The sequence below is a fragment of the Heterodontus francisci genome, chromosome 11, assembly GCF_036365525.1.
Source record: "Heterodontus francisci isolate sHetFra1 chromosome 11, sHetFra1.hap1, whole genome shotgun sequence".
NCBI classification, from domain to species: Eukaryota; Metazoa; Chordata; class Chondrichthyes; order Heterodontiformes; family Heterodontidae; genus Heterodontus; species Heterodontus francisci.
The window spans coordinates 58816822-58888910 of NC_090381.1; the positions used below are offsets into that span (position 1 = coordinate 58816822).

The following is a 72089-nucleotide window of genomic DNA, read 5'->3' on the forward strand; positions in this document are numbered from 1 at the left end:
TAAATGCATACTTTGGTTCTGCCTTCACAAAGGAGGACACAAATATCATACCAGAAATGTTGGGAAACACAAGGTTTAGTGAGAGGGAGGAACTGAAAGAAATCAGTATTAGTAGAGAAATGGTGTTGGGGAAATTGATGAGATTGAAGGCCGATAAATCCCCACGGCCTGATAATCTACATCCCAGAGAATTTAAGGAAGTGGTCCTAGAAATTGTGGATGCATTGGTGGTCATCTTCCAAAATTCTATAGATTCTGGCACAGTTCCTACAGATTGTAGGGTAGTTAATGTAACCCCACTATTTAAAAAGGAAGCTAGAGAGAAAACAGGGAATTATGGACCAGTCAGCCTGAGATCAGTAGTGGGGAAAATTCCAGAGTCTATTATCAAAGATTTTATAGCAGAGCACTTGGAGAACAGTGAGAGAATCGGACTGAGTCAGCATGGATTTACGGAAGGGAAAGCATGCTCCACAAATCTACTAGAATTCTTCGAGGATGTAACTAGTAGAGTTGAAGAGGGGAAGCCAGTGGATGCGGTTTATTTGGACTTTCAGAAGGCTTTAGACAAGTCCCACATAAGAGATTAGCATGTAAAAGTAAAGTGCATGGGATTGGGGGTAGTGTATTGCGGTGGATAGAAAATTGGTTGGCAGGCAGGAAACAAAGAGTAGGAAAAAGGGGCGGCACAATGGCGCAATGGTTAGCACCGCAGCCTCACAGCTCCAGCGACCCGGGTTCGATTCTGGGTACTGCCTGTGCGGAGTTTGCAAGTTCTCCCTGTGACCGCGTGGGTTTCCGCCGGGTGCTCCGGTTTCCTCCCACGGCCAAAGACTTGCAGATTGATAGATAAATTGGCCATTATAAATTGCCCCTAGTGTAGGTAGGTTGTAGGGGAATTGAGGGGATGTGGTAGGAATATGGGATTAATGTCGGATTAGTATAAATGGGTGGTTGATGGTCAGCACAGACTCGGTGGGCTGAAGGGCCTGTTTCAGTGCTGTATCTCTAAATAAATAAACAGGTCTTTTTCCAAATGGCAGGCAGTGACTAGTGCGGCACCGCAGCGATCGTTGCTAGGACCCCAGCTATTCACAATATATATTAATGATTTAGATGAGGGAGCTAAATGTAATATCTCCAAATTTGCAGATGACACAAAACTGGGTGGGAGGGTGAGTTGTGAAGAGGATGCAAAGAGGCTTCAGGGTGATTTGGACAAGTTGAGTGAGTGAGCAGATGCATGGCGGATGCAGTATAATGTGGATAAATGTGAGGTTATCGACTTTGGTAGCAAATACAGGAAGGCAGATTATTATCTGAACTGCTATAAACTGAAAGATGGGAATATACAACGAGACCTGGGTGTTCTCGTACACAAGTCGCCGAAGGTAAGCATGCAGGTGCAACAGGCAGTATAAAGGCAAATGGTATGTTGGCCGTGCAACAGGCGGTAAAAAAGGCAAATAGTATGCTGGCCTTCACAGCGATAGGATTCGAGTACAGGAGCAGGGATGTCTTGCTGCAATTATACAGGTCTTTGGTGAGGCCACACCTAGAAAATTGTGTGCAGTTTTGGTCTCCTTATCTGAGGAAGGATGCTCTTGCTATAGAGGGAGTGCAGCGAAGGTTTACCACACTGATTCCTGGGATGGCAGGACTGACGTATGAGGAGAGATTGAGTCGGTTAGGATTATATTTGCTGGAGTTCAGAAGAGTGAGGGGGGATCTTATAGAAACCTATAAAATTCGAACAGGACTTGACAGGGTAGATGCAGGAAGGATGTTACCAATGGTGGGGGAGTCCAGAACCAGGGGTCATAGTGTAAGGATACGGGGTAAACCTTTCAGGACTGAGATGAGGAGAAATTACTTCACCCGGAGAGTGGTGAGCCTGTGGAATTCATTACCACAGAAAGCAGTTGAGGCCAAAACATTGTATGTGATAATTTCCAACCCCATTGAAGCATTCCAAAAAGACCTCCTTGACCAACCCAAAGGCTACAGTTTAGACGCCTTGCTTAAAAGCAGTCGTAAATTTGAAGCCACCCTAATGGGCAGGCACAGCCTACAAGCCCTGAGCACTTTGTTTACTATTGGCACTTTTGCCAACACAGCCAAACATGGTGAGCCATTATGGCCTCATACATATACCAAGAAATTGTCAGACTTTCTATGATATTTGCAAATCATGTGGCAACAGAGGGCACTGGACGCGCCAGTACAAGAAACCTCAGTCACAAGACAACCCACAGTTGGATGCACGACAAGTACAGCATCCCAACAGACAAAGGGAAGATTCCAAATTTCAAAGGCAAAAAGTACACAAGGTGAGGGGGAGGCAGTGGCATAGTGGTAGTGACACTGGACTAGTAACCAGAGGCCCAGGCTAATGATCTGGGGACATGGGTTCAAATCCCACCATGGCAGATGGTGAAATTTGAATTCAATTAATAAAATCTGGAATTAAAAAGCTAGCCTAATGGTGGCCATGAAACTATTGTTGATTGTTGTAAAAAAACATCTGGTTCACTAATGTCCTTTAGGGAAGGAAATCTGCCATCCTCACCTGCTTTGGCCAACATGTGACTCCAGACCCACAGGTTGACTCTTAAATGCCCTCTGAAATGGCCAATCAGTTCAAGGGCAATTAGGGATGGGCAATAAATGCTGGCCTAGCCAGCGATGCCCATATTCCATGAATGAATTTTTAAAAATGAGCAGCCAGACCGAAAGGTTGGAAGGTGAGCATGACCAAGACATTGACACACAAAGTGAGCGGGGGTTTCATACTGTCAATCTCATGGAGTGTATTGACCTGGTGAGACTTCCGGAAGCCTTTGCTACCATCCAGATTATTTGCCCATAAAAACCTGGCAAGCTCACACTTTGGACCAAGATTGACACAGGTGCGAGTGCCAATATTTTACCACTCTGTATCCTGAAGAATATGTATCCACAGAAATGGCAAACTATGGTTCAATTGACCACCGCCAAGCTCGTGGCATACAATGGTTCAGTGATTCTGTCTTTGGGATACATAACGCTTGTGTGCAAATATAATAACTCAACCTGGTCACCCAAATTTTTACATCGTGGATACCACAGATTCATCAACTGCAGGCCTACCAGAATATAGAAACCTCATGTTGATGACAATCCACAATATTGACACAAATGCTCAGCCTACCGACCAGAAGGACATGCCAATAACCTCAGTGGCTGACTTAACCTCACTCTATCAAGACAGGTTCAATATGATTGGCAGTTTGAAGGACGATGCAGTTCTGTACATGTGTACCGACCCCCATCCCTTCGATTGATCCTCTACACAAGTGCAGCATCCATGTTCAAACCAACCTCAAGATTGAACTGGATAAGATGGAGAAAGACAGCATCATACTAAAGGTACAGTATTGCATCGATTGGTGTAGTTCCATCACAAAGGCACCTAAATGCGGCACTGAAGTGATGCCCACATAAGATCCAAATCCCAGAGGAATTAAACCCTAAGTTTGCAAATGTGAACGGGTACTGGTCAGTTCATTTGGCGAAATCACCTCAAGAACTAACTACATTTCTCACTCCATTCGGAAGATACTGTTTCCAAAGATTACCATTCGGGCTCTCCATTAGCCAGGACCTCTTCCAGCAACATATGGACTGCATCACATGTGAGGTCCCAGGATGCATCTGTATAGCAGATTACATTGTTGCTGTTGGTAGAACGAAGTAGGAGCACAACTGTAAACCTACATCTCCTCATGAAAGCAGCACGTCGAGAAGGACTCGTTTTTAACAGCCAGAAATGCAACATCAACATGAAGCAGATTAATTTCTTTGGGTCCATCTAGTCAGATGCAGGTATCCTTCCTGACCCTGCCAAGCTGGAGGACATCACTGCAGTGCCAAATCCAAAAGACAAGCCAGATCTGTAACATTGCCTAGGCTTATTCAACTTCTTATTGCTATACATTCCAAATTTTGCTCACAAATCTTTGTCTCTTTGAGATCTCCTGAAGAAGGAAGTTCCATTTGTGTGGCACGAAGATCAGCACATATTTGATGATCTCAAAAAATCACTGACCGAGTGACCGTTGACACTCTAATGACCCAGCAGATGAGACCACTTTAGAAGTCGATGTGTCTCAAAAGGTCCTTGGAGCGTGCATTCTTCAGAAAGGAAAACCGATTGCATTCGCATCCAGAAGTCTTTCAAATGTTTAAATAAATTACTCCAGCATTGAGCGGGAAGCTTTAGCCCTAGTCTTCAGGATTCAGCGTTTCCATACAAATCCCTTTGGGAAAAGATTCATTGTCGAAATGAATCACATACCCCTTGAGATGATCTAGCAGAAACCACTGACAAGTGCGCCACCTCAACTACAATGTGTGCTTGTTAAAATTCAAGGTACTACTGTAACACTTACTACAAGCCAGGTAGTACCATGATCACATCTGATACATTTAGTCAGTTACCCAAACCGCCCAAATCCAATGACATTTCATTGGATCTTCAGGTCGACCTTATTGACTCTGAAATTGAAGACATGTTGACCTTATGAGTTTTGGCACGTACAAATGTCAACAGCTTCGACAGGAAACTTCTGACAACCCTACTTTGCAACAGCTCTGGCAGACCCTGATTGATGACTGGCCATTGACTTTCCAGGACATCCCAGAGGCTATTCAATCATTTTGGCCATTCAGAGATAAACTTGCAATATCTCAGGATGTCATCTTTAAAAGCAAACGAGTACTTGTTCTGAAATCTCTCATCTTGCAACAGTTGCATCAAGCACATATGGATCTGGACGACACAAGACAGTTGGCCAGAGAAACAGTTTATTGGCCAGGGATACACCACGACATTGAAAGAGCCACGAAGAACTCTGGGGCATGCCAAGCTCACATGCCCAATCTTGAGAACCTCTGTTACGCTATGAAGTTCCTGCACATCCAAGGACCAGAATTGCAACTGATCTCTTCAGTATCCATGGAGAGGATTTCATAGTCGTGACAGATTATTTCTTCAAATTCCCAATCATTCGTCGGTTGCACAACATATCCAAGTACGACCTTTTAAACTGCTCGCTGGTCCATTGTGGACACTTTAAGTTTGATCTTCAGTCTTATTGGAGCATCACAGGACCTCGTCACTGACAACAGACCCCAGTACACAGGAAAACCATTTAAGACCATGTGTGACAAATGGAGAGTTTGCCATAACACTTCGTCACATTATCCTCACTCTAAAAGCATATTGTGTGTGCACTGTGAAATCGTTGATCATGAAATGCCAACAAATCAAACACAATCTACATGTTATAAAAGCAAAATACTGCGGATGCTGGAAATCTGAAATAAAAACAAGAAATGCTGGAACCACTCAGCAGGTCTGGCAGCATCTGTGGAAAGAGAAGCAGAGTTAACGTTTCGGGTCAGTGACCCTTCTTCGGAACTAGCAAATATTAGAAATGTCAAAGGTTATAAGCAAGTGAGGTGGGGGTGGGGCAAGAGATAACAAAAGAGGTGTAGATTGGATAAGGCCACATAGCTGACCAAAAGGTCATGGAGCAAAGGCAAACAATATGTTAATGGTGTGTTGAAAGACAAAGCATTAATACAGATAGGGTGTTAACGGACTGAGATTGAACAGCAGCAAGTACAAACATGAAAAAAAAACCTGAAAAAAAGTGGGTAAGCAATTTACATGTTGCTATGTTACATAGCCGAGTGACACTTTTTAGTGCAACAATCCCATCTCCAGTCAAGTTGTTGCTTGGTAGGCCAGTGCTTACGAACCTACCCAGTCACCAGCTATTATCACTTCCAGAGGTGAGGGAAGAATTGCTCAACAGGCAAGAGAAAAGGAAAACTCTCATGACCGTCAAGAATTGTCCAGTCTCAGTGTTGGACAAAAACTTAGTGTTCAATACCTGACTGGAATCCAGCAGAAGTTGTCAGTACTTGTCCAGAACCACAGTCATATCAGGTCCGAACATCCAACAGCACGATGTTGTGCAGGAACTGCTGTCAAACCCGAGAAGTTTCAGACCAAGGAGCGCCGAGCAAACCCACTGCCAACAGAACATGTTCGAAGACATGACCCAAACCAAACATTCCCACCAACAGTCAAAACTGAAACTGTACAGTGACCACAAACTAAACTTACAGTGATCAGGTCAGGGCATGTCATTAGACCTCCAATGCGCTTTAGAGACTTGCAAATTTGTTGCTGTATATTTTAAACATTTAATACCTTTTTCACTCGCTGTATTGTAAATAGTTCCAATTATTTTAAGACACATCTTTAATTTAGAAAAAAGGGGGATATTATGGTATTATTTTAAGGGGCGTATCTAAACGGCTGTTCATCACCAGACAAGATGTGATGTACAGACCCTTGTGATCTCTAGGCAGTTGTTGGAAACAACTACAGAGACAAGACATGTTACTTTACCTTCCTAGTATTGCTGTACTTAAGTTAGTATCGTCAATAAAAGAATCCACCTTTTAGATTCACCGACCTTGTCTATGTGATCGGTGTGCTTTTGTCAAGTAAGAGAAACTACAACAGCATCCTCAAAAACATGAGAGGCCACATGGAGGGCGCAATGGCATAGATGCTTGGGAGGCTCGAGAGGCTGATCCTTACCACTGAAGCCAACCAGCCACTCACTTCTGCTCTTAGCCCAGAAGACAGTAAACGTGACTCCAGGATGGTGCGTTGCCTCCCTGGTGCCAGGGTCAAGGATGTCACGGAGCGGCTGCAGGACATCCTTCTGGGGGAGGGTGAACAGCCAGAGGTCGTGGTCCACATTGGTACCAATGACATAGGTAGGAAGAGGGATGAGGTCCTGAAAAAAGATTTTGGGGAGTTAGGAAGGAAATTAAAAAGCAGGACCTCCAAAGCAGTAATCTCAGGATTACTCCCAGTGCCATGTGCTAGTGAGCATAGGAATAGGAGGATTGATCGATTGAACATGTGGCTGGAGAATTGGTGTAGGAGGGAGGGTATCAGATTTCTGAGACATTGGGACCAGTTCTGGGGCAGGTGGGACGGGCTACACCTTAACAGGACCGGAACTAATATCCTCGCAGGGAGATTTGCTAGTGCTGTTGGGGAGGGTTTAAACTAGCTTGTCAGGGGATGGGAGCCTGAGGGGTAACTCAAATTGTAAGGAAGTAAAGCTGGTAACAGGAGGTAGAAAAGTAGCAAGTGATATTAGAAGGCAGGCAAAACAAAGGCGAGCATCAACTAGCCTTAGAATGCAGAATGTCAAGAAGACAAGATTAAGGGCACTCTACCTGAATGCATGCAGCATTCGCAACAAGGTAGACGATTTAAAGGCCCAAATAGAGGTAAATGGGTATGATCTAATTGCCATAACGGAAACGTGGCTACAGGGTGACCAAGACTGGGAACTGAATATTCAAGGATATTCGACATTTAGGAAGGACAGGCAAAAAGGAAAAGGAGGTGGTGTGTTGATAATAAGGGATGGGATCAGTACAATAGTAAGGGAGGATCTCTGATTGGAAGTACAAAATGTGGAATCTGTTTGGGTGGAGCTCAGAAACAGCAAGGGGCAGCAAATATTGGTAGGAATTGTTTGTAGGCCACCAAACAGTAGCGGTAGTGTGGGCCATGGTATAAATCAGGGGATTAGGGCAGCATGTGGCATCACTAATACAGTAATTATGGGTGACTTCAATCTGCATAGAGACTGGGTAAACCTAATGAGCACTAATGCTATGGAGGACGAGTTTCTGGAGTGTGTTAGAGATGGTTTTCTAGAGCAGTCTGTTGAGGAACCAACTACAGAACAGGCTATTTTAGATCTAGTTTTTTTTTTAGTGGCTCACCTCGAGTTATTAGTTTAGTTTAGTTTAGAGATACAGCACTGAAACAGGCCCTTCGGCCCAATGTAATGAGAAAAGGCTAATTAATAATTTTGTTGTAAAAGAACCTTTCGGGATGAGTGACCATATGATAGAATTGCACATTATATTTGAAAGTGAGGTAGTTCAATCTGAAGCCAGGGTCTTAAATTTGAAACATAATTTGAAATTATGAAGGTATGAGGGGCACGTTGGCTGAGGTGGATTGGGAAAATACATTAAATTACATGACTGTACATAGGCATAGCTTACAGCAACTATACATTCCTTCAAGGCACAAAAACCCCAAAGTAAAGGCAGTCAACCCTGGTTAACAAAGGAAGTTAAGGATTGTATAAGATTAAAAGAAAAGGCCTATAAAGGTGCTAGAAATAGTAATAAACCTTAGGATTGGGAGGATTTTAGAATATAGCAAAAGAAACTGATAAAGAAAGGGAGAATAGAATATGAATGTAAGCTAGCAAAAATATAAAAATGGACTGTAAAAGCTTCTACAGGCACATAAAAAGGAAACATTTGGCTAAGACAAATGTGGGTCTAATACAGGCAGAGTCAGGAGAATTTATAATGGGGAATAGAGAACCGGAAAAGAAGCTAAATGATTACTTTGTATCTGTCTTCACTGAGGAAGAAATCACCCATAATTAGAGATCCAAGGGATTAGGGGGAATGAGGAATTGAAGGAAATTAGTATTAGTAAGAAGATTGTATTGGAGAAATTAATGGGGCGGAAGGTTGATAAGTCCCTAGGACCTGATATTCTACATCCCAGAGTGTTGAAAGAGGTAGCGATGGAGATAGTGGGTGCATTGGTGATCATCTTTCAAAATTCTATAGATTCTGGAGCGATCCCTGCAGATTGGAAGGTCGCAAATGTCACCACACTATTTACGAAGGGAGAGAGAGAGAAAACAAGGAATTCCAGACCTTACATCAGTTGTAGGGAACATGCAAGAATCTATTCTAAAGGATGTGATAAATGGACACGGATAATAATGATCTGATTGGACATAGTCAACATGGATTTATGAATGGGAAATCATGTTTGACGAACCTTTTGGAGTTTTTTGAGGATGTTACCAACAGGATTGATAAAGAGGAGTCAGTGGACGTGGCACACTTGGATTTTCAGAAGGCTTTTGATAAAGTCCCCACAGGAGGTTGGTTAGCAAAATTAAAGCACATGAGATAGGAGGTAATATACTTTTTTTTAAGAGATACAGCACTGAAACAGGCCCTTCGGCCCACCGAGTTTATGCCGCCCATCAACCACCCATTTATACTAATCCTATACTAATTCCATATTCCTACCACATCCCCACCAGTCCCTATATTTCCCTACCACCTACCTATCCTAGGGGTAATTTATAATGGCCAATTTACCTAGCAACCTGCAAGTCTTTGGCATGTGGGAGGAAACCGGAGCACCCGGAGGAAACCCACGCAGACACAAGGAGAACTTGCAAACTCCACACAGGCAGTGTGGACATCGATTTAGGATTGGTTAACAGGCAGAAAGCAGAGAGTAGGAATAAACGGGTCATTCTCGCATTGGCAGGCTATGACTAGTGGGGTACAGCAGGGATCAGTGCTTGGGCCCCAGCTGTTCACAATATATATCAATGATTTGGATGTGGGGACTGAATAGTCTTTCCAAGTTCGCGTATGAGACAAAACTAGGTGGGAATGTGTGTTGTGAGGAAGATTCAAAGCGGCTTCAAGGGGATTTGGACAGACTTAGTGAGTGGGCAAGAACATGACAGATGGAATATAATGTGAAAAAATGTGAGGTTATCCACTTTGGTAAGAGGAACAGATGTGCAGAGTATTTCTTAAATGGTAAGAGATTAGAAAGTGTAGATGTAAAAAGGGACCTGGGTGCCCTTGTCAATAAGTCATTGAAAGCTAACATGCAGGTGTAGCAAGAAATTAGGAAGGCTAATGGTATATTAGACTTTATCACAAGAGAATTTGAGTGCAGGAGTAGTGAAGTCTTGCTTCAATTTTATAGAACCTTGGTTAGACCACACTTGGAGCACTGTGTGCAGTTTTGGTCCACTTATCTTAGAAAGGATATTATTGCCATAGAGGGAGTGCAACGAAGTTCACCAGACTTGTCCCCGGGATGGCAGGACTGTCCTATGAAGAGAGAGTGGGGAAACTGGGCCTGTATTCTCTAGAGTTTCGAAGAATGAGAGGTGATCTCATTGAAACCTACAAAATGCATAAAGGGATTGACAGGCTAGATGCCGCTAAGATGTTTCCCCTGGTTGGGGAGTTTAGAACCAGGGGACACAATTTCAAAATAAGGGGGAAGTCACTTAGGACAGAGATGAGGAGAAATTTCTTTACACAGAGGGTTGTGAGTCTTTGGAATTCTCTACCTCAGAGGGATGTGGAAGCTCAGTTACTGAATATGTTTAAAGCAGAGATTGACAGATTTCTAAATACAAATGACATAAGGGGATATGAGGATAGTGTGGGAAAAAGGCATTGAAGTGGATGATCAGCCATGATCATACTGAATGGTGGGGCAGCCTTGATGGGCTGAATGGCCTACTCCTGCTCCTATGTTCCTATGTAAGCCCTCGGCCACTAGCACCTGGTGCTTCAACAATGTGTAAGGGATGAACACACAAGCCATATTCGCTCGCCCAACCAGCCCCTGGGTTGACACATGCCACCCTTGCACTGCCAGCGGGTCATCAACAATGGACAGAAACTACATAACCAAAGCCAACATTAATTACATAAATCATCACACATAAGTAGAGAATCTTTAACTATCCATTCACCCAAGAGGCCCAAGTGCATCTAATGTTTTCTCTTGCGAGTGCTCCTATGTGGTGCTCCCCCTTCACTGCCTGGTACGGTGGAGGCTGACCTTGTTGCCCCTTGCCTGGAATGACCTTGCCGGCAATCCTCAGGCTGCTTGAGGCTTGACGGGTCCCGGTATCCTGAGGAGCTCTTGTACAGGTGCAGGAGCCTCCTTTGTCATCATGGCAACTTGAGGCATTGGTGTCACTGGTTGAGGGGCTGAGGAGCCACTGAGAGGAGCCCCCAGAAGCAGAAGGCAGCCACTCCTCCTCCCTTGTAAGTCACACTTGCAACTCCCTACTGATTTGAGAAGGACAAGGACCTGATGGAGACTTCAGGTGCCCTGTTCCTCTCTCACCTTGGCAGTGCTGGTAGAGCTCACGGACAAGGCAATGACATGCAGGTCTGCGCACATCTCCGGCAACCACTAACTGGCTTGCTATAACTGACTCTCGATTAGAGTTGCTAATCTTTTGATGGCAGAGGCCACACACTTAAGACGAGAGGGAGATCACAACATTTGTGGCCTGGATGGACTTCTCCGCTGTCCAAGCCAGGGTGTGCTTACCCTCTGGAATTTCAGTCATATCTTCACGCAACTCACGCTGGACCTCCAGCATCTCCTGTCTCATGGATGACTCCAGAGGCCTGTCATCAGCCTCGGGCTCAGCTTAGGCCTGGCCTACCACACTCCTCTGGATGGTGCAGGCGTCACTGGTAGCTGGATGCTGGCAGGCATGAGTCTTCGGAGGATGGTTGCTGGGAGGAATTCTGCAGCAACAGATGTCCACAGCATGGCTTGGGTGCTGGCAGCCTTAAAAATATGGTGCCAGCACTTCCTTCTGAATCAGGTGATGACCACCTCACCTGAAAGCACGCCTTCAGCAACTGAGTGGCCAGTCACCTCGCCTGCTGGCTATTAATTGGACAGCCGGTGCAAGATTCCAATGGGAATGGGAGTTGGAGCGGGAGGTCCTTCACCCTTCGCTTCCAGTTGCTCCTTCCCTTTCCCACTGGGTCCTGTGAAATTCCAGCCGTGAGCTGCACAAATGCAGAGAAAATAATCAAAAGAGGCTAAGCACTAATTGAGCAGTGATTATTATACGTGAAGAAACCATGCAAATACACAGAGGACCTTCCATCCTTGTATAAACAGGTGTGGAGCTGGTAGAAGTCATTGTCTGGTATTCTTAAAGCTGTGTATCTAGGGGTTTATTTAATGTTTATTTTTTTCTTTTATGTTTTCCTTTTACTGTAATTGCTCAATAGCTTATATATATAGTGCCTTTTATGTAATAAAACATCCCAAGGTACTCCACACAGGCAGTATAAAACAAAGTATGACACTGAGCAACATAAGGAGAATTTAGGGCAGATGTTCAAAAGCTTGTTCAGAGAGGTAGGTTTTAAGAAGTGTCTCAAAGGAGAAAAATGAGGTAAAGACGCATGAGGTTTAGGGAGGGAATTCTTAGGGCCTAAGTAGCTGCAGGCACCACCATCAATGGTGGAGCGATTGATATTGGGGATGTTCAAAAGGCTGGAATTAGAGGTGCGCAGATATCTTGGAGGATTGGCGAGCTGAGGGAGTTTATAGAGGGACCAGTCCATTCAGGAATTTGAAAATATGGTTGAGAATTTTAAAATTGAGCCAGTGTAGGCCAGCGAATACAGGGGTGATGGGTGAATGGCATTTGGTGCGAGCTAGGACATAGGTAGCAGAGTTTTGGCTGATCTCAAGATTATATGGGAGGCCAGCCAAGAGTGTATTAGAATAGTTTGGAGGTAACAAAGGCATGGATGAGCTTCCAGCAACAAAGAGCCAAGGCGGGACAGAGATGGGAGATGTGACAGAGGTGGAAATTGGCAGTCTTTGTGACGGCATAGATATCTGGTTGAAAGCTTATCTCGGGGTCAAACATGACACCAATGGTTCGCAAGTTTCTGAACAGTCTAGATCAGCCTCAGACAGTTGCTAGGGAGAGGAATGGAATTGGTGGCGAGGGAGTTTGTGGTGGAGAAGAAGACAATCATTTCAGTCTTCCCAATATCTGATTGGAGGAAGGGCATTTTGTTTTTGCATTTCAATTTGATTTAATCTTTTTCTTAAAAATCTCCACGTGACACCAGCCACCCAGTAGATTTGTCTTTCCTTTTGGAATTCCTCTTGCCTCTAGGAACTAGAGGACAATAAAGATTTTCAGAGAATTCATCAGAAGAAGGTCTGTCTTTACCTGAGGCAACTTGCACAAATATTCCATTGCCCAAGTAGGCAAATGCACAGACCCTGCTGCAGCAACTTGGACATGTCAGAGGAGCTGTACTGTTACCATCTGCGATTATTAGGGGCTTTATTTTAGGTTGGGGTTTTGCTTTCAAAGTGACATTTAGTGTAGCAAAATGTAGTCTTAAGAGGCTGCAAACTGAAAGAGTACATGCACTGTGACCGGCAAGTACAACATCTGCATGCCAACTTTGTCGGCAAGTGACTATGCGTCATGCATCTATATTATTTCACAATGACTTGAGGCTTTATGAATTTGACAATGAGAATATAGCAAGGTTTTCCATTGTACACTACACATTGAAAGTGTGCCCAACTGAAATTTAAGTATGCAAAAATGTATGGTTGTGTGAGGGCTTGGCAAGGGTGCGAAGCACAGGTGTGACAGATTGACAGGCAATGCTTTATGGAATGCAATATTTTGCAAAGCACTCTCCAGCTTTTAGTTAGCAGGGAAGTAGGGGTGGGCCAGGAGAGGGAATATGGAGAAAGGGGCACATGGAAGTTGGGACTCTGTTCAATTCACTCTCACTCCAACCCCTTATCCCCAAGTCAGTCAGAGCACCCAAGTCTGCCCCTGTACAGGTGCAGGTGAGGCAGTCTTTGGTGAGGCACTCACAGGCTCCAAAACGAAGACGACATCTGCTACGAGCATCTGAGCAGTCAAAGCAGGAAACTGAGCAGCCAGCCTCTAGCTCTGTTGAAGCCACAGGGATAGAACCATGTAGGAGTAATAGAAAAGGAAGATAAGGGATTTGTAGTTGCACAAGGAAAATCACTTGGGTGTTTAAATGTCCTGTTTATTGTAATTGTTATGCACCATAAACTTTATTTCAAATCTCCATTGTTGCCTCTCACCTGCCAGACTTGAGGTAAACACTATGACAGGAGTACAAGACAAGCAGTGGGTGTCAGTGAAGTGGAAAGATTACTGACTGTGGGAATGCTTTGTGTTGGGTTGGAGGGGTGGGTGGGGGGTTGATGGACAGTGGGTTCATCATTGATGAGCCACATGGCTACACAGCTTCAGATTAGTTGAATTGTGCCTGTATGGGGATGTCCCGGGCATCTCTGGCAGCTTGATGTGCGGCTGTAGGGACCCTTGCCACGAGACTCATCCTCCTCTTCCTCTTTCTCCTCTGAAAATGCAACACAGTCATCACCTTTGCTCCCTGAAGCTCCAGTCCTTTCTGCTGTGCCATGTTGTGCAAGACACAGCAGACAACTATCATTCAGGACACCCTTGCTGGTGCATACTGAAGGGTGCCCCGAGATGCGTTGAGGGGCCTGAAGTGCAACTTCAACAGCCCAATAGCTTGCTCAATAACCACTCTTGTGCATGCATGGCTTCTGTGGTACTATTCCTGGCAGTCAGTATTCGGGATCCTCACAGACATTATCAGCCACATCCTTAGAGGGTATCCCTTGTCTCTGAGGAGCCATCCACTGGGTCTGGTTGGAGTTTGGAAGATCTGTGGTAGAATGAAGGTGTCAAGGTAGCTTCCTGGATATCTTGCACCGAGACGCACGAGTGTCGTACATATCAGTTGAACATTAATGCAGTGGAATCACTTTCGATGGATGAGTACTCCCAATTTATCTAAGGGTGGCTTGTTGCCACATGGGTTCCAACTATGACTCCCTGAACTTATGGGAATCCAGCCATTGCAGCAAATCCCTCTTGTTCTGACTGGCCTCATCAATAGTGTGACGGAAAGTAAACCTGCCAAAAATGAAACATATTAATATTGTCATATGGAATATTATTTTTGAACTGTTACTGGACTTGAAATAACTTGCTTAAAAAGACCACAACAGTGGCTGAAAACATGGCTCCACATTTGCAGTCTAAAAGACAGTTGCAGAAAGAAGACAATGGAGTGTCTCCCATTCAATTAGCCTGATGGATTTTGATCAAGAGACATTGAACGTGTAAGAGCCGGCATTCCGCTGGCATTCCACCCGCATCCCCACCACCACCCCCCCCCCCCACTGAGAGTGCCTGGTAAGCTTGGGGGAAATCCACAAACCTCGCAGGAGAGGTTGTTCCAAATAAGGAGCTAGTCACATGACTAACCTGCTGGGAGTTAATTGAATTGTGCTCACAGAACAGTTTTGGGACGTGACTGCAATATGAAGACAAAACAGAGGGCATGACTCTCCCTGTCTCCTTCTCTCTCTCTTTCACGCAAAGTTCCAGGGACCCACAGAAGTAACTTAAGCCTCAAGGCAGAAGACCAGCGAAACAAGTTTGAAAGTTTGCACTGGGCTCCAACGAGAACTGCAAGACTTAACTTCAATCAAAGACTTTACATCAAATCCAAAACCAGTAACTGAACTCCAGTTATTACTTCAAACCTTTCCCCTTTTTTCTCCTCCTCTGTCTCTATTTGCATGTGTGTTTATCACGTATTTTTAGTAGTTTTAACTGAATTCGATTTTTAAGGTTAATAAAATTACACCTTTCTTGTTTAAATCTGAGAAACCCTGTCTGGTTGATTTCTTTGCCATTACAATTAGAGAGCAGTGAGCAAGGAGTCATTAAGAGGGAAGCTAAAGTACGGTGTTTTAAAGTTAAAGCCTGTTACAGCCAAACCAAGAAAAGGCTGATAGGGGAGACCTAGACCCGTGCCTCACCTGGTCATAACAGTAGCAAAGTGGACATAAATGGTGTCCCTGGCAAACATGGCATTGGCTATCTGGGAGATGCACTTGTGCGCAGTCGATTGCAAAATCCTGTAGAATTCACCAAATCCTTAGAACAATCTGGAGCCAAAGAAATTCAGAACTGTTGAGACTGCAACCAGTAATGCACACCCACCTGGTCCACTGGATTAGAGGTCTTGTTCCTGGAGGCTGCAGATGTCAGCAACAAGCTGTCGAGAAAATCTGATCCTCCTGAAGTACTGTTGCTCAGTCATATCCAGAAAGCTGATCCTCTACTGGTAAACCCTGTGTTGGGAGTATTGCCTCCCAAGAGCTGGAGCTCTGTGTTCATCCCCTCTGTCCTGTGGAGCAGTAGGAGGCGGAGGAGAAGGCAGCAGCTGCTTCTGCTAGTGCTGCTCATCTTGCTACTCATCAGAGGTCCAATGTAGAACTCTATCAGCTGCTCCCATGCTGCTGTCAAAGCTGGCAGCTAGGAAGTTCAGATCAAAGCCAAAAAAATTCAAGGTAGCAGAAATGACCTCCAAAGTAGTAAAACACACAATCAGAACAAGTCTGCTGAACAAAAGCCTTTCTTTTAGGCAAAGAATCATCTATCTGGATCAATATTGAAGACTTCCCAGCCTGTCAATTTCACAGCCCCATCAATCCCTGCTATGCTCTTACCTAAGTGGCAAGTGAATATTGCTGCAGAGGACTCAGATGACGGCCTCAATGGAGTAGCATCCAGGACAGTGCTGAATGGACATGCCCACCGAGATGCTGGGTGTATTACATAGAAACATAGAAAATAGGGGCAGGAGTAGGCCATTCGGCTCTTCAAGCCTGCTCCGCCATTCAAAAAAGATCATGGCTGATCGTCTACTTCAGTACCCTGTAGCCGCTTTCTCCCCATTTCCCTTGATCCCTTTGGCATTAAGACTATTTGGCATTAACATTATAGACAGCCTCCCGTTGCTGTCAAGGATCATGGAGGAGTCTGGTTCCAACTTTGCAGAGGGCACGGCGAAGAGTTTGCCCTCTCCACTGCCTTTGCTCCAACTTCCTATTGTGCTGCTGACCCAGAGGCACTACCACGGCTGTCCCCATACCTGCTGCAGCCTTTGTGTGCACAGGCCCCTACCCCTCTGCCATCCCTGTGAGGATGAAGCAACACTCTCTGGCAGGAACTCACCAACACACCTCCAAATACACTCCATAGTATTTCCAGATACTTTGCAACAGAAAAAGTTCCAAAAAATTACAATACCTGTAATCACAGTGCCTGGCTCTTTAAATAATGCAACTGCAGAGCCCAACTTGCAGCTTCACACTTCTTTTTTCATGACTAAACAATGTAGACCCTACCTGCACATTCATTGCCCTAGCTTGGTACCCTGGTGTCACATCAGCTGGCAGGATAGCACCAAATCATCACTTTCTGGCACACACAGGGGATGCACCTGCATGCACCTATATCCTTGCAGAACGGCATGCAGGCTGCATAGGAAGCAGCCAATGCTGCATCATGCCTCTGGGAAACTGAGGAAGGTGTCTGTAGCACCGCTCAATTGAATTTTGCACCCATTATGTCCCAGGGAGACCAGAGAAAATACAACACATTGCATCAGCTCTGAAATCAACTTGCAAGGCACATGACATTTCTATTGTAATGTGCTATGTGTTATGCAAATGTAGATTAAAATTATATCCATTTTATTTAAAAATTCAAAAAATTGAAATTATTAGAATAACTAAAACTGGCTCTTTAATCCTAAAATAACTCCAACATAGAAATATAACAGCTAATTCTTCAATTGAATGTTCTCGATGCACTTCAGCGTTCTCATTGAACCCTGGTCAGGAAATTACAAGTCCGCAATGCCTGATACCCGGTTCATAATAGGTGGGGGGAAAAAAATCAAGCTTTTGGGCCAATGACTTTCTGACCAGCACACCCTATGAGTGCCGCTCCTTGCTGGGAGCACTCAATTGGCAACAGCCGTAAAAAGAAAAATGTGCATTTATAAAGCACCTTGCATAACCTCAGGATATCACAAAGTGCTTTATATCCAATGAAGTACTGTTTGAAGTGTATTCACTATTGTAATGTAGGAAATTCAGCAGCTAATTTGTACACACCAAGCTCCCAAAAGCAGCTATGCGACAATGATCAGGTAATCCGTTTTAGTAATGTTGATTGAGCCCTTTATTGTACTATCATGTAATTTTAATTTTGCATTCACCTTGGACTTGTAAACATGAAATAACTGAATACCAAAAATGCTGGCTAGTTTTACATTTAAAATAGATTTACAGCTCTATTTTGCATTATTAAATAACTTCACACAAATACACGCTGTTTAAAAAGTAAGTTAAATGTGAATGGTTACATGCAATAAGGTCCTGAAATTGTGCCTGTGGGGCACTGGCACACCAATACATGACCTGTTCTGGTGAAACGCCTCCCTCTACTATCAAAATAGGAAATAAGTAGTTGCTAAAATACAAGGTTATAAAGGCACAGCAAGGGAAACAGGACATTTGGGCCTGAGTGAGCAGGGCAAGCAACTATGTATCTACTTAACCAATCAGACTGAAGTATTGTGAAATTAATAGCACAAGGACTGAGTAGGAAGTGTACATTAGAATGGGTGAATTCAATGTCAAATCACCGAAAAAGAGAGAAAAATTGGATAATGAGAGAAAAAGACAGAAAGGAAAATTTAAAAAAAAATAAATTCCACAGTTTTAAAATATCCAGTTAAAATCTGAAAGAATGAGACTTCACACTAATAATAGTTAACTTTCAGCAGAAGAGAAGTTCATTGGCAGTAATTAACAATTAGCACAATGTTAGAAGAATCTCTGACATCTAATCCAGAGCAAATGAAATCTATGTGGACTTGTACTGGCTCCAAAACTGGCTCCTTGCATCACTTCAGACCAACTCTAACTTTCTGCAGCGAGTTTAGTTTGCATCTATTAAGTAAGCACAGCAACATCATGCCACTAAATGCAATGCAATGGTGAGCTATCCACATTTAACTGTAATATGGGGAGATGGCAGTGTAGTGGTAATGTCACTGGATGAGTAGTCCAGAGACCCAGGCTAATGCACTGGGGACATGGGTTTAAATCCCACCATGGCAGCTGGTGGAATTTAAATTCAATTAATATTAATTTAAAAATCTGTAAGTGAAGGCTAGTCTCAGTAATGGGGCCATAAAACTATCATTAATTGTCGTAAAAATCCATCCAGTTCACTAATGTCCTTTAGGGAAGGAAATCTGCTCTTCTAACCTAGTCTGGCATACATGTGACTCACACCCACAGAAAAGTGGTTGACTCTTAACTGCCCTCTGAAATGGCCTAACAAGCCATTCAGTTGTCAAGGGCAATTAGGGATGGGGCACAAATGCTGCCCTTGCCAGTAATGTCCACATCCCATGAAAGAATGAAAAAAAATCCGCCCTCGTCTGAAGTTGCTGTGCCATTTGCACATATACAGTGGTGAACACTAATAGCTTTGCCGTTATTTTGACAGTAAATTATGTACCACTGTTCTTGAACTATATTGCTTTTCCTGTTTTAGATTAAATTGTTTTATGAAAAGAATAGGTTTAAAACAGGTTAGACCGAGGGTAAGCAGTAATACAACATTGTGCTCTGCATCACAATAGCTAATGTTGTGCCTGGATAGCTAATGTTGTGCCTTTATTTAAGAAGGGCAGCAGGGATAAGCCAGGGAACTACAGGCCTTACATCACTGGTGGGAAAGTTATTGGAAGGGATTCTGAGAGATAGGATTTATATGCATTTGGAAAGGCAAGATCTGATTAGAGATAGTCAGAAATCATGTCTCACGAATTTGATTGAGTTTTTTGAGGAGGTGACCAAAAGGATGGACGAGGGTAGGGCGATGGACTTGTCTACATGGACTTTAGCAAGGCCTTTGACAAGGTTTCGCATGGTAGGCTGGTCCAACACATGGGATCCAGGATGAGCTAGCCAATTGGATACAAAATTGGCTTGGTGATAGGAGGCAGAGGATGGTAGTGGAGGGTTGTTTTTCAGATTGGAGGCCGGTGACCAGTGGTGTGCCGCAGGGATCGGTGCTGGGCCCTCTGTTGTTTGTCATATATATTAATGACTTGGATGTGAATGTAGGGGGCATGATTAGTAAGTTTGCAGATGACACCAAAATTGGTGGTATAGTGGACAGTGAAGAAGGATGTCTAAGGTTACAACAGGATGTAGATCAACTGGGAAAGTGGGCAAGGGATTTGCAAATGGAATTTAATGCAGACAAGTGCAAAGTGATGCATTTTGGGAAGTTAAACCAGGGCAGGACATATACAGTGAATGGCAGGGCCCTGGGGAGTGTTGTTGAGCAGAGAGACCTTGGGGTTCAAGTATATAGCTCCCTGAAAGTGGCAACACAGGTAGTCAGGGTGGTGAAGAAGGCATATTGCCTTCATTGGCTGAGGCACTGAGTACAAGAGTTGGGACATCAAGTTGTACATAACGATGGTTAGGTCGCATTTGGAGTACTGTGTGCAGTTCTGGTCGCCGCACTACAGGAAAGATGTGAGTAAGCTAGAGAGGGTGCAGAAAAGATTAACAAGGATGTTGCCTGGTTTGGAGGGCTTGAGTTATAAAGAGAGATTGGATAGGCTGGGTCTGTTTTCCCTGGAGCAAAGGGGGCTGAGAGGGGACATGATAGAGGTATATAAGATTATGAGAGGCATAGATAGGGTAGATAGCCAGAGTCTGTTTCCCATGGTAGGGCTGACTAAAACTAGAGGGCATAGATTTAATGTGAGAGTGAGGAGGTTTAAAGGGGATTAAAGGGGTAAATTTTTCACACAAAGAATAGTGGGTATCTGGATTGATCTGCCAGAGGAGGTGGTGGAGGCAGGAACAGAAGCAACATTGAAGAGGCATCTGGACAGCTACTTGAATGGCAAGGCATAGAGGGATATGGAATTAATGCAGGCAGGTGGGATTAGTCTAGATAGGCATTATGGTCGGCATGGACACGGTGGGCCGAAGGACCTGTTTCTATGCTGTATGACTCTATCAGCTGGAGATACAGAAGTGAGGTGGAAAAGTCAAGCTGAGACGTGAGTTCATTCTATGTGAAGTGGAAACCAGGAAATAGTATAAACGCAAAAGCAGCAAAATGCTGGAGAGAATGGAAGGCAAAGGATGAGGAGGAGAGATGGAAAGACAGAACACTGAGGTAGAGAAAAAGATGGAAGTACTTTGATAAAATATGACAAAGTCTTTGCGGTGGTCTCGGAAGTGATAGCTGGGCACTTGCATATAATGCATCTTATAAATGTGAATATATTAGTTGCCATACAGGTACTATATAACATGTTTTGCACTTAGGAGTTAATTTAAGGATATTTTATGACTGAAGAGATAGCAAGCTTTTAGGCCAAATGAAGCCTTTTCTATTTGTCACATAGTATGTATGCCATTTAAACTGCACAAGTCATTTTGCAGAGGTAAACCATATTGCTTAAACACTGGTACAACTGTCTTTTTTGCTGTTATAAGCATTGAATTTACTTTTCCAGTCTGACATGTAAGAGTTCCATCGATGGAATTCCTGCTTCCACTGTTGTTCTGCTTCATCCATGCGTGCTGAAAAAAAATTGCAATTCATAATTAGTACTTATAAGTTGCAGATCCCAGTAATTTAAAATATAGTACTAGTCTTGAACAGAGATTTATAATCAATGTTTAAAACATTTATCGCATTCCACAGAAATTATAAAACTTACATTTTAGTAGCACAAACATCTTTTAATTAAAATAGGTTTATTGTCATCAACCGCACTGTGCTAGCTTTTAAATCCAATACATTTTCCACTTGTGTCTTTGCATAGGGATAAAGCTCTGGTGTGCTAATTTTTTTTCTGAACACAATAGCAAAGAGGTATGTCACTGCAATACGGAATGTATCCTTTTTTGGCTGCGTCAAATGACTTATGTAAATACCACTAGCTTCGGGCTGATATTAATGCACAGCAAGTAGTGCACAAGATTCCTGTTACATTTCCCATTACTATTCTAAAAATGGAAATAAAGCCATAAAGACAAAAACAAAGCAAAACAAATATTAGCTCTATTTTTATCATAAGTTGATACTCCACTTCAAATCAGCTGAAGACATGGAACTAAAGCAAACTGTATAAAGCGGCAGCAGTGGTAACTATTAATGAATACATTTTTCAGGATGTACTAAAGTAAATACAGAACCGCAGCAGAGAAGATCCTCAAAAATTGACTATCAAAACAAGTGGCCAAAAAAGTGGTCAACTTATTGTTGGGGTGATATGCTTGGTCAGTTTAAGCTGAGCTCAATTATAATTTTTTCTACACAAAATGCTTTATCATGTGTGAATTTTTAATAACATTTATTCTAATTGAAACAGAAGGAATACAAAGCAAATATCTTCCTTTACCCTCCACCTGCAGACTGGGATAATTTGCAGTGTGTTGTAATAATCAACAATAATCTGCATGATGTGCTGATCCTCCTAGTGTATTTACTGATCCTGTATGCAAGTGGAGGATATAAAAATGTTTTGTTGAAATCTCCTAATATTTTTGTGAAAAATAAAAGTGCTAAAATATTTTACAAATATAAATTTCATTGGGCAGGGGATGAATTATGGTAACTGTTATCCATTTATCTACAAGTTTTAGTGGGTCATCAGCTTAGCGTGATTAAAAAACAAATATTTGCATATACACACACACCTTAGAAATGTTTCTCAGAAATGCTTCAAAGCACTTTAGACAATTAATTATTTTGAAGTGCAGTGACTTTTAATGCAGGCAAACACAGCAGCCATTTTACGGACAGCAAGATCTTACAAACAGCTATTATTTTATTGACCAGTTAATTAGTTTTTTGGTGGTACTGCTTGGGGGAAAGATACTACTCTGCTTTTGTTTCCCAATCATTTTTAAATAATACCATGGGATCTTTAACATTCAACTGAGGACCTACCCACAGGACAACTCAGATAATCTCCTTTAGTACTCTACTGGAGTGCTAGTCCGGTTTACATTCTAAAATCCTGTGGCAGAGTTTGAATCATTCTAACTAGACATCAGTGTGCTGTCAGCTGAACTAAGAGAGCACTTGACTTAGATTTGTTTGCTTAGAACCCAAAAAAGAGCGATCAATTTCCTGATCAGTAGAATGAACAGTGGGGATGCAATGTTCAATTGGCAACTGAAAAAACTGGTTGATTTAGTAGGATGGTTGAAACAGAGAAGTGGTCGACTTGCAAAGTTCTACTATACTGAATATAAATGCAGTAGGAGTAGAGGAAGCTGACAAGTCCATTGTTCCGGGATCTAACTGAATTGAAGTGATAAGACATGGGCTGGGATTAGCTGCCCAGCGGGGCAGAACTCAGGCACCCATGCTCTGATACTGCTGGAATAGTGACCTTGGAAACTGGGTTGGAGTTCACCCTGTATGTACTGCAGGTTTACAGTTGGACACCCGCCAACAAGATGAAACTCACTTTTTGCCAGCCTTGAAATCCTGCTGCTGCAGTACCAGAGGAGTTGGTTAGACAGTTAAAATGGAAAAACTGGCATACTGGTTGGCCTCAGCAGAAACTAAGGCCTGTACATGAAGGTATGCAGGGGCTGTAATGGAGGGTAAAGAAGCCCCTTTTCCTAAACATTTCAAAATCCATTGCTGAGATTAAAAAAATTGAGGTTTCCCCAATTACATGCAAATTTAGGGAAAGTAGAAATATTTTAGATGGTTCCCAATTAGCTGTCGTGCATTTAACATTGACTGCACTCACAACCTTGAATTTGATTTGTTAATTTCTGAAGTAATTAGTCCTTGATTCATGAAAATAGCAAAATATAGCAGCGTTATAAATTACTTATTAATGGAACTAAATTAGATTGTCTTCTTTAACATTTGTAATCAGCATAATATGTTCAATATTATGCAGTACAATTATGAATTAAGTAGCTAATGTTATTAGGCACAGTATTCTATATTTTGTTTTTGTTGCATTTGTTTCTCACAATTGTGTCCAAAACCCTTGTATTAAATCTCTAATTGTGCTTCTATGGGGTATCCGGGTTGAGAAATGTAATTACAATTAATATATATATATATATATATATATATATAAATAAACAACGCACCAAGGCTCCTTATACAGCACCTTCCAAACACGTAACCTCTACCACCTTAAAAGTACAAGGGCAGCAGATGGATGGAAACACCACCACCTGCAAGTTCCCTTTCAAGGCACACACCATCCTGACTTGGAACTATATCGCCGTTCCTTCACTGTCTCTGGGTCAAAATCCTGGAACTCCTAACAGCACTGTGGGTGTACCTAACCCACATGGACTGCAGCAGTTCAAGAAGGCAGCTCACCATCACCTTCTCAAGGGCAATTAGGGATGGGCAATAATTGCTGGCCTAGCTAGTGACACCCACATCCCATGAATGAATAAAAAAAAATTATGGTATTCAGTGGTACTAAACTGATGGGAAAACAAAGCATTAGTATGTAATTCTATTGTACACAAACATATCTCTTCTTAACAAAGAAAAGTACTTCATACATCAAAAATAGTGAAACACATCAGGTTATGTTTTGGAATATGTCTTTCATACCTGTTCTTTGAAGGAGTTTGGGAAGAAATAGATTCCAGAAGGCACATTGCTGAGCACGGTGTTTCATATAAATTCCTGGTGCTTCAGTGTTTAAAGTTATGTACTGTTGTTCTAATTGTGTATATTCAGGCCACTTCATTCCTTGATTTTTGGGTTCATTTGGATTACTTTGAAATAAGAATAGGAAAAATTTGATATGTACATCCATCTATTATAAAAAAAGCAGTAGTATAACAACATGAAGAATATATCTCAGCACAACCACAATTCTTTAAGTGGAACTAGTAATTGCCAAAATATTAGCAAAATAGTTGGTAGGATTGCCTTTTTTAATTTTTAAAATGGCTATGGATTGAGTCATAAAAGACAATGCAAAAAGGATGAGAAAAGGAAAGAAAATAGGGACAGCAAACATAAATCTTTTTCTGTTGAGAGAGAGAAACAGAGTTAACATTTCAAGTCGAACTGTTTCTTTCTCTACAGATGCTGCCAGACCTGCTGAGTATTTCCAGCATTTTCTGTTTTTATTTCACATTTCCAGCACCTCCAAGATTTTGCTTTTGTAAAAATCTTTTTCTGATGTTTTTGGCAACAGCATCTTACTGTTGCATGGAAAAAAAAGAGGGTAGCCATAATAAAGTCTTAAGTACAGCATGAATGTGGGGAAGAGAGAGAAAGGAATCATACAACTTTCATAAGATTATTGCAAATTAAAATATTAAAAGAGTATCCAGTAGTTCCCTTGTTCGGATTATTGTCCAATTTATTTATACATGCAGGTTGAATAATGAATAATTTACAACAACAACTTGTATTTATATAGTGCCTTTAGCATAATAAAATGTCTCAACGCACTTCACAGAGGCATCACTAAACAAAATATGACACCGAGCTACATAAGGAGATAATAACGCAGATGACCAAAATCTTGGTCAAAGAGGTAGGTTTTAAGGAGTGTCTTAAAAGAGGAAAGCGAGATAGAGAGGTGGAGGGAATTCCACAGTTTAGGGTTTAGGCAGCAGAAGGCACGACCACCAACGTTGGAGCGATTAAAATCAGGAAAACTCAAGATGCCAGAATTAGAGGAGTGCAGATCTCTTGAAGGGCTGTAGAACGAGAGGAGATTACAGAGATAGGGAGGGGCCAAGCCATGGAGGGATTTGAAAACAAGGATGAAAATCTTAAAATCGAGGCATTGCTTAATGGGGACCCAGTGTAGGTCAACGAGCACTGGGGTGATGGATGAACGGGGCTCGGTGCAAGTTAGGACACGGGCAGCAGAGTTTTGGATGACCTCAGGTTTATGGAGAGTAAAATGTGGGAGGCCAGCCAGGTGTGCATTAGAATAGTCAAGTCTAGCGGTCACAAAGGCATGGATATGGGTTTCAGCTGCAAAAGAGCTGAGGCAGGGGCTGTGACGGGTTATGTTGCATAAATGGAAACAGGCGGTCGTAGTGACAGCATGGATATGTGGTTGAAAGCTCATCTCCTGGCCAAATATGACACTGAGGTTATGAACATTCTGGCACAGCCTCAGACAGTTGCTAAGGAACGCGATGGAATTGGTGGCAAGGGAGTGAAGTTTGTCGAAACAATGGCTTCGGTCTTCCCAATATTTAATTGCAACACGTTTCTGCTTATCCAGCTCTGGATGTCGGATAAGCAGTCTGACAATTTGGAGACAGTGGTGGGTTAGAGAGGGGCGGTGGTAAGGTAGAGCTGGGTGTCATCAGCATACATGTGGAAGCTGATATGTTTTTGGATGATGTCACTGAGGGGCAACATATAGATGAGAAATAAGAGTGGTGCAAGGATAGATCCTTGTGAAACACCAGGGTACCGGTGTGGGAATGGGAAGCAAAGCTATCGATGGCAATTCTCTGGCTACAATTAGATAGATTAGAGTGGAACAAGGCGAAAGCAGTCCCACCCAGCTGGACGACTGTGTTCTGTGTTGCAAATTGGAAATGAAATAATTACTAAAGCACAAGGCCAATGGCATAATGAAAGAGGGAAATGCAACAATTAAAGCAATATTGTAGTTAAACATGAAGAAATGTGTATATAGCTTGTGCAGACTGATGGCTTACCCAGTTTTTGCAAAATTTGCCCAGTAGTGCATCATGTTTCTGCTGAGTACTTGCTCAGCCATAGTATAATTGAACCATTTGTCAAGAGGAATTCCGAACACAAATTCAATTTCATAACCATGCATAACTCCCATCCACCTCGGCCAATCTGCATTGGATGCACGATGGTCAAACAAATAAACGTAGGCAGTATTTCCACATTCAGCAAACTTATTAGCAAAATCCATTAGTGGACATATAAAATTGCAGTCTCCAGCCACCTCAACCAAAGCATCACGATTCTTTGTTGCATTGTTCGCATCTGTCCAATCTGTATATTGGAAAACAATAGCCTCGAGTCCAATATCACCAGCATCAGGAAAAGACATCCTTACACCTTGTAGGAACTCTTCACGAGTAATGAGACTATCTGTATCTCTCTTGAAACCAGGAGCCTCATACATCAAAAAGTAGCTCCCCTCATCTTTGTTCACACCTGCTAAGATTTGGATTTGTTTAAAGTTCCCCATTTGAATTAATTCCTCAGGCTGATCAGTGAGAAAATCCCCATCAATTACAGGTATAAAAACATATCCAGACAAAAGACTATCTGTTAAGATTCCTAGACTCTTATCCACTATTTCTTGGGGATGCTTACCACGAAGACAACTCAATAGTTCTGTATCATTACTGTAAGGACATTCAAGGCGTCTGGCCAAAATTGTAGCCCTACGTTTTGCCTCAGCATCTTGTATAACAGCCCAGGGAGCATTGGAGGAGCCACTTTGCATTATGGCTCTGGTAAACAGAGAACGGCTTTTAGGTGAAAGAATATGCAGATGTACTGAAACTGCTCCAGCACTCTCTCCAAACAAGGTCACACTTCTGGGATTCCCTCCAAATGCTACTATATTATCCTGAACCCACTTAAGTGCCAAACGTTGGTCAAATAATCCCATATTCCCAGGAACTTCATGGTTACCAGGTAGAGCTAGGAAACCCAAAGCACCTAACCTGTAGTTCATGGAAACTACAATTACATTTTCAATGTAAGCTAGATATCTTCCATCATAAACTGATAGGGAAGAGGTGCCTGACGCAAAGCCCCCACCAAAGATCCATATCATAACGGCTGCTCCATTTGGTCTTGGCGATGGAACCCACACGTTGACATACAGACAATCCTCACTAAGTTTTGTGTTAGGATTCCACATTTCCTCCCAGGAGAAACCAGAGGAAGAGTTGTTCATATACTGGTAACACGTGCTTGGATATTTGCTTGCATTCCACAGCCCAGACCAGGGTCTTCGAGCTTCTGGTTTTTTAAATCGGAGTTCAGCAATGGGTGGTTCTGCATATGGTATACCCAGGAAAGCAGTTATTGAACCCGAAAGCACAGTTAATTGAGTTCCTATAACTTTTCCTTGACTAGTTGTGACCATCAGCTCTTCTTCACTTGGCGTACTGCTCAGAGGCTCAAGACTCAGAAGGAGACACAACACTGGTATGTGGTACATTAAAAAGCTTGGCTGCATTTTGAGTCTCATGATTGATTGTATGCAGGTCTAAAAAGAATTAAAAGAAATGTGAAAATGACAAAATCACATTCATTTTATTATTAGAAAACATTCACAATGTTAGTTTTGTTGCTATAGAATGTACTTTCAAAGTAACTGATCCGTTCATTATTGCCTAATGTTAATAATTCACCATGTGTAAACCTTAGTTCCTAAGGAGCTTACTGTGCAGCTTGTAACAGATCAAACTTGGAGCAAATTTGATGATTTGTACTTTGGACTTGAGGTTTTAATGCAATATACACAGTATATCAATGCCATCAATACATTGGTAGGGCAAGACTAAATGGAACGGAGAGGGTGATTTTGCAAATAAGCAACAAACTTTCAGCTAACTTAATCTGTTAACATAAAGTATATAGTTTTAAAAAAAAAAATTCAATGGGATGCTGGCGTGACTGCATTAATGGCCCATCCCTAATTGCTCCTGGAAGGTAACAGTGGCATGCATTCTCCTGTAAAAGCTAGTACTGGTTTGTGTCTTCTGTGTCTCAAGAAACCTACATTGTTTAGATGTAGGATGTCAATGACACAGTTGCTCCATTTGTCTTGACGTTAGTAAAGTGAACAGTTTCAATTATTAGTAAAGCTTATCCTGTCTTCCAAGATCATGAGATTTACATCAAATATATAAAATCTGGTACTGTGAAATATACAAGCTATCCAGCAGTTGATGTCACTAAATTGCAACCCTTTACCAAGTATATACAATTTTCTAAAGAAACATTTTTTTGGTTAGCAAGTGTCAGACACATCAGCATGTTTAAAATTCTCCAAATCAAGCTTCAGGTACTTAGAGGTCCTCAAAAGGTAGACTATCTTTTAGCCCAATATGGAATGCACTTTCCCTCTCCACGGGGAATGCTCCATTTATCTAATCCCAGAGTTTAGCCATAGATTGGCACAAACAAAGGATTAAGGACCCCTAAGTGTGTGTATGATACTGCTGGAGATTAACCAGCTAGAAGCATGCAGCCTACAAGTGCACAGAATTGGCAACATTTTTGCTGCTGCTTCCCCGACTAGGACTCCCCTCTCATTAAGGCAGGATTATCTAGACTCTAGAGCCTAGTGCGAAGAATCCCAGCTCCCAGTGACAAGTCTACTTGATTTCAGTAAGGATAACCATGCATCTCTTTTCAATCTGGAAAATGAAAAACATCACTCGGGACCTGCTTATTTCGGCCATTTTGAACAAGATGATTCACTGATGCAAAAATAGACAATATAACAAAGTGCTCATTTACGAAATATACAACTGCAAAGTGTGTTATTTGCCCAGCTTCTTCTGGAAAACTCTAGAAATGATTTAGTCTCCTGTTGGAATACATGATCCAATTATTGATGGGATTGTATCCATCCTGAACGAGCCATGGCTCAAATAGTAGAAACGCTGACCGCTCAAAGATTGCTGTGCTTTACACATTCTTTCCCCTTTGAAGTTAAAAGCAGTCCACTTGAAGACTGATCTTAGTAAACAGAATTTTAACAGTCCAATATCCCACTAAATAATAAAATGATGGTTTGGCCCTTCCATGTCCACCATTTGTAATGTTCGTGCATCTTAAGCTAGATGATTTTAATGTGACGAAGAAATGAAAATTACATTTTAAGCTGCCAATATACTAGTGTGAAATTACATACCACATTCCTTTTGGCCATCAATTTTTAAACAATTTTCCGACAAGCAAATCATTAGCTGTGACCAAATGTAAAATATCACACAGTTGAAGAAATCTTTTTACCCTTCAAGCAGAATAAACAAATTATGTTAATTTAAGATGGAGTGTGTTGGCCCCTTTGAAGTTTGAAAAACCAGTCTGGTGACTGCTGATGGTTTTATTTTTAACAATTTAAAAGTACATTAGCACTTGTTTCCCAATTTTTTTTTATTCGTTCATGAGATGTGGGCGTTGCAGGTCAGGTCAGCATTTATTGCCCATCCCTAATTGCCCTTAAGGTGATGGTGAGCTGCCTTCTTGAACCACTGCAGTCCATGTGGGGTAGGTACACCTACAGTGCTGTTAGGAAGGGAGTTCCAAGATTTTGACCCAGCGACAGTGAAGGAGCGGCGATATAGTTTCAAGTCAGGATGGTGTGTGCCTTGGAAGGGAACTTGCAGGTGGTAGTGTTCCCATGCATTTCCTGTCCTTGTCCTTCTAGTTGGTAGAGGTCACGGGTTTGGAAGCTGCTGTCTAAGGAGCCTTGGTGCGTTGCTGCAGTGCATGTTGTAGATTCCCATTGACTCCAGCTTTATGAGAGCTCCTTGGTGGCATACTCGGTCAAATGCTGCCTTGTTGTCAAAGACAGTCACTCTCACCTCACCTCTTGAGTTCAGCTCTTTTGTCCATGTTTGAACCAAGGCTGCAATGAGGTCAGGGGCTGAGTGGCCCTTCGCAGAACCCAAACTGAGCGTCACTGAGCAGGTTATTGCTGATCAAGTGCCGCTTGATAGCACTGTCGACAACACCTTCCATCACTTTACTGATGATTGAGAGTAGACTGATGGGGTGGTAATTGGCCGAGTTGGATTTGTCCTGCTTTTTGTGTACAGGACATACCTGAACCATTTTCCACATTGCCTGGTAGATGTCAGTGCTGTAGCTGTACTGGAACAGCTTGGCAGGTTCTGGAGCACAGGTCTTCAGTAATATTGCTCGAATGTTGTCAGGGCCCATAGCCTTTGCAGTATCCAGTGCCTTCATATCACACGGAGTGAATTGAATTAGCTGAAGACTGGCATCTGTGATGCTGGGGACTTCAGGAGGAGGCCGAGGTGGATCATCAACTTGGCATTACTGGCTGAAGATTGTTGCAAATGCTTCAGTCTTATCTTTTGCACTGATGTGCTGGACTCTCCCATCATTGAAGATGGGGATATCTGTGGAGCCACCTCCTCCAGTTAGTTGTTTAATTGTCCACCACCATTCACGACTGGATGTGGCACACTTCAGAGCTTAGAACTGATCTGTTGGTTATGGGATCGCTTAGCTCTGTCTATCAACTGCCGTTTACGCTGTTTGGCACGCAAGTAGTCCTGGGTTGTAGCTTCATCAGGTTGACACCTCATTTTGAGGTCTGCCTGGTGTTGCTCCTGGCATGCCCTCCTGCACTCTTCATTGAACCAGGGTTTGTCCCCTGGCTTGATGATAATGGTAGAGTGGGGGATATGCCAGGTCATGAGGTCACAGATTGTAGTTGAATACAATTCTGCTGCTGTTAATGGCCCACAGCGCCTCATGGATGCCCAGTTTTGCACTGCTAGATCTGTTCGAAATCTATCCCATTTAGCACAGTGGTAGTGCCACACAACACGATGGAGGGTATCCTCAATGTGAAGACAGGACCTTGTCTCCACAAGAACTGTGCGGTGGTCACTCCTACCAACACTGTCACGGATAGATGCATCTGCGGCAGGCAGATTGGGGAGGACGAGGTCAAGTATAATTTTCCCTCTTGTTGGTTCTATCACCACCTGCCTCGCAGACCCAGTCTATCGGCTATGTCCTTTACGATTCAGCCAATAGTGGTGCTACCGAGCCACTTGAAGTCTCTCACCCAGAGTACATTCTGCACCCTTCCACCCTCAGTGTTTCCTCCAAATGGTATTCAACACTGATTCATCAGCTGAGGGGGTGGGGGGTGGGGTGGGGGGAAGGGGGGTGGTTGGGTGGTGATCAGCAGGAGGTTTCCTTGCCCATGTTTGACCTGATGTCATGAGACTTCATGGGGTCTGGAGTCAATGTTGAGAACTCCCAGGGCAACTCCCTCCCGACTGTAGAGCACTGTGCCGCCTCTGGTCTATATTCATAATAGTATACTCACAATATTGTATTCTGTAAACATTATGGAAATCTATTTTAAATCCTGTACCATCTGTAGCTTATTCATACATTACCTTACATAGTCACTTTAAATAAAACAAGTACCTTTTATATACGTGTGAAAGGAAAGATGGGCAAAGACTATCAGGCCTGTTCTCATGCAACCACATAAATCATTGGGCTACTCCTGAACTACACAATCTCAAAAGTGAAAGAAAAGAACACATAACCTACTCAAGAGAAAACTCTCCGGCTCCCTAATACAAGCAAGCAAGGTTTCAGAAGCCCATAAAGCCTCATAATAGCAGCAAAATTGCAATTTACTCTCCCTAACTGCCTCCTGCAGCTTGTTTCTGCTCCATTTTGTTGGGCAGGCTGTCAATTTGGCCGCTGTCAGGTGGGAGTCTGCGGGATTATTTAAATGAAATATGGCCGTTATGATAACAGGGTCTCCACGTGCCTGACCTTGCCAGGTTTTACCTATGCTACCAAGCTCTCCTGCACTCACCCTGTTAATACTGGGACTTTGTTGGAGTCAATCTTGATAACTAAGAGCCATATGACTCATTATGGTATAATTCCGCACAACCTCTTCTGCACCTTCTCCAGAAGCTCAATATTCTTCACCATGTGCAGAAAACATTTGTAGGCACAAATTCCAAGTGTACTCATACCAAATTTTATGCAGCCTAAATATTGTATTTTCTATTTTGTACTTAATGGTCTGAGCAATACAACTAAATTCCTCTTAAATAAAAACAGAAAGTGCTGGAAATACGCAGCAGGTCAGGCAGCATCTGTGGAGAGAGAAGCAGAGTTAACGTTTCAGGTCTGTGACCCTTCATCAGATTTCAGGTTTCCAGCATCTGCAGTATTTTGCTTTTATTTGTTCTATTCCTCTTTTCCTGCAGCCACCTAAGGATGCTTGTGTACTTTCAATGACCTATCTACTACTACTCATAGGTCTCTTTCTTTACTTTTAACACCCCTGCAGAGTATAAATACATCTGAAGTTCTGCAACTCTAAATTTATTACATTGTACTTGCCCACTTTGAAGGACATCTGCCACACATACACCCACTTCCATAATTTATTTAAGTTGGCTTAAAACCTACTAATTTTGTGTCGTCTGTAAATTTATTAACGGTTCCTTTAATGCCCTTAGCCAAATAATTCATAAACATGATGAATGGTAACAATGTAGAGCCATATGAAACTTGACTATTCAGATCCATTCCCATTAATGGCAACTCGTTCTGAGTTCAACCAATTACCCATCTGTCCTATAATCTCATTTGATCTAATCTTTACTAATCTTGCATGCAGAGGTTAATCAAATCATTTTTGGAAATCAACTTTAGACCATCAACAAAACTATTCTGGCTCACTTCCTCAAAAATCTCAATAATTAAGTTAATCATTTACAATATTTAGTGTGATCAGGGACAGAGATGCAACATCTTGTCCCATGGCCATGGTTTTCTTGATGCTTACAGTCAAGGAGAACAAGTTACAGGCACGAGAAAGACAGTCCAAGAGTTTTTAGAGCTAAGGTTCCATGTGAGCAACTAGCGTAGCATCATCAGTGCAGAGACGTTCAGGACGTGATGCGTTTTTGTCTTCACTTTCAGCCTTGATAGATTGGAGAGCTTGCCATCTGACCTAGTCTGCAAGTAGATTCTTTCCATATCTGCAGGGAAGGTAAAGGTCATGAGCATGGAGAAGAAGATGCCAAACAGAGTGGGGGCTAGGACACAACCCTGTTTCACTCTATTCTTCACTCTGAAACTGTCAGAAGTGGAGCCATCAAACTGTACAGTTCAGTGCATGTTGTCATGGAAGGAGCCGATGAGACTGAGGAGCTTCGGTGGACAGCCAATTTTTCCCAAAATCTTGTAAAGCCCTGCTCTGCTGACTGTGTTGAATGCCTTAGTGAGATCTGCAAAAGTAAGGTAAAGGGTTATACCCTTTTCCCTACACTTCTCTTGCAGCTGGTGTATTGAATCTTTTAAGTATGACCTTAGCAAAGGCCTTCCTCGTGATGCTAAGGAGTGAGATGCCCATTTAGTTGTTGCAGTCCCCTCTGTCACCTTTGTTTTGTAAAGTGTATTGATTTTGGCATCACGCATCTCCTGTGGAACAGAGCCCACTTTCCAGCAGAGAAGGAGAAGGTCATAAAGGTGTGGCAAAAGATGGGACTTTCCATGCTTGAGCAGTTCGGCTGGGATTCCATCCTTGCCCGGTGACCTTCTGTTCGCCAGGCAGTCTATGGCATTCTTGAGCTCCAGTGATGAGGGTTCTTCATCTAACTCATCCATGACAGGAAGTTGTGGGACAGTATTGAGCACAGACTGGGAGATGTCTAACTCACAGGAGCTCAAAGTCGTGTTCAGCTCAGCAGGACATCTGTTTACTTCTGTTGGTGAGTACTTCACCATCTGCTAACTTCAGGGAGCAGCTTTGGTGATGGTAGGGGCAAACACCCTCTTGATCCCTTTGTACATAGCTCGTAGATTTCCTTTGTCACATGCAGTTTGGATTTCTTGACAGAAGCTGATCCAGTGTTTGTTTGCGCAGTATCTCTCTCTCCTTTGCATGGCTGTCTTGGCTACTTTCAGGTCATGTAGTGTCTTATTAGTTTATGTTGTGCATCATCTAGGCTTCGTTTTTTGCTTCAATGACAGATATCATCTCAGCTGAGGAGGTCTCAAACCAATCCTTGTTGCAGGTTCCGCCTTTACCGTGATACTTCTGCTTCTTCATAGATGTGACTTCCAAGCTTCATCAATGCCGGCAGCGGTGCTTCCCTTAAGGCTGGGTAGCAAGCATTCTAGTGACAGTGCGAAGTGCTGGTATTTGGCATCACTGCTTATGCAAAGGATGTTGATGCGTGGCAAGCCATCGTGTTTGGAGCTGTGGAACCACTGGAAGTGGTTAGCAAATTCTACTACCTTGGGTCCGTCGTGACAAACAATCTGTCCCTTGATGCAGAGCTCGATATACGCCTAGGGAAAGCAGCTCCACCTTTGGCTGACTTGTGAAATGTGCATGGGATAACACCAAGCTGACCCCGAGGACCAAGCTGATGGTTTATAAGGTCTGTGTTCTCAGCACCTTGCTGCATGGCTGTGAAAGATGGGTGACTTACAGCTACCAGGAAAAGATCAATAATTTCCCTCTTCACTGTCTGCTGCGCATTATGGGTATATCCTGGCAGGACAAAATCAGAAATGTGGCAGTCCTCTCAAAGGCAGAGCTCCCAAGTGTGTTGGCACTAATCAAACAGGCGGCTTCAGTGGATCGGACATGTCCGCAGAATGGAAGACAATTGCATACCTAAGGACCTTGGGTATGGTGAGGTCGCTGGGGCCAGACAACCAGTGGGACACCCAAAGCTCCACTTCAAGAATGCTTGCAAGTTTGACAGGAAGGCCCTAAATGTCAACTATTGCACTTGGGAGTCACTAGCTGATGAAAGAGGAAAATGGTGACATGTTCTATGGACTGGTGTGCACTACCACGATGACCATTTGCTACAGCAGCTTAGCAACAGGCACCAATGAAAAAAACAACAACTCACAGCATCACTTGGCAGCTTCACGTGCAGCACTCGTGGCAGAACCTGCCTCTCAAGGATTGGCCTTCACAGCCATCAGCAAAGGCGCATTAAGAAAAGACGCCCCACCTAAATGGATTGTTTGCTGTGTGTCCATCATTGTTTGTAGGTGGAAGGATGCCAACCATTTACAGTAGCTTTTCTACAACTGACAGAATTTTAATTCTCAGGGTACAATTCTTCCAATTCTCAATTATTAAATAATAGAAACATAAGAACCTCCCCACAATTCATGAGAGCCAAACAGGACCACAGTGAGTTATTGAATAGATGAGTCAGTGACTCACAAACATTATCCCCCAATGCCTTAAGCATTCTAAAGTAAACAGAATCAAGTATAGCAGGATAATCAGGTTTAAGTGTCCTAATTTTAGCCATTAAAATTTCTCCTTATATTTGACAGAATTATAAAAGAGTTACAAGTACTCCAAAATGTAACAAAAAAATCTGTTTTGACCTGATGAAAAACATGTACTTATATGGACTGTATCAGAACTGCATATACAGTCAAATTCTATTTTATTCAACATGTTAGTACTAGGGAAACACTCCCAAATTGTAACCAGAATGTCTACACTATATTGTGGAATTATTTTAAGGTCTTTGTTCCCCCATCCCCAATCAAGAATTAATGGTAGTTTGATGAAGAGAAATGAGCAAGTTTAGATACAATGAAGAGTCTATTCAACCTGAAACAGTTGCATTTTTAATATGGATTCAAAGAAAAAGCATGTTTTAAATTGATCTAAGCATTTTAGACTCCACATTTCAAAAGATTTATGAGCCTGAACTTGTTTTAATGGCAAAACTGGAATAGCCAAGTGAAAAAGTCCCAAAATGATAATGGACTCCTGCTACTCGTTATACATTTTGGAAGCAGTGGTGTCCAAACATCTTGTGAAACAGTCCCAAGTCATTTGAAGCTTGGAGCCAACAGAAATTACACCAGTGACAGTATCATACTGTTCTAGCATCTGAAAACAAACTGTTGCTATTTGACGGACGACCATTAAACAGATTAATGTTCCAGGTCATTTCTATGTTGCTTTGCCTTTTTCACCATCATCAGTTGTAAATTCACTGCCAGTTGCATCACCTGCTTACACAGTTTCTTTTTCTCCATTAAGAACTTCAGTACAGAAGGGTTTAGTACAAGAGGATTCCACTCTATTATGACAGGAATTAATTTACTATTTCAGAATACAGTAAGTAGGCAGCTATAGCACCATATTAAGTACAGATAGTAAAGTACATTTGGGATACTGTAACATGAAGCACATATTTAGGCTCTTCTACTTAGTGTTCCAGCTCAGTTTTAAGACTAATCGAATTTAGCTCTCAGGACATGCATTTTTAAATTCGATTTTGTTGCTGCATATTCACCATGGTTTGAACTTCATTATAACATGAAAGCTACTCAGCTTTTAAAAGACATGCTGGATGACGAGGTGTTATACGTACACGTTGGCCTCCGCCATTCATTTCAAAATCATTCTTATAGTGCACTATATGAAGAAGTACTTGAATGAATTATCCTCAAAAAGATAAAGGCAGCTTCCAAAACTTTTTGCACTTAGATTGATTTCTAGTTGGGTTTGAAAGTATCCAGATGCAATGTGCTGAAGAGTAAACATAGATGCAGTGCTGCAAATGGAAAAGATACTGCACATAAAGGCTGGAATTTCCAATTTCACTTCACCTATTGCAAAGTAAGAAATAATTTGATTATTGTTATGTGAGGAGAAAAATTAAGCTCTGAATGTATGTTTTGTTGTTTTAATTTTAAAGAGAAGAAAGCATTTGCATCTCAATCTGGGCAAAGACAAAGGATTATCAATCCAGTACACAATTACAGCACTATCTAACTCTCTTGCTTACATCATGACAAAAGAACAAAGAACAATACAACACAGGAACAGGCCATTCGGCCCTCCAAGCCTGCGCCGATCTTGATGCCTGCCTAAACTAAAACCTTCTGCACTTCCGGGGGCCGTATCCCTCTATTCCCATCCTATTCATGTATTTGTCAAGATGCCTCTTAAACGTTGCTATCGTACCTGCTTCCACCACCTCCCCCGGCAGCAAGTTCCAGGCACTCACCACCCTCTGTGTAAAGAACTTGCCTCGCACATCCCCTCTAAACTTTTCCCCTCTCACCTTAAACCTATGTCCCCTAGTAACTGACTCTTTCACACTGGGAAAAAGCTTCTGACTATCCTCTGTCCATGCCGCTCATAACTTTATAAATCTCTATCATGTCACCCCTCCACCTCCGTCGTTCTAGTGAAAACAATCCGAGTTTATCCAACCTCTCCTCATAGCTAATGCCCTCCAGACCAGGCAATATCCTGGTAAACCTCTTCTGTACCCTCTCCAAAGCCTCCACGTCCTTCTGGTAGTGTGGTGACCAGAATTGCACGCAATATTCTAAGTGTGGCCTAACTAAAGTTCTGTACAGCTGCAGCATGACTTGCCAATTTTTATACTCTATGCCCCGACCGATGAAGGCAAGCATGCCGTATGCCTTCTTGACTACCTTATCCACCTGCGTTGCCACTTTCAGTGACCTGTGGACCTGTACGCCCAGATCTCTCTGCCTGTCAATACTCCGAAGGGTTCTGCCATTTACTGTATACTTCCCACCTGCATTAGATCTTCCAAAATGCATTGCCTCACATTTGTCTGGATTAAACTCCATCTGCCATTTCTCCGCGCAAGTCTCCAACCGATCTATATCCTGCTGTATCCTTTGACAATCCTCATCACTATCCGCAACTCCACCAACCTTTGTGTCGTCCGCAAACTTACTAATCAGACCAGCAACATTTTCCTCCAAATCATTTGTATATATACTACAAACAGCAAAGGTCCCAGCACTGATTCCTGCGGAACACCACTAGTCACATCCCTCCATTCAGAAAAGCACGCTTCCACTGCTACCCTCTGTCTTCTATGACTGAGCCAGTTCTGTATCCATCTTGCCAGCTCACCTCTGATCCCTTGTGACTTCACCTTTTGTACCAGTCTGCCATGAGGGACCTTGTCAAAGGCTTTACTGAAGTCCATATAGATAACATCCACTGCCCTTCCTTCAATCATCTTTGTCACTTCCTCAAAACTCAATCAAATTAGAGAGACACGACCTCCCCTTCACAAAACCATGCTGCCTCTCGCTAATAAGTTTGTTTGTTTCCAAATGGGAGTAAATCCTGTCCCGAAGAATCCTCTCTAATAATTTCCCTACCACTGATGTAAGGCTCACCAGCCTATAATTTCCTGGATTATCCTTGCTACCCTTCTTAAACAAAGGAACAACTTTGGCTATTCTCCAGTCCTCTGGGACCTCACCTGTAGCCAATGAGGATGCAAAGATTTCTGTCAAGGCCCCAGCAATTTCTTCCCTTGCCTCCCTTAGTATTCTGGGGTAGATCCCATCAGGCCCTGGGGACTTATCTACCTTAATGCTTTGCAAGACACCCAACACCTCCACCTTTTTGATAATGAGATGACTGAGACTATCTACACTCCCTTCCCTAGGCTCATCATCCACCAAGTCCTTCTCTTTGGTGAATACTGATGCAAAGTACTCATTTAGTACCTCGCCCATTTCCTCTGGCTCCACACATAGATTCCCTTCTCTGTCCTTGAGCGGGCCAACCCTTTCCCTGGTTACCCTCTTGCTCTTTATATATGTATAAAAAGCCTTGGGATTATCCTTAATCCTGTTTGCCAATGACTTTTCATGACCCCTTTTAGCCCTCCTGACTCCTTGCTTAAGTTCCTTTCTACTGTCTTGATATTCCTCAAGGGATTCGTCTGTTCCTAGCCTTCCAGCCCTTACGAATGCTTCCTTTTTCTTTTTGACGAGGCTCACAATATCCCGCGTTATCCAAGGTTCCCGAAACTTGCCAAACTTATCCTTCTTCCTCACAGGAACATGCTGTCCTGGATTCTAATCAACTGACATTTGAAAGACTCCCACATGTCAGATGATGATTTACCCTCAAACAGCCGCCCCCAATCTAAATTCTTCAGTTCCCGCCTAATATTGTTATAATTAGCCTTCCCCCAATTTAGCACCTTCACCTGAGGACTACTCTTATCCTTATCCACAAGTACCTTAAAACTTACGGAATTATGGTCACTGTTCCCGAAATGCTCCCCTACTGAAACTTCGACCACCTGGCCGGGCTCATTCCCCAATACCAGGTCCAGTACGGCCCCATCCCGAGTTGGACTATCTACATATTGTTTCAAGAAGCCCTCCTGGATGCTCCTTACAAATTCTGCCCCATCTAAGCCCCTAGCACTAAGTGAGTCCCAGTCAATATAGGGGAAGTTAAAATCACCCACCACCACAACCCTGTTACCTTTACATCTTTCCAAAATCTGTCTACATATCTGCTCCTCTACCTCCCGCTGGCAGCTGGGAGGCCTGTAGAAAACCCCCAACATCGTGACTGCACCCTTCCTATTCCTGAGCTCCACCCATATTGCCTCGCTGCACGACCCCCCGAGGTGCCCACCCACAATACAACTGTGATATTCTCCTTAACAAGTAATGCAACTCCCCCACCCCTTTTACATCCCCCTCTATCCCGCCTGAAGCTTCTAAATCCTGGAACATTTAGCTGCCAATCCTGTCCTTCCCTCAACCAAGTCTCTGTAATAGCAACAACATCATAGTTCCAAGTACAAATCCAAGCTCAAAGTTCATCTGCCTTACCTGTTATACTTCTCGCATTGAAACAAATGCACTTCAGACCACCAGTCCCGCTGTGCTCCGCAACATCTCCCTGCCTGCTCTTCCTCTTCGTCTTACTGGCCTTATTTACTCGTTCCCCCTCATTTATTTCACTTGCTGTCCTACTGCTCTGGTTCCCACCCCCCCGCCACACTAGTTTAAACCTCCCGAGTGACGCTAGCAAACCTCGCAGCCAGGATATTTGTGCCCCTCCAGTTTAGATGCAACCCGTCCTTCTTGTACAGGTCCCATCTGTCCCTGAAGAGATCCCAATGGCCCAGATATCTGAAACCCTCCCTTCTACACCAGCTGTTCAGCCACATGTTTAGCTGCACTATCTTCCTATTTCTAGCCTCACTGGCACGTGGCATAGGGAGTAATCCCGAGATTACAACCCTAGAGGTCCTGTCTTAACTTTCTACCTAACTCCCTAAACTCCCCCTGCAGGACCTCGTCACTCTTCCTGCCTAAGTCATTGGTACCGATGTGTACCACAACATCTGGCTGTTCACCCTCCCCCTTCAGAATGCCCCCTGTCCGTTCAGAGACATCCTTGACCCTGGCACCAGGGAGGCAACATAACATCCTGGAGTCTTTCACGTCCACAGAAGCGCCTATCTGTGCCCCTGACTATAGAGTCCCCTATAACTATTGCTCTTCTGCGTTTTGTCCCTCCCTGCTGAATAACAGTGCCAGCCATGGTGCCACTGCTCTGGCTGCTGCTGTTTTCCCCTGATAGGCCATCCCCCCCAACAGTATCCAAAGCGGTATACTTGTTAGAGAGGGGGATAGCCACAGGGGATTCCTGCACTGACTGCTAGCGGTCACCAATCTATCTGCCTGCACCTTGGGTGTAACCACTTCTCTAAAACTCCTGTCTATGGCGCTCTCTGCAACCTGCATGCTCCTAAGTGCATCCAGTTGCCGCTCCAACCGATCCATGCGGTCTGTGAGGAGCTGCAACTGGGTACACTTCCTGCAGATGCAGTCGTCCGGAACGCTGGAAGCGTCACGGACCTCCCACATCTCACATCACCCCTCTAACTGACATTTCTAGCACTAATTAATAAATTAATTTAAGATAAATACTTATGAAATCCTTAATAAATTGTTGTAACTAAATGGTCTCTCGTGCTAAATTCCTACTATAAATATTAAAAGCTAACTAAATACAGTAAACTCCTCCCTCTGGTTTAGTTACTCTACTTATTAATTAGTTAATTAGGGTTTTAATCAATTTTTATCAATGTTTTATTTTCAAATTCAGTAAAAAAAAATTCCCTACCAGCCAATCAGGTCACAGCTTTCCTGTGACGTCACTTTCAGTTTTTTTTTACCAGAGGTAAGTTTTTTATACTTACCGGTCCGGAACTCTGCCCTCCGAGTCTTCTCCCAGTCAGCTGTGCTCTTTGGAAGCTCTGGGCTCCCCTCACTCTGAGGACAGGTAGGAAATGAAAGGAGCTCCTCACTCCCTCCTTACCGAACTTTCTCAGTTACCAAACTTCCACTGTTGCACTCTATTGCAACCCAAGTCAGCACTCTATTGCAAACAAAGTCAGCACTGTAAGATGGCTCACTTTTATATTGACTCACTCTAGCCCCCTGAAAACTGGTTTAAACGAATTCTCTAATTAACAAGGTGCAGCTGCAAGCAGAGCCTCAGTGAACCCCGTTTAAAGCTGGTCTAAAACTCACCTTCCCCAACCCTAACAGCAACTGTTAAGTTGATCTGCTAAATAAAAGACAGATTAGATTTAAGATAAAATTAACCCTTAATTATCCTCACTTACCAAACTTCCACTGTCGCACTCTATTGTAACCCAAGTAGCCCTCCAGTTCAGTATCACTGCTACATGTAACAGGGCAGAAAATGAATGCAATAGGAAGCAATCAAAATCAAATGTAATGAGAATGTTTTTCAAGTCATATTTACATGCAAGTGGATTTCACTTAAGGTGCAAATTTAACTGTAATCCATATTATAAGCCATTACTTTCAAACATCTTGAATTTGCTGTGCTTGATTTGAAAGCATTATTAAATTCATTTTTTAAATTCATTCTTGGGATGAGAGCATTGCTGGCAAGGCCAGGAATTGTTGCCCATCTCTAATTACCCTTGAGAAGGTGGTGGTGAGCCATCTGGTGTAGGTACACCCACAGTGTTGTTTGGAAGGGAATTCTAAGCTTTTGATCCAGCGAAAGTGAAGGAACAGCGATGGAGTTCCAAGTTAGGATGGTGAGTGACTTGGAAGGGAACTGGCAGGTGGTGGTGTTTCTTTGGTCTGTTGCCCTTGTCCTTCTAGGTGTTAGAGGTTGTGGGTTTGGAAGGTGTTGTCGAAGGAGCAGTTTCGCGCCGTGCATCTTGTATACACTGCTGCCACTGTGTGCTGGTGGTGGATGGGAATGAATGTTTATGGTGATGGATAAGGTGCCAATCAAGCGGGCAGCTTTGAAATGGATGCTGTTGAGTTTCTTGAGTGTTGTTGGAGCTGCACTCATCCAGGCAAGTACAGAGTATTCGATCACATTCTTGACTTGTGCCTTGTAGATGGTGGAGAGGCTTTGGGGAGTCAGCGGGTGTGTTATTCGCCACAGACCTGCTTCCCAGCCCCTGACTTGCTCTTGTAGTCACATATTTATATGACTGGTCCAGTTAAGTTTCTGATCAATGGTGTCCCCCATGATGTTGATGGTAGGAGATTCAGTGATGGTACTGCCGCTGAATGTCAAGGGGAGATGATTAGATTCTCTCTTGTTGTTAATTATCATTGCCTGGCACTTGTGTGGTGCGAATGTTACTTGCCGCTTATCAGCCCAAGCCTGAATGTGGTCCAGGTCTTGCTGCATGCAGGCACAGACTGCTTCAGTATCTGAGAAGTTGCAAATGATACTGAGCATTGTGAAACCATTAGCGAACATCCCAACTTCTGACCTTTTATAATCAAATATGATTGATGAAGCAGCTGAAGATGGTTGGACCTAGGACACTATGATGAGGAACTCCTGCAGCGATGTTCTGGGGCTGAGATGAATGGCCTTCAACAAGCACAACCATCTTTCTTTGTATGACTTCAGCCAGTGGAGAGTTTTCCCCCTGATTCCCATTGACTTCAATTTTACTGGGGCTCCTTGATGCCACTGTTGGTCAAATGCTGCCTCACTCTCACCTCAACTCTTGAGTTCAGCTCTTTTGTCCATGTTTGGACCAAGGCTGTAATGAGGTCTGGAGCTGAGCTATCCGGACAGAACCCCTGGTGGTAATTGGTGATATTGGATTTATCCTATTTTTGTGGACAGGACATACCTAGGCAATTGTCAGGCAGATGCCAGTGTTGTAGCTGTAGAGGAACAGCTTGGCTAGGGGTGCGGCAAGTTCTGGAGCACAAGTCTTCTGTACTACAGCCGAAATGTTGTCAGGGGCCATAGCCTTTGCAGTATCCAGTGCCTGCAGCCATTTCTTGATAACACGTGGAGTGAACTGAATTGGCTGAACACGTGCATCTGTAATGTTGGGGATCTTGGGAGGAGGCAGAGCTAGATCATCCACTCGACACTTCTGGCTGAAGATGGTTGCAAATGCTTCAGCCTTATCTTCTGCACCAATTTGCTGGGCTCCGCCATCATTGTGGATGGGGGTGCGTGTGGAACCTCCTCCTCCTATTAGCTGTTTCATTGTCCACCACCATTCAGGACTGGATGTGGCAGGATTGCAGAGCTTTGATCTGATCCGTTGGCTGTGAGATCGCTTTCCTCTTATCGCATGCTGCTTCTGCTGTTTATCATGCAAGTAGTCCTCTGTTGTAGCTTCACCAGGTTGGCACCTCATTTTTACATATGCCTTGTGCTGCCCCTGCCATGCTGTCCTGCACTCCTCATTGAACCAGGGTTGATTTCCTGGCTTGATGGTGATAGAGCATAATTGTCCAACATACGGCCACGGGCCAGGATCCGGCGCACAAAAGGTTTCCATCCGGCCCACGAATGTGAGCTGTACTGGGCTGTTCCTCGTCCTCACTAGGGGTCCGTGACTGGAGATGAGAAATTTTCCATTGTCTTCTTTCAGCTCAGCTTTTAAAAAAAAAATTGGAAGTCAGTTTCACAGCTGACAGGTCTGACATCGGAAACAGCAGCTTCCCACTTTGGACAGATTTGGGGTTTTCCGGCAGGCTTTCAAAAAAAAAAAATCGGAACCTGCCTGAAAATCCTGAATCAACCCGAAGTTGGGATATTTGCTGTTCCCGATGTCAGACCTGTCAGCTGTGAAACTGACCAACCATTTGCTGATTTTCCCACTCTCTGCAATTGTCAGAGAAAGGGTGAGAGAGAAGGTGGGGGAGCATACAGAGAGAAGGTGGGGGGAGACGGACGGAGAGAAGGAGGGGAGATGGACAGAGAGAAGGGGGGGTCAGACAGAGAGAAGGGGGGGTCAGACAGAGAGAAGGGGGGTTCAGACAGAGAGAAGGGGGGTTCAGACAGAGAGAAGGGGGGGTCAGACAGAGAAGGGGGGGTCAGACAGAGAAGGAGGGGGTCAGACAGAGAGAAGGGGGGGTCAGACAGAGAGAAGGGGGGGTCAGACAGAGAGAAGGGGGGGTCAGACAGAGAGATGGGGGGGTCAGACAGAGAGAAGGGGGGGTCAGACAGAGAGAAGGGGGGGTCAGACAGAGAGAAGGGGGGTCAGACAGAGAGAAGGAGGGGTCAGACAGAGAGAAGGGGGGTCAGACAGAGAGAGGGGGGGTCAGACAGAGAGGGGGGGTCAGACAGAGAGAGGGGGGTCAGACAGAGAGAGGGAGGGTCAGACAGAGAGAGGGAGGGTCAGACAGAGAGAGGGGGGGTCAGACAGAGAGAGGGGGGATCAGACAGAGAGAAGGGGGGTCAGACAGAGAGAAGGGGGGGTCAGACAGAGAGAAGGGGGGGTCAGACAGAGAGAAGGGGGGGTCAGACAGAGAGAAGGGGGGGTCAGACAGAGAAAAGGGGGGGGTCAGACAGAGAAAAGGGGGGGTCAGACAGAGAGAAGGGGGGGTCAGACAGAGAGAAGGGGGGGTCAGACAGAGAGAAGGGGGGTCAGACAGAGAGAAGGGGGGTCAGACAGAGAGAAGGGGGGGTCAGACAGAGAGAAGGGGGGTCAGACAGAGAGAAGGGGGGTCAGACAGAGAGAAGGGGGGTCAGACAGAGAGAAGGGGGGACGAACGGGGGGTGTCGGACAGAGAGAAGGGGGGACGAGCGGGGGGGGGGGGACAGAGGGGGGGGACGGACAGAGAGGGGGGGACGGACAGAGAGGGGACGGGGGATACAGACAGAGGGGGGCAGACAGAGTGGGGACGGATGGGGGTGGACGGACGGACGGGGGGGGGGGGGAAGACGGGGGTGGGGGACGGACAGAGGGGGGGACGGACAGAGATGGGGGAATGGAGAGAGAGGAGTGGGGGGTGGATGGAGAGAGATGAGTGGGGGGGGGATGGAGAGAGAGGAGTGGGGGGGATGGAGAGAGAGGAGTGGGGGGGGATGGAGAGAGGAGTGGGGGGGGGATGGAGAGAGAGGAGTGGGGGGGGGATGGAGAGAGAGGAGTGGGGGGGGGGATGGAGAGAGAGGAGTGGGGGGGGATGGAGAGAGAGGAGTGGGGGGGACGGACAGAGAGAAAGGGGGGGCGACGGACACAGAGAAGTGAGGGACAGACACAGAGAAGGGGGGACAGACAGAGAGGGGGGGACAGACAGAGGGGGGGGACAGACGGGGGGGGGGGACAGACAGACGGGGGGGGACAGACAGACGGGGGGGGGACAGACAGACGGGGGGGGGACAGACAGACGGGCGGGCAGACGGGAGGGGACAGATAGAGAGAAGGGAAGGACAGACAGAGAAGGGGGGTCAGACAGAGAGAAGGGGGGTCAGACAGAGGGGGGTGGTCAGAGAGGGAGGAGAGACGGGGAAAGAGAGAGAGGGGGACGGGGAAAGAGAGAGAGGGGGGACAGGGAAAGAGAGAGAGGGGGGGAACAGAGAGAGAGAAAGGGAGGCAGAGAGAGGGAGAGAGAGACGCAAAGAGAAAGAAAAGGGGACAGAGAGAGGGGGGTGATAGAGAGAGAGAGGCAGAGAGAAAGAGGGACAGAAAAAGAGAGGGGGGACAGAGAGAGAGAGGATAGAAAGGGGGACAGAGTGAGAAAAAGGGAGAGAGAGAGAGAGAGAAGGGGGGACAAAGAGGGGGACAGAGATGTGGGGGGATACAGAGCGGGAATGACACGGCGGGGGGGTGGGGGGACACAGGGAAAGAGGGAGGGAGGGGGAGGTAGAGAGAGAGAGAGGAACAGAGAGAAGTCAAGCTCACGCCTGACAGATGGACATCTATCCAGAATATTCTGCAACGCTACAACCAAGTGTGTGAGCAAAGATTGACTACTTGTGCAAGCAAAAAATGCCAGGTATCTCATTAAATCAGTGCCCGACATAGTGAAGAGAAAGTAAGTCAATAAATTAATCTTCCCATTTAAACCTTCTTCACACAAATGTACATTTGTTGCTGCTTTGATTAATAACAAGATGCATTTTTAATGCCATTATCTTTCCAAAATTGTCTCACCGGCCCCCTATGTAAGACAAAAATTGTAATGTGGCCACCCGCCATTCAAAAAGGTTGGACAGGCCTGTGATAGTGATGGATATGCCAAACCATGAGATTACAGATTGTGATTGAATATAATTCTGCTGCTGCTGATGGGCCACAGCGCCTCATGGATGCCCAGTTTTGAGCTGCTCGATCGGTTCTGAATCTATCCCATTTAGCATGGTGGCACTGCCACACAACATGATGGACAGAATCCTCAGTGTGAAGACGGGACTTCATCTCCACAAGAATTGTGTGGCTGTCACTCCTACTGACACTGTCAGGGACAGATGTATCTGCGACAGATAGATTGGTGAGGGTGAGGTCAATTAGGTTTTTTCCTGTTGTTGGTTCTCTCACCACCTGTTGCAGGTGGTTTGGTAGTTATGTCCTTTAGGATGCTGCCAGCTCTGTCAGTAGTGGTGCTACTGAGCCATCCTTGGTGATGGACATTGAAGACCCCCCCAGAATACATTCTGTGCCCTTGATACCCTTGGTACTTCTTCCAAGTGATGATCAACATGGAGGAGGTCTGATTGAACAGTTAAGGGTGGGAAGTAGGTGGTAACCAGCAGGGAGTTCCTCGCCGTGTTTGACCTGATGCCGTGAGACTTCATGGGGTCCAGAGTCTATGTTGAGGGCACCCAGGGCCACTCTGTCCTGACTGTATACCACTGCGCTGCTCCTGCTGGTGGGACAGGACCAGGGATGGTGACCAGGTAAGGATGACAGATTTCCTTTCCTGAAAGACATTAGTGAACTAGATGGGTTTTTATGACAATCTGGTAGTTTCATGGTCACCATTACTGTGAGTAGCTTTTTATTCCAGATTTAATAATTAATTTAATTTAAATTCCATCAGCTGCCATGGTGGGATTTGAATTTGTGTCTCCAGAGCATTAGGCTGGGCCTCCAGATTACCCATCCAGTAACATTACCACTACGCTACCATTCATGCCATAAAACCTTTCCACAGATGAGGTGCTTTCAAGACTATTTGATACTAGTTTGGGCATCTTTCCATCACAGCCAACATAAGAACAGTCATCACATATCACATCGCTTTATCATCTTCAGTAAGGAGATAAAGTCCATTAACTAAGCTCATGAGTGCAGGAAAATCTATACTTTTAAGTGATTTTGTCATTGCTAAGCAGCGAGTATTCTACAATTCTAGATAGCAGCAGTTGTTTCCTTACTGCATCCCAGGATTAGTTTCATTTATGCTCTGAGGACTGGACAAGAACTACTTCCATTTGGACTTATTCAGTGCATGTTCTATAGAAAAGGCAAGAAATGATTGCCCAGTTTGGGAATTTATTGGAGATCTGTTAACAACTTCCATTAATGAAAAGTAATGTGACTGTGGAACAGAGTTGTGGAGTGATGATGTAAGCAGGTTATTTAACTTGAACTGTGGTTGCTGAACTGAAGGACCCAAGCACAGAATCAACAAGCTTCAAGCAAGAATGTGGATTGGAAACTCATACTTGCCTGACCCCCAGAGTAGTGGATATGTTCAACAGGCTTCCAGTAAAAGCAGCTAATGTGTTATTCAATGCACTTCTAGAAAAAATACTTTTTTATTTGAAAAATGTTAAATAATTTGTGGAATGTAAATTTTAAGTGTGATTTGTAACATTAAATTTGTAATCTAACTGATTGTTTTATTACCCTGGTGGGTGGGTGTGGGTATATGTTTGTTTTGGGAACAGCTGGGTGGTTGAGAACTTTCACAGAACATTATTGGAAGATGTTTAAGAGAGGGCACAACAGAGCTTCATTCGGTTGCTGCCTGGAACGAGGAAAGACAAATACACTTAAAAAGTTGAAAAATTGAGATTCTTTTCATTAGGACAAAGGTACTTTTGAGTGTTAATTGTGTTCAGGTGGTGAGCATTAACTGGGATTCACTTGTGCTCCTGTAAAAAAGGAACAGACTGAAACTCTGACTGTTGGGTTAGGGGGTACAAGTTTGTAATATGCATCTCTGTAAATAAATGCATATAAAAGTGTGTAAATATTGGCTCCAGTTCTATCCTTCATAACTAGAATTTCTGGATTTTAACAATGAAGTGATTTGATGGATGTATTTAAAATTATATCAGAGTGGGCCAGGGTTGATAGAAATATGTTTTCAGTGGTTGAAGGTTCTAGAACAAGGGGGCATAGAAATAAGATTAAACACAAGAGATTTATGATAGAGAGCAATATCAACTTTTTTTACAAGGTACACTAAGCACAAGCCTTAAGTTGTGATCATGGCTGTGCTGACCTGTACTGGATATCACATAGGGAAAAATACTGGAGCAGACTTTAGACTAAAAGGCCTGTTTTTGTAACATTCTATGAATCAATGATTCTATATATCAGAAATTCATGCAATTACTAATAAGATTATAGACTTTACAAAATAAAATTACAAGCACATTTATAGATTATTGCAACAATCACCCTTTTGAACTATCCATAATTGTAACACCACTTTTCAATCTATAGAGCACTCTGCTTGCCAACAATCCATAAATAACACAAACTGTTAAGTTACATCAGAGTTAATCATATAAGACACAACAGTGATCACCCTCCAATGTCTCACTCAAGTAGCCATTCTTCATGTGGGAGCATAAACATTGCGTGTTGGCTGACTATTTGATGACAAGGCACTTCATAGCCTAAACCAGCAAAAGATGCTATACAGTAACAAGGGCAGGAACTCTAGCCGATTTTTTTCCAACACTATATCAGGATAGAGGCCAATTATAGACCCATTACTCATGCAGGATCCATCAAACGTAGCACAATAGAAAGTTAAATTAATATGAAAAAGAATGAAAAAGAAACACTTTCAGGAAGACCTAATGACTTGTAGCAAGCCTGTCAGCATCTAAGATTTTACTTAATTATATTAAACTATATTGCATTAGTTAACAATACAACCATTTTTATATGCATCTCATTATAATTTCTGCAACTTAGCAGATCACAAGTTGACAAGGATACTGCAACTTATTTGATCCTGACCTTTCAAAGATGAGTTATTAACATTTTACTGAATTAAAGACAATCATCATGCCTAAAATCCATTTAAATTATGATTTATAATTGGTGAGGTGCCAACTCTCTCTCCCCGGGCTATGGTGAGGCGAGGTTCCGACTCTCTCTCTGTGGATTAAGGACAGGCAAGGTGTCAACTCTCTCTCCCTGGAGTATCGTCAGGTGAGGTGCCAAGTCTCCCCAGGATATGGTCAGGTGAGGTGCCGACTCTCTCTCTCCAGGGTACAGTCAGGCGAGGTGCCGATTCTCCCCAGGGCATGGTCAGGTGACGTGCCGACTCTCCCCAGGGCATGGTCAGGTGAGGTGCTCACTTTCCCAGGAGTACGGTCAGGCAAGGGGCTGACTCTCTCTCCCCAGGGTACGGTCAGGCAAGGTGCCGACTCTCTCTCCCCAGTGTATGATCAGGTGAGGTGCCGAATCTCCCTGGGGTATGGTCAGGTGAGTTGCTGATGCTCCCTCCCTGGGGTATGGTCAGACAAGGTGCTGACTCTCCCTGGGGTACGGTCAGGCAAGGTGATGACTCTCTCTCCCTGGGGTACAGTGAGGCGAGGTGATGACTGTCTCTCTCTCTTGGTCTCCCTGTTAATCTCTCTGTCTCTCCCCCTTGGGTAGGGTCGAGGCAGTATCCCCTCTCCCCTGACTGCTCCACAAATCTCCTTGCATCTTCCTAACCCATGGGGTTTGCAGAGTGGAGCCGAGCACATGGTGTCCCAACCCCTAAAAACATTTGGAAACACAAACCCCAAGTGGTATTTTCTACATTAATTGTGAAACTGGGGCCAGTGCGATGGGGTGGGGGTGAGGTGCTTGGTGGAGGCAAAAAGTTGGGCAAGGTAAGGGGAGCCCAACAACAAAGTTAGCCGGTGTGAGGGGTGATGACATGATGGGGGGGGGGGGGGGGTGGGGAGGAGGGTGCAGGAGATTGCACAGGAGGTAAGGTATGGGGAAACTGGCATGGGAGGGAGGGGTAGGATGGGCGAAACATATGGCATGGGAAAGAAATAGGGATGGGATGACATAGGAAGGAGGGGTGGGATGAGGGAAGGGATCCTAATGACATGAGACGGATGAAAGGAATGGGATGGGTATATAGTACGACGGTGATGGCGTGGGATTGGGATTTAAAGCACTGTTGTAATAAGGATACTAATTTCACCGCAAATGTTTTGCGGGTCTCTGTTAGTTGTAAATGTTTGCAAACGTTATAAACGCTCAAATATTTACATCCTACCCAAACTTCCTTCGAAACATTTATTTATACAAATTGTTCAATATAGCCTGATAAAGTTTCTATCATTCGCCTGTGTTTCGCCACATTGGTTTTATTTTTGCTTTAAAATCTAGACGCGTATTTTGTGTAAATACACACAATTGCGCACTTAATGACATCCTCACACACATATCCATGTAAGTCAACAAAAACTGTTTCCGCAAAGTGTACCAGTTTGTTCAAAACACAGTAAAAATGAACTGAGCTCCCAACACTTATCACTTTAGATTTCATTTCACTGTTGTTGAAAGCCACAATGCAGTAACTTCGGGCTGGAGGTTGAAATGTACAGTACTGAACCATGAAGAGAAATGGTCCAAATCAGCCCATTTTCCTTCGGTTCTCAGGGAGTAATTAAATGAAGGGCCGGGTTGCTGGGCAACGCACTCCCCCTCAGTGAGACAGAGAGCGATCCCACAGTAAAACTGCGTTTGCCTTTCCAGCGTGAACTTGTGGTTGACAGGGGCAGCGAGTCACCCTCGCCTGTCCGCCTGCAGCTTCCCCGCTCTCCATCAGCTGCCGCTGGAAGGGCAATGTGACATTTTCGATCGTGAAAACTTTTCCGCGCACCGTCCTTACAAATGGCCAAAGTGACAGCAAGAGCAAGAAGAAGCAGGAAGGGAGTCGCTCCCCTAGCCCCGGGACTACAGCCGCTGACAGGCGTCTCTCTTTGCCGGGGGCGACCGGCACTGCACGTACCTGACGGGCCCACTTCCCTCCGCTCGGTCCCCGTTCATGAGGAGGAGGAGCCGTCACCGCAACACGGGCCAGGCGCGTTCCCGGCAGGAGTCGGCCAGCGCGCGCTCCTCCTCGGCGCGAGTCAGTCAGCCCGCGCTCACCCCCGCTCCCCGCGACACCCACAGCTGCGCCTCGCGACATCGCGGGGCAGGAGCCACGAGTGTGCACATTCTGCACTGGATGGAGAAGATGCATCCTGAAAAGAAATCGCAGACATAAACCTGGAGAGAAGGAAGGATCTCGTCATTAGGAAAGCAGTAAAAATAAACCAAGAGGGTGCAACTGGGAGAAGTAGTAACAGAAGCGCGTTTCGGGTTGTTGCAGCCTCCAGTTTACTGTGATGGATATTGCCAGGGTCCTGGTGGGATGCAAAGATTAACTGTGATTGCGCTTAACTAGAATCAGTTAGAAAAGAGATTGGTATTGCACTGCCACTCTGAGGGAATGTTAGAGGAATATTGTGATTTAGGCAGAACAACATTCAAACAAAGAAATCTGCTTTTTAGAATGGCACACTAGAAATTGTGTTCTAAAATAATTGCCCTGAATGTGTTGTGATGCAAGCTGTACATTGTTTGGGATAACTGCTCTTGTGCTGGAGAAGCAGAAGTGGATGTGGAAGGTACACAGCTCAGTGCGCGATTCAGTGCTAGACAAGTGCCCAGAATGCAACTTTTCTGGCCACTGTTCTGCCATGCCAGAGAAATGCCCAGGCATTGAAGGACACAGGAATGTAAAAGTGCCAAAATCCTTATGCCATCACATGTCATGACTTCCACCTGGTTGTGGCCATTTTGGGCTGCACATGTGGCATCTGCATTGTTCATGCTGTCGCCCCACTCCAGTGATACAGACAGAATTTGTGTTGAAAGCCTCACAGATGAGGATTGCTTGAGGAGGCTGAGTTTTAACCATTTAGGATATTTGTCGAATACTCGCTTTGGATCTGAGACCAGGACAAAGAATCCTGCTGCTCTGAGTTCAAGTGAAGGTCACAGTAACAGACTGCAAGTGTACACATTAGCAACGTGCTCTGACAAGCAGCACAGAAATGTATAAGGATAATACCCAATGCATTATACAAAACAGCATCATACAACTTAAGGATGCCAATGGACTTGAAATCGCAGCAGGAAAGAGAATGTCTGACTTCAAGCCATGGAAAGTTATGTGGCTCATTCCTCAATCAAAATCGTAAGTGAGCACACCATAGAAGTGCCTGGACTGGTGAGGAAGAACAGTGCAATACTCCCTTCTAAGGACCTCCAGGATAATTGCGATGTGCTGCATGCTCTATTTTCCCCTTCTGGGTAATTTGACTGCCATTTCTTTTCTGCCTCCAGCATCAACATCTAGCACCCCTACCACCCCTTCTCCTGGCAAATACCTGGTGGATCCCCAACAGGAGAGTGCCAATAAACATGTAAATTAGCTGGCCCCAGAAGAAACATCAGGGTCAGCAGCACTTAGTGCAATGGCTTTCGGAACAGCCGGGGCTGTGATATAACAGGTAAAATAGTGTTATTTTCCAAAAATATACTGCAAATTAAATTGTTAAAATAATAGTGTCATGAATTCCTTAAATGATGATACATTAGTCATGTATACATGTTATAAATTGTTGCTATAGATAGAATAATAATAATGGGGTAATACAAATAGAATCAAATTTGGGGGTCTAGCTGATAAACTGCAAAGGTTTCTTCATTAATCCTTTCAAGTGAACATTTTCCTCTGATCATGTTTATCCATCCTTTTCCTGTTTCACTGGAAAGGGCCATATGACAACAGGAGATGTGCAGAACAGGTGCCTTTCCAGGACTAATCTATATGGTTTTATCTAATTATAATACTCAGTGATGACAGCTTTGTTATTTTGTGTTTTTGGTTTACTGTGACTACTGTAAGCTCTTGCTCACATGTATGCATATATTAGCTGCTGCTTCAAACCCAAACCCCTCTGCCTCTCAGTCTGCCATTCTGCTTTACTAATCACCCACCTCCCTCTCCTTTATCTATTTTCTGCCATTCATAGTCTATCTCTCTGAGACACTGCACCATGCCCCAATGCTGAGACAATTGGAGCTTTCAAGACTGAGATTTTTGTTAACTCCATATTCCTTGATGCCCTTATCTAAGGTGGGCAAATGGAGTTGAGGTACAGATCAGCCATAATCCTCATTTCAAATCCATTCTTTGCCTAGCTCAGTTTCACCAAGGAAATTTTCTCTAGTAATCAGCCCTAACCCCCATGCTCTATTCCTCTGATTCTAGTCTGCTACTTTTTTCATTCATTACATTCCACTCCACTGTCAATCATATTGCAGCCTTTTCAGTTCTTGTGTTCTGTGGTTCCCTTCCAATACCACTTCAACTTTTTTTTTAAACTTTGTCTTAAAAAGTCTCCTAAAATCTATTTTTTGACTGTGACCCCGTCTCTAACCCTCTCCTCAAAAATCGTCTCTTCCTGCTTGTTGTTCACTTCATAAAGTACTGAGAACTTTTTAGACATGAAGAATACTATATAAGTGTATGCTGTAAGATTTTATAAGATTGGCACAGATTTAACAACCTATTTAAATGTTACAGAGCTGTGCTCAAACCTCTTCCCATTTTAAGGAAGGAAGAGTTTTGTTAAAAATAAATGCCTGTTTAGTTTCTGTGCGTCATTAAAATTCTTAAAGTGTTCATTTCATGTATTTCACTGCTTTTATTTAAAAAGAACAACACAATTGAAGAGTCAGTAGTTAGGTTCAAAATGTCCATACTTCCAATACTTGCAATCAAGGTGTTCTGAAAATGTAGAGAGGACAGTTGATGCATTGTGTGCTTTGGTTACTTAGATAATGGTCTGGACTATGAAAAATGTGTCTTTAACAGTATGTTGTGGAATGATAGCTCTTGCAGTTCATGGATGTGCAGCTATTGGGTATAGGAACTCTTGGGGTCGCATGGTTACATCAATACACCTATAACTACTTAAACTTTGAAAAAATTCTGCCTTTTAGAAAATGTGCAATGTCTTCTCCTGTTGTTGCCAGTTATCCTTGAGAAATGGCAAACAAAACATTCCTCCATTTGTGTACTGTCAATTGATGCTCTCATGTGCCTTGTAGTGAACCTAAAGTGCAAAGAGTTAGCGTTGTGGTGAAATTGCTGGTCGTGATCTGTCTGTGGAAATGTTTGATTAAAGGTCAGATTCCTGTATATAGCACAGCTACATCACACTTCTCTGGTGAACTGTAATCTATGGAGATATGGTTGTCCTCACAAATCTAGTCATTAATTCTAATGATCAAAAAAATTGGCTGACTTCAGCACCTGATTGTCTGCTATGCCCTCTTGTTGAACATGTCTCAGTGTCAGGAAACTCCTAAAATTTATCACTTTTTCAAATTACCTCTCGCAGTGTTTCCTATCTTTCCAGGCTAACTGTTTGCTTCTACCTTGCACCTTTAGTTCTTTTAATGATTCTTGGCTCTTAAAAGTAGATTTTAGAACTTCATATGATGGATGTGCATATCGAGAATTTGAGCATGGAGGTCAGTGCATCTGTACTACAACCCACATGGAATATTGATATATCCTTCTGTTATGTGAAATGTTGCGCTGGGAGAGTCAAGTCCCAATATTTACTCCTTATTGTTTTAGTACTAAAAATCTTCTTTCTATTAGTGTCATTGTGTATTTTTTTTTCTTTCCTGACCTGATTTTGGTTGGCTATTCTGATGGTTTATGTCTTCACTCTGTTTAGCAGCTTTCCTTCTTTTCACCTGGGTTCGATCAATTCCCTAAGCTGTCATTCGCCTCATATCTTTTGCTCCATTTCTGCGACTTGCTCATTTCAAATGCTGCTGTTCAAATTTCAACCTTCTGGCTATTCAGCTGACTAATTTTTAAGCAACAAATATTTGTAAACAACCTGCACTATTTCTTTATGTGTGTAGCTTTTGAAAGACCAAATTTTCTTGCATTAATTTGCATGAAAGCTGGATTTAAATGTATAACAATGTGGGTAATGCCTTTTGAATTTGATATTCATCATGATGTGCATTTTTGTAGCAAGTTAACTGTTACCACAATGCAACATCATATAAATTATCACTAAGCAGAAATTCATGATACCACATTGGGGCATTCTATACAAAATGCTTCTTCCCAGGCTGCCTCCAACTTGTATTAAAACATAAAGCATGGTGGTAACAGGTGATTTAGAGATGCTAAGGGGGTGCAATCAGTCTATGCCAGCAACGTGAAATAGGCTTGTCTCGAATCGACAGCCAATTTTTCACTGTGCCCAATCTTTTTCCACTAAAGTTGACAGAATGATGGTTCAAACTCTTTGGAGACTCTTATCCTAGTCTCACTGTTGCTTTTACTTGGTTTAAAATTAAAATTCCTGGCAATGTTTTCTATGTGAATAAAAAATAAAACTGGCACGGTGAAAAATTGGCTACAAGCCCATTTCACACTTAAGTAGACCGATTTCACTTGCCCACCTTAGTGTACAGATAGCTCCCTTTGTCTTCACAGCCATCAGCAAAGGTGCATCAAGAGAAGACCCCCCCCCACTTAAATGGATTGTTTTCTGCATGTCCATCTTTCGTAGATGGATGCCAACCAACCAACATTTAGAATTGTGAAAACATTTAGTGCATGTTTCTGAATAAATGATCCTCAATATATTAATGTTTTATAGTCAGCTTTTCCAACTTTTGACTTTTTTTACTCTCCTCCCTATCTTCTGTTTATGAGCAGGACTTCTCTTCTAATCTCTGCCATCTGTAATCTGAATTCCCTTCGTGTACATTCGCATGCACATTTTTGGGTGCTGCTCTGGAGTTGAGCCCATTAACTCAATCTCCATTTTTACCTTCATGGCTCTCCTATGCCCCCTCTCTCCTGTATCCTCTCTTTCCTATCATCCACTCATGCCACCTTTAATTTCTCCCCTCTTTGGCACTCTGTCCTTCAATCTGTACTCCACCCTGTACCCCATCACTACTCTATTGCCTTGCTACTATTCTACCACTGCCCCAGGCATGAATCCTCCTTGAATAAGTCCGCAGCTATCCTCTGTGCCTCCCTTGGCGTTCTCTGAAGATCCCATCAAGGCGCTAGTCACTGCCTCATTATGGGCAGCAGCCCAGTGCTTCTCTCTCACTGACCTTCTGCCCAGAGTGGTTGCTGAAGGCATCCCCTTGTCAACCTTCTTTCTATTCCATTCATCCCATCCAACACTGCACTCTTGGACTATGCCAGTGGTTCAACAATCACTACCCCTCTCTGCATTTCCCACCAGAATGTTTATTCACTCACAAATAAGAACCTTAGCATCCACCATCTTATTGATAATTGCACTGACATCCTAGTGTTGATTGAAACTTGACTCCTGGGTCACAACAGCTTGCTTTACACGAAAGCCTCCTATCTGCCAAACATTCCATACCTGCCCTGCCAAAACTGCTGAGATAGCGATTTGGCATTACCTGTTCCTTTTTCCAGCACCGCACCTTGTTCTACGTCTCCCCTCACATGCTGCGTCCCAAGCAACATCCACGTTTCTCGCTGAGATTCCCTCAACCTCTGCATTGAGTGACTCTTTATTCTTGGCAATTTCAATCTTCATTTCAGCTCCACTTGCCCTCTTTCCTCTCAATTCATTCTCCCTCCTGTTTTCACTAAACCTCTTGCTCAATATAAACTCTGTTACCCATATTCATAGCGATCCCTTCGACCTTAACATCTCCTATGGCCTATGCACACCCATGGTCTTGTTCACTGACAAGGACATTTCTAATCACTTTGTTGCATCCCTCACCGACTGTATTCCTCAACTTTCTTCCAGCTGCACTTCCTTTTGCACCTACCCCTCGAAAGAACTTTCCTAAGTCTTACCTTTTCATATTCCAACTACCAAGCTTTTGGCCCTCCGTGTCCCATAACACTTTTGCAACTGTCATTTTGCTCAAAAATTCTCTGAACTCCACCTTTAACACCTGTGACTCCAGTAAAACTCTTATTCTGCCATTCAGTCATTCTCCGTTATGATTCCATATTTGCTTCCTCAGGTTTAAGGGGCACAGACGTCAACATATCTGGTGCACAACTGGTTTAGCTCTTCTGCTCTAGATGTGGCCGGAATATCATGCACTATTAGGCCCCTCTCCCCACATGCCAAAATTACCCACTGCTCCAGGATGATCTTGAAGTGCCCAGCTTCTTTTCTCTAATACCAACCATCTCCTAAACCCCTCTCCACTGTCCTCTTCACCCTCACTCCCAATAACAAGTTCAATTTCAAGTTTAAATTCAATTAATTAATAAATCTGAAAAAACTAGTCTCAGTAATGGTGACCATGAAACTACCAGATTGTAGTTTAAAAACCCATCTAGCTCACTACTGTCCTTTCGGGAAGAAAATCTGCCGTCCTTACCTTGTCTGGGGTACATGTGACTCCAGACTCACTGCAATGTGATTGACTCTTAACTGCCCTCTGGCTTGCTATGCCACTTTCATTCAGTTGTCTCAAACCACTTTAGAAAAGTCGATTAGGAATAAAAAAAAAGGATGAACCACCTAGGATCGATCTAGGCACTAGAAACGACAAAGGTACACACTGCCCAGTTGATCCTGCAAAGTCCTCCTCGCTAACATCTAGGGAATTCTGCCAAAATTGGTAGAGCTGTCCATCAGACTCGTTGAACAACAGCCAGACACAGTCATACTCATCGAATCATACCTTACAGCCAATATACCAGACTCCTCCATCACCATCACTGGGTATGTCCTGTTCCACTGGCAGGACAGACTCACCACAGATGACGGCACAGTGGTATATGTCCTCAACATTGACTCTGGACCCCATGGGGTTTCATGGTATTAGGTTAAACATGGGCAAGGAAACCTGCTGATTACTACCTACTGCCATTACTGAGCTGTTAAATCAGTACTTCTCGATTTTGAACATCACTTGGAAGAAACACTGAGGGTAGCAAGGGCACAGAATGTACTACAGTATTACCAAGAGTGTCTCGGTAGCACCACTGCTTGCTGAGTCCTGAAGGACATAACTGCCAGACTGGGCCTGCAACAGGTGATGAAAGAACCAAAAGGAGGAAAAAGCCTACTTGACCTCATCCTCACCAATCTACCCATTGCAGATGCAAGGGTCCTTGAGAGGGTGCAGAGGAGATTTACCAGAATGGTTCCAGGGATGGAGGATTTTAGTTACAAGGATAGAAAAGCCAGATTTGTTCTCCTTAGAACAAAGGAGATTGTGGGGAGATTTAATAGAAGTGTACAAGATTATGGCAGGCTTAGACAAAGAAAAATTGTTCCCATTAACTAATGGTACAAGGACTAAGCGACACAGATTGAATGTTTTGGGCAAAAGATGCAGGGGAATATGAGGTAGAACATTTTTACACAGCGGGTGGTAATGACATGGGACTTGCTGCCCACAAGGGTGGTGGAAGCAGAGACAATCCAGTGATTCCAAGAGGAATTTGGATGGCCACCTGAGAGAAATAGACTTGCAGGGCTACAAGGATCGAGGCAGGGAGTGGGACTGACAGCATAGCTCCGTGGAGAGCCGGCATGGACTAGATGGATTGAATGGTCTCCTGTGCCATATATGACTCCAACTTGCCAATTACTTGCTCTATAACAATTCATGTGGATCATAGGGCCTCGTTATCCTTTTTTCCCCTACACAGATTTTTTTGGTCAATAGATTCTGATGTTTGAGTGTTCATTTTGTTTTCAATCACTCCATGGCCTTATTCAATCCTATCGCTGTAACCTCCTCCAGCCCAATAACCACCCGAAATCTACAATCCCTCCAATTCTGGCCTCTTGTGCATACCTGTTTTCTTTGCCCTCCATTGGTGATTGTGTTTTCAGCTGTTTAGACCCTTGGCTGTAGAATTCATTTTTTGAACATACGAATTAGGAGCAGGAGTAGGCCACTTGACCCTTCGAGCCTGCTTCACCATTCAATACGTTCATGGCTGAACTGATTACTCCACATTTCCACCGACCCTCGATAACCTTCTACCGCCTTGCTTATCAAGAATCTATCTACCTCTGCCTTAAAAATATTCAAAGAGTCTGCTTCCACCACCTTTTGAGGAAGAGAATTCCAAAGACTCACGATCCTCTGAGAGAAAAAATTTCTCCTCATCTCTGTTTTAAATGGGCGACCCCTTATTTTTAAACAGTGACCCCTAGTTCTAGATTCTTCCACAAGGGGAAGCATCTTTTCCACATCCATCCTGTCAAAACCCCTCAGGATCCTATATGTTTCAATCAAGTCACCTCTTGCCCTTTCAGCGGATACAAGCCTAGCCTGTCCAATCTTTCCTCGTAAGACAGCCTGCCCATTCCAGGTATCAGTCTAGTAAACATTCTCTGTACTGCATCCAACGCATTTACATCCTTCCTTAAATAAGGAGACCAATACTGTACACAGTACAACAGATTTGGTCTCACCAATACCCTGTATAGCTGAAACATAATCTCTGTACTTTTGTATTCAATTCTCCTCACGATAAATGATAACATTCTATTAGCTTTCCTAATTACCGGCACAGTGGCGCAGTGGTTAGCACTGCAGCCTCACAGCTCCAGGGACCCGGGTTCGATTCCGGGTACTGCCTGTGTGGAGTTTGCAAGTTCTCCCTGTGTCTGCGTGGGTTTACTCCGGGTGCTCCGGTTTCCTCCCACAAGCCAAAAGACTTGCAGGTTGATAGGTAAATTGGCCATTATAAATTGTCACTAGTATAGGTAGGTGGTAGGGCAATATAGGGACAGGTGGGGATGTTTGGTAGGAATATGGGATTAGTGTAGGATTAGTATAAATGGGTGGTTGATGGTCGGCACAGACTCGGTGGGCCGAAGGGCCTGTTTCAGTGCTGTATCTCTAATCTAATCTAATCTACCTGCTGTACCTGCATACTAACCTTTTGTGATTCATGCACTAGGACACCCAGATCCCTCTGCATCTCAGAGCTCTGCAATCTCTCACCATTTGGATAAAATGCTTCCTTTTTATTCTTCCTACCAAAGTGGACAATTTCACACTTTCCCACATTATACTCCATTTGCCAGGTCTTTGCCCATTCACGTAACCTATCTATGTCCCTTTGTAGTCCCCTTGTGTCCTCTTCACAACTTACTTTCCTACCTATCTTTGTGTCATCAGCAAATTTAGCAACCATACCTTCGGTCCCTTCTTCTAAGTTATTTATATAAATTGTAAAACGTTGAGACCCCAGCACAGATCCCTGTGGCATACCACTCGTTACATCTTGCCAACCAGAAAATGACCCATTTATGCCTACTCTCTGTTTCCTGTCAGCTAACCCATCTTCTATCCATGCCAATATGTTACTCCCTACACCATGAGCTTTTATTTTCTGCAATAACCTTTGATGTGGCACGTTCTCAAATGTCTTCTGGAAATCTAAGTACAATACATCCACCGGTTCCCCTTTACCCACAGCACATGTAACTCCCTCAAAGAACTCTAATAAATTAGTTAAACATGATTTCCCTTTCACAAAACCATGTTGACTCTGCCTGATTACCTTGAATTTTTCTAAATGCTCTGCTATAACGTCTTTAATAATAGCTTCTATCATTTTCCTAAGACAGATGTTAAGCTAACTGACCTGTAGTTTCCTGCTTTCTGCCTCCCTCCCTTTTTGAATAAAGGAGTTACATTCGCTATTTTCCAATCAAATGGAACCTTCCCTGAATCTAGGGAATTTTGGAGAATTAAAACTAACGCATCAACTATCTCACTCGCCACTTTTTTAACACACTAGGATGAAGTCCATTAGGACCCGGGAACTTGTCAGCCCACAGCTGTAACAATTTGTTCAGTACCACTTCCCTGGTGATTATAATTTTCTTGAGTTCCTCCCTCCCTTCTATTTCCTGACTTACAGCTAATACTGAGATGTTATTTGTATCCTCAATAGTGAAGACTGATGCAAAATATCTGTTCAATTCATCTGCCATCTTCTTATTATCCATTATTAATTCTCCAGACTCACTTTCTATAGGACTAACGCTCACTTTGTTAACTCTTTTCTTTTTTAAATATCTATAGAAACTCTTACTATCTTTTATATTTCTAGCTAGCTTTCTCTCATACTCTAATTTTACCTTCCTTATCAATCTTTTAGTCATTCTTTGTTGTTTTTTATATTCTGTCCAATCTTCTGACCTGCCTCCCAACTTTGTGCAATTATAGGCATTTTCTTTAAGTTTGATACTATCTTTAACTGTTTTAGTTAACCGCAGATGGCTGGTCCAACCCTCGGAATTTTTCTTTCCCATTGAAATGTATCTATTCTGTGTATTCTGAAATATCCCCTTAAATGTCTGCCACTGCATCTCTACTGACCTATTAAACATCTCCACCACTCTACCTCTCACATGAAATGCGTCATTGTTCAAAACAACGTAAACACCACTAATAAGCTTTGTATCCAATTCCGACATCTCAGATGAAGAACATGAGTCAAATGAGACTACACCTGATGTCAGACGATAACCTACTCGTGAGAGAAAACGCCAATCAGTCTTAATTGACTGTTACAAAGCGAACTATTTCTGTTTAAACTTATTTTTTTTACATTTTTGTAAACAAACCATTAAAACATGCTTTGTCTCTCATTTACTAAGGAGGGGAGGGATGTCGTGTTTCGAAAATTGCATTGTGCATATTGTTCACTTGAGGCTACTCCACACATAAACATGCCAGCAGAGAGGCTGAAAAGTAAATGTAAAAGAATAAAGAAGATTCCATTGTTCTCAACAGCATGCAGTCTCATATCTTTTACTAAACCCAGCTGAATCTTACTTTAGTCCCGAGAACATCACAGTAAGAACTTGTGGCAGATTTTAAAAGAGACTACAGATTTTGGGAGGAGAATGCTGGTATAGCATTTTTGGGCTGGGATTGAGTCAGTAGCTGTAAAGAATCCAATTTTCTCTTTGTAATGCCCAAATCAGGCAGTCGAGTCTTAGAGAGATACAGCACAGAAACAGGCCCTTCAGCCCGCCGAGTCTGTGCCGACCATCAACCACCCATTTATACTAATCCTACATTAATCCCATATTCCCTACCACATCCCCACCTTTCCTCAATCCTCCTACCACCTACCTACACTAGTGGCAATTTACAATGGTCAATTTACCTATCAACCTGCAAGTCTGGCTGTGGGAGGAAACCAGAGCACCCAGCGGAAACCCACACAGTCACAGGGAGAACTTGCAAACTCTGCACAGGCAGTACCCAGAACCGAACCCGGGTTGCTGGAGCTGTGAGGCTGCGGTGCTAACCACTGCGCCACTGTACCGCCCTCAGAGAAGATTCCTCCTCCCCTCTATATCTTTCGGAGACTGAATTCTTAAGAGCTGCAGCAGTAGAAAGAATCTTGCTGGACCATTGTGCCAGCATGTACCCATCCTTCAGCAGCCACCAGCACTTGCTCCTCCTCATTCATGGACTGTAACTCACCCTGCCCAACCTCCTGAGCTTTGCTATTTATATCTTTCAGTGTGTATTTAGCTGTGTTGGTGCTTAGCAGTGGTGGTAACCATGACAAAAGTTGTAGTGACACGTTTGCATGCTCAAGATTACTGACTTGTAGCAGTTTTTCTTTCATTTCCCACGCCACCTGGCTTTGTTGAATGATAATTTTATTTAATCCATTGACTGGAGATCTGTATTTATATTTTTTGAAGAAATTTAAAAAAGAACTGATAAAAATGTCTTTACTGGCAGCTTGGGATGGCTGCCTAATTTGCAACACTGTCTCCTACATTGCAAGGCCTGTGAGGAGAGAGACAAAATGTCTGCTCATTTTCCAGCAAGAATCACGACCCACGAAGTTTAAGGGAACTACCTGTTTAGCAAGAAAAGAAACACTGCTACCATTTTTGAATCTCTGGGTGACTGTGATGTGACAAGCCTCTCTCCATCTATGGTTTTAAGCTCATGTTTCTCTGCAGCAGCAAAGAGAAGACTCTGACACGTGCAGACCCAAGTGGGGCTCCCTCTCTCTCTCAGCTTACTAGCTTCAAACTCTGCCTGTTGACTGACAACCTATGCATACTCCGGTTACAGTCAGAAACCCCGTTGGAGGAAATCATCGCATTGCAGTCTCCAGGAGACCCATCAAACCAGTCATCTGTGTCTTCAAACTAAAAGCCTCAGGACCACCAAATTCAGCTAGAAGCCAGCCGAATCACCAAACCCTACAGACTGTATACCCTTTTTTCTATGGACTCTAACTCAACCAATCTACCTTTCCCCATTCTGTAACCTATTTGGGTGTGTGTGTGTGTGAATGTTGGTGCATAATTTATTATTTTCATTAGTTTGGTTTGGATACAATAAAGTTAACCTCTTTCTTTGTTAAACTCAAGAAAACTTGTCCAATTGGGTCTTGTTATTATTGTAGCAAGTAAGTAATCAAACACCTACTGAATTGGCCAGTAGATCCACTTTAAGAAAGAATTAAACCTGTTGTGGTCCAACAAGGAGAGAAAAATGAGGGAAGCCCTTCGACCCTTCCTCACTTGATGGTAGCAGAAATTTAGGGGCTCGCGTCTGGGAGCAAACCCAAAGACAAACGGGAAATTGGAAGCAGAAAACAAAATTGATCCCTAGCAATAATTTTAAAAACTTCAATACAGGTTTTCTTGCAGGTTTCAGTGATAGAGTACTAAAATTCGAGGCCAGTACCTTTCCAGAACAGAGTGGAGTAACTTGGGCCGGTTAAAAGCCCTATCTGTTGAAAAGTTAAGGAATGTAGCTGGGCAGTTGGAGATTATTATCTGTCCAAAAGCTAGGAATCTTGAAATCCTAAAACTTGTGGCTAACCACTTCAAAATTGATACTGAAGAGCCGGAGACAGGCATAGAATCTGAAACAAAGTAACATGAACTAAGGTACAACTAGAACAGAGGAGACTAGATTAGAATTCCAGAAGGAGAGAGAGCATAGAGAGTTTCAAGCAAGGGAAGAAGGAAAGGGAGGAAAGAGAAAAAAGGTGAAAAGATAAAAAGAAAGAGCTTTCCAGAAGGAGGAAAAGGAGTTAAGGTGGCTCAAATTAACTAGGGGAAGATCCACTGCAACGAGTGAAGACACCGCTAGTGAGGAAGTTACCCCCAGCTCAGGACCGGTTGCTGAGCTCTTAAAGTTCTCCCAGTTGATACCAAAGTTCAATGAGGGGGATGTGGAAGCATTTTTCCTCTCTTTTAAAAAACTTACAAAACTGCTGAAGTGGCCAGCAGAGAGCTGGACATTGTTACTGCAAAGCAAACTTACAGGAAAATCCCATGAGGTGTATTCACTGTTGCCCGATAAGAATTCATCAGACTATGAGATGGCTAAAAATGCTATCCTGGGCGCATATGAGCTAGTACCGGAGGCATTCTGCCAAAAGTTCTGAACCCTCCAAAAGCCGACTGAACAAACTTACATCGAGTTTGAAAGAGCTAAGCAGCTTGCTTTTGACCAATGGATACGGGCACTTAAGATAGAGTCCACCTATTAAACCTCAGATAGTTGAGCCTCCTTGAGGAGTTCAAAAACTCGCTTCCCCTTTCCATAAGAAACCACATGGAGGAACAAAAGGTTCCAAAAGCCAGGCAGGCTGTAATTCTGGCTGATGATTATACACTTATTCACAAGCCTTTGCCCCAAGGGAAACCCTTCCCTAGTCACCTCCAAAAACCTGAAAAGGATAGAAGGTGGGAGCGTGATAGGAAGATGAACAGCCATCGGCAAGGGAGAGCTGGAAACACAGGGGGCCCTCCTCAGGCCAAAAAGAAAGGTGATGAGAACAGGAGTGACACTCGAAAGCCTATCTGTTGCCATTGTAACAAGGCAGATCACCTTCGAGCTGACTACGGGAAGTTACAGGGAAAACCCATAGATTTAGTGAGGATACACCAGACCAGTGCAGAAAAAGGGGCCCTGATGGAAAGCACAGCAGACCAGGTTGTGGCTTTAACTGCGGCAAACCTAGTAAACCTACCACTGAGTGTGCGGGAAAACTTAACAAAATCCCTGAGAGTTATCAGGCTTTTGTGTCCAGAGGAAAAGTGATCCCATACCCCTCGAGTGAGGCAAGTAATCCCAAAGTCATACTTTGGGATACAGGGGCCACCGATTCCCTTCTGCTGGGAAAAGGCATGACCATTCCCCGAGAGAGTGCATTGAATGTTACAGTACTAGTAAACAGTATCGGGGGAAGGTATATGCCCATACCTTTATATCGGGTGCACCTAGAGTGTGACCTTGTTTCAGGACTGAACCGTGGTGATTGTCCCTAGTTTACCTGTGGATGGGGTCGACCTGCTCCTGGGTAATGATCTGGTGGGGGTGAAGGTGGTAGCTTCCCCGGTGGTTTTAGAGGGACCGCAAGAGGTCAGGGAGACATCAGTTACAGGAAAAAGTCCCCGGCATTTTTCCTGACTGGTGACTCGGTCCATGGCCAAACAAGCTCCATCAGAGGAGGCTGAAATGGCACTGCAGACAGATGACCTTGCTGTCTGGTTATCTGAAACCTTCTTTGGGAAGTTAGAGGACCCAAAGGGTGTGTTAAACAGGTCTTCCTTGGTCGAAGTTCAGCAAGCCAATCCAGGGTTAAAAAAGCACAGACTGACTGCTCAAACTGAAGCTGAAGCAGAGGGAGTTCCAGAGTGCTACTGTTTAAAGAATGAGGTGCTAATGAGGACATGGAGACATCCTCACAGACGAAGAGTGGGCTGTGGTTCATCAGGTCGTGGTGGCACTGAGGTATCATAGAGTCATACAGCATAGAAACAGGCCCTTTGGCCCACTGCGTCCATGCCGACCATAATGCCTATCTATACTAATCTCACCTGCCTGCATTAATTCCATATCCCTCTATGCCTTGCTCATTCAAGTACTTGTCCAGATGCCTCTTAAATGTTGCTACTGTTCCTGTCTCCACCACCTGCTCAGGCAGCTCATTCTAGATACCCACTATTCTTTGTGTGAAAAATGTACCCCTTTGATCCCCTTTAAACCTCCTCCCTCTCACCTTAAATCTATGCCCTCTAGTTTTAGTCACCCCTACCATGGGAAACAGACTCTGGCTATCTACCCTATCTATGCCTCTCATAATTTTATATACCTCTATCATGTCCCCTCTCAGCCTCCTTCGCTCCAGGGAAAACAGACCCAGCCTATCCAATCTCTCTTTATAACTCAAGCCCTCCAAACCAGGCAACATCCTTGTGAATTTTTTGTGCACCCTCTCTAGCTTAATCACGTCTTTCCTGTAGTGCGGCGACCAGAACTGCACACAGTACTCCAAATGCGGCCTAACCAACGTTATGTACAACTGTATCATAGGGAAATATTGAAAATAGCCCACGAGATTCCAATGGCTGGACATTTCAGTATCAGAAAAACCCAAGCCTGCATCAGACAGCATTTTCACTGGCCACAACTCCAAAGGAAGTGGTGGAGTTCTATTAGACTTGCCACACATGCTTGGTTGTGGGGAAAACTCAACCTGCAATAAAACCTGCACCCCTAATTCCTATACTGGCTTTTGGGGAACCATTCAGCAGAGTGCTGTTAGATTGTTTGGGGCCCCTGCTGAAAACAAAAGGGAACTACCAGTATCTTTTCACCATTATGGATGTGGCTACTCAATTTCCAGAAGCTATCCGAGTAAGAACTATCTCTGCCAAGGTAGTGGTGGAGGGTCTAACCCAATTCTTCACCCAAGATGGGCTGCCTGCCAAGATATAGTCGGATCAGGGCACAAATTTTATGTCCAGTATTTTTCAAAAGGTCATGGATAACCCAGCTAAAGCCCTCAGCCTACCAGCCACAGTCACAAGGGGCTTTGGAGCAGTACCACCAGACCCTAAAGACATTGACCGGGGCATACTGCTATGAGTACCCCCATGACTGGGACAAAGGGCTGGATGCTACCAGAGACTCATCCAATGAGTCCGTTGTCTTTAGTTCCTTTAGTTTATGGACTTGAGGTGAGAGATCCTCTATAGCTAATCAAGGAGAGGTTTTTGGGACACAAGGACAGATCTTCCCTGTTAGACTACATCTCCACGTTCTGGGAACGGCTCAAGAGAGCCTGAGCGGTGACTCAGGAACACATAAAAACCTCCCATACAGCTATGAAAATACAGTTGGATAAAGTTGCCAAGGCCAGAACATTTCAGCCTGGAGACCATGTGTTAGTGTTATTACTAGTACAGGGAGAACCATTGAAAGCCCGGTTCAGTGGCCCATACACAGTAATAAGGAGAATTAGCCAGGTAAATTATATAATTGACACCCCAGATCGTAGGAAAAAGCAAAGGCTGTGTCAAATCAATATGTTAAAATGGAATCACAGCCGAGAAGGGGACAAACAAGCAACAGGTCTGTCAGGCAGTCAGTAAAGGGGAGGGCGACAGGGACAGTGAGGATGATTTAGAGGGAGGCCGGGAGGATTCCCAATTTGAACCCGCTACCGTCTGGTTAGCTAACACCTAAATGTTAGGGAAATTAGATATTGCACTCTCCTACTTAAATGCAGAACAGGAAGGAGACCTAACAAGGCTGCTCACAGCATTTAAAGGGATCTGCAGGGACAAACCAGAGTGCAGCACCCTAACCCTACACAATGTGTATACAGGAGAGACCCCTCCCATAAAACAAAATCTCTATTGCCTAGGTTCCAGGAAACAGACCCAAGTTTGGGAGGAAATTCAGTATATGCTGGAGCACAAACTGATTGAGTCCAGTCAGAGCAGTTGGTGTTCCCCAGTTGTGCTGGTGCCCAATCCTGGAGAGAAAAAAAATTAAACCAGAGTATGGCTGTGACAGTGAGACTGATCTTGTGTGTGTACAGTTTTGTTTTTAATTTGCGACCTAATAATGAAATGTCACATTTCATTTCACATGGTGGGGACGTGTCATGCCAACTAGCTTTGTTGAATGATAATTTTCTTTAATCCACTGACTGGACATCTGAATTTATATTTTGTGAAGAAACTTAAAAAGGAACGGATTAAAAAAAATGACTTTTCTGGCAACTTAGGATGGCCACCCACTTTGCAACACTGTATCCTACATTGCAACGCCTGTGAGGAGGGAGACAAAACGCAAGAACCAAGACCCAGGAAGTCTAAGGGAGCTACCTGTTCCTTTTAGCAAGAAAAGAAACACCACTACCTTGTTTGAATCACTGGGTGACTGCCATATACAAGCCCCTCCCCATCTGTGGTTTTAAGCTTGTGTTTCTCTGCAGCAGCAAAGAGAATTCTCTGGACTCTGACATGTGCAGACCCAAGTGGGGGTCCTCCCCCTCTCTCCATTTCAGCTTACAAGCTTCGTACTCTGCCTGTTAACTGATCACCTTTGCGTACTCCAGCTACAATCAGAAACCCATTGGAGGAAATCATTCGCATCACTATTTCCAAGAGACCCACTGAACCAGACATCTACCTCTTCAAACTAAAAGCTTCAGGACCACTATATTCAGCTAGAAGCCAGCGGAATCACCAAACACCACAGATTGTATACCACTTTCTCCTGTGAACTCTAACTCAACCAATCTACCTTTCCCCACTCTAACCTATTTTTGTGTGTGTGTAAACCTCTAGTGTGTATGTGTGTTAGTGGAAGTTTGCGTGTTGTTTAATTTCTCCATGAGTTCGGTTTAGGTACAATAAAGTTAATCTTTCTTTGTCAAACTCAAGAAAATCTGTCCAATTGGTTCATCTTGTGATCATAGCAAGTAATCAAACACCTACTGAATTGGCTAGTAGATCCACTTTAAGAAAGAATTATACCTGTTGTGGTCAAACAAGGAGAGGGAAAGAGCAAAGCCCTTCGACCCCTCCTCACTTGACCATAACACATTCTAAAGAAAACAGGGAAAAGAACAAAATACTGACGTGCTATTTCTAATAAACATATCAAATGTTCACGTCTGTTGAATAATATTCTCTGCGGTATGACTGAAAGTTGTGTGCATGTCTGTGAGACCGTCTCTCAGTAGGGTAACAATAAATATCATGAATATTATCACATTAGCCATGTAGTTGTGAATGCTACCTTCCTCAAGAAAGGTTAGTAACTTTTTGGTTATCACCAGTGTGAGTTCACTCCCATCAATCATATGCTATCTTGGCCTATAATCAGAATATATCAAGATATGAAGATATTGAAGCACAAGAACACAAGAAATAGGAGCAGGAGTAGACCATATGGCCTATCGAGCCTGCTGCATCATTCATTATGATCATGGCTGATCTTAGGCTTCATCAGTAAAGTGATGGAAGGTGTCAACAACAGTGCCATCAAGCGACTCCTGGCTTGGGCTGATAACTGGCAAGTAACATTCGTGCCACACAAGTGCCAGACAATGACCATCTCCAACAAGAGAGAATCTAGCCACCTTCCCTTGACATTCAATGGCATTACCATCGCTGAATCCCCCACTATCAACATCCTAGGGGCCACCATTGACCAGAAACTGAACTGGAGTAGCCATATAAATACCGTGGCTACAAGAGCACATCAGAGGCTAGGAATCCTGTGGTGAGTAACTCACCTCCTGACTCCCCAAAGCCTGTCCTCCATTTACAAGGCACAAGTCAGGAGTGTGATGGAATACTCTCACTTGCCTGGATGGGCGCAGCTCCAACAACACTCAAGAAGCTCGACACCATCCAGAACAAAGCAGCCTGCTTGATTGGCATCCTATTTCCAAACATTCACTCTCTCCAGCACTGACACACAGCGGCAACAGTGTGTACCATCTACAAGATGCACTGTTGCCAATGCACCAAGGCTCCTTAGACAACACCTTCCAAACCCGCAACCTCTACCAACTAGAAGGACAAGGGCAGCAAATGCATGGGAACACCACCACCTGCAAGTTCCCCTCCAAGTCACACACCATCCTGACTTGGAACCACATCGCCGTTCCTTCACTGTCACTGGGTCAAAATCCTGGAACTCCCTTCCTAACAGCACTGTGGGTGTACCTACCCCACATGGACTGCAGCAGTTCAAGAAGGCAGCTCACCACCACCTTCTCGAGCAATGAGGGATGGGAAATACATGCTGGCCTGGCCAGCGACGCCCACATCCCATGAATGAATTTTTTAAAAACTCCACTTTCCTGCCCTCTTGTCATATCCCTTGATTCCCCAGGAGACCAAAAATCTGTCTATCCCAGTCTTAAATGTATTCAACAGTGGAGCATCCACAACCCTCTGCGGTAGAGAATTCCAAAGATTCACAACCCTTTGAGTGAAGTAATTTCTCTTCCTCTCAGTTCTAAATGGTCAGCCCCTTATCCTGAGACTGTGCACCGTGTTTTATATTCCCTGACCAGAGGAAACAATCTTTCAGTGTCTACCCTATACACTCCCTTCAAAATCTTGTATGTTTCAATGAGATTGCCTCTATTCTAAACTCCAGAGAATATAGGTCCAGTTTACTCAACCTTTCATCATAGGACAACCCCCTTACCCCAGGGACCAATTTAGTGAATCTTCGCTGTACCATCTCCAATGCAAGTATATCCTTTCTTAAATGTGCAGACCAAAATTGCAGACAGTACTCCAGATGTGGTCTCACCAAAACCCTGTACAGTGGTAGCAATACTTCCTCATTCCTGTATTCCAATCCCCTTTCAAAAAGGCCAACATGCCATTTGCCTTCCTAATTGCTTTGTACCTACATGCTAACTTTCTGCGTTCCTTGTACAAGCACACCCAAATCTCCTTGAACATCAACACTTGCAAGTGTCACACCTTTTAAAAAAACGTTTTGTTTTTCTATCCTTATGACCAAAGTAAATAAGTTCACACTTCCCTACTTTATACTCCACCTGCCATCTTGTTGCCCACTCACTTAACCTGTCTATATCGCTTTGCAGCCTTTCTGTGTCCTCCTCACAGGTTACCTTTCTACCTACCTTTGTATCATCAGCAAACTTAGATACATTACTCTCTGTCTCTTCATCTAAGTCATTAATATTGGTTGTAAATAGCTGAGGCCCAGCACTGATCCTTGCGGCACTCTACTATTCACTGCCTGCCTACTTGAAAATGCTCCGTTTATGCCCACTTGTTGCTTCCTGTCCGTTAACCAATCCTCTATCCATGCAAATATATTACCCCCAACTCCATGAGCCCTTATCTTGCCTATTAACCTTTTTTGTGGCACCTTATTGAATGCCTTT

At 43.7% G+C, this 72089-nt stretch overlaps 1 protein-coding gene across 1 annotated transcript; it reads right to left on the reverse strand.

Annotated features, from left to right (window-relative positions):
- Positions 1-17855: 17855 nt before the first annotated feature.
- Positions 17856-51867, reverse strand: LOC137375273 (cholinesterase-like). The gene is made up of 4 exons (XM_068042181.1): positions 51783-51867; positions 26420-27963; positions 24330-24496; positions 17856-21301 (listed from the first exon to the last, which is right to left on the reverse strand). Exons 2-4 carry the CDS (start codon positions 27943-27945, stop codon positions 21177-21179), a joined length of 1818 nt encoding a protein of 605 aa, XP_067898282.1. The 5' UTR covers positions 27946-27963; positions 51783-51867; the 3' UTR covers positions 17856-21176.
- Positions 51868-72089: the final 20222 nt, after the last annotated feature.

Coding starts and splice junctions, on each gene's coding strand:
- LOC137375273 (XM_068042181.1), bottom strand. CDS start 27,945: ATGAGACTCAAAATGCAGCCAAGCTTTTTAATGTACCACATACCAGTG. Junction 24,497..26,419: donor GCAAATTTTGCAAAAACTGG/GTAAGCCATCAG, acceptor CTTATTTCAAAG/TAATCCAAATGAACCCAAAA. Junction 21,302..24,329: donor CAAACTCCTTCAAAGAACAG/GTATGAAAGACA, acceptor ATTTTTTTTCAG/CACGCATGGATGAAGCAGAA.